Source organism: Nicotiana tabacum, chromosome 3, assembly GCF_000715075.1.
Source record: "Nicotiana tabacum cultivar K326 chromosome 3, ASM71507v2, whole genome shotgun sequence".
In the NCBI taxonomy this organism is placed as follows: Eukaryota; Viridiplantae; Streptophyta; class Magnoliopsida; order Solanales; family Solanaceae; genus Nicotiana; species Nicotiana tabacum.
In genome coordinates, this window is record NC_134082.1 from 90,008,806 (window position 1) to 90,080,894 (window position 72,089).

The following is a 72,089-nucleotide window of genomic DNA, read 5'->3' on the forward strand; positions in this document are numbered from 1 at the left end:
TCTGTATTAAACTCTATAATTTGATTTGGAGTATTCCGGATTATTTAGATGCTCATGACTAGTGACACCCCGGTATCGGACTGTGTTGGGTTGTATTCCGCAAATTATGCTATTATCTATTAACTTTAGATTGTCTTATCATGCTTTAGATTTATTTCTTATGGTTTAACTGTTAATAATTGGAAATGGGAAGTGTCTGCTAGCCTTGTCTTCACGAGAGGCGCCATCACGACCGGATCTAGATTTAAGGTCATGAGAAAACAAAAGACAACTATAACATTTATTCTAAGCTCGAATTCTGAACTCTGAACTAGAAGTTCTGGGTTCTTATCCCTAGCAAAGTTGCCAGAGCTGCCACACCTCCTTTTTTTACCCGAGGGGTATATAAGGGAGTTTTTCTAATTAAAGTGACATTATTCAAAATGGGATTATTTTATTTATTTTTAGAGTCGCCACTTGGAATAGTTTATTTGGTGTCCCAAGTCAGTGATTTATTTTTTTAAAAAAATCCCAAATCGGGGAAAATCGACGTTATTTAAAAGTCTGCGAAACCAGAAATTCTAAGTAAGGAATTATGTTAACCTGGGAGTAGGTTTTAGGCATTCTCGGGTTCCGTGGTTCTAGCACGGTTGCTTTAACTATTAATAATTGGCCTATTATCTGATTTATTACATGTTTTAAACCTATTGTTCATTTTTAACTTTATAACCGCTTTTAATTATTTTAAAACCGCTTTTCGGATTTATGGATTTATTTCTTGAACAAGTTACGATTGTTGTACACTTATTGTTTTAGGACACATCACAAACCACACTACATGAAATGTACTCGTGATTTGCGACGGGTTTATTTTATTAGTATTCGAAGTTTTATGATCGGGTCACATGAAAGGCACCACCGAAGTTGGAAATTAGGTATCATGACTATGCCATGGGAACCGTACCCATAGTCATGATAATTTATTGTAAAACACGCCTAAAGCAAACTACGAATATTCAAAGTTGTTCATTTCCTATGTGAAGTGACTAGCTAATTGAATTTACAAAGAAAGGACCAGTTATAGCATTCTGTTGGACTGGGCTAGCGGCTCTAGTCGAATTTGTTTTTTATCCAACTTTCAAATTTCAATTATCAAATCTCACAGCCCCATTTAGTCCATAAATGTCATAAACTAAATTTTAATTGTTCAATTAACCTAAACACCTAATAAGAGTAACATCTGGAGAAGGACATCATAAATTAAAAAAAATCAAAACACTAAAAAATAAACATGAAGCGAAGGGAAATAATTTCACGGCTAAATTTCAATATCCTACAAATTCAACAAGAAATAACAACTTGCGAGTACGATATAAATCTCGCACCAATACATATGCCCTTTTACTATTTTAAGCCTCAAAATAAAAAAAAATAAAAAATTTAGGCATGTTAACCCACAATAAGTATTATTATAAGCAGCAACAAAAGAAATAATTATGAAACCAAGGAAAATTCATTCAAATACATAATGTTGCAAAGTGATGCATTAATTTAAAATAAGAAGCCATGAGTGGACCTTTCTGTTGAAAGAGTTCTAACCTTTTAAAGAAAAACTTCAATTTGAAAATGGACAACGACACGTCCCAAACAAAATCACTAGCCGGAGCTCGAACAATAACCTCAATCAAACTCCATCGGAATCCAAATCAAAAATCAGAAGTAATAGCCGAAATTTGAAACTAAAATCAAAAGGTTTTAAAATCCGAAATCAGGATTTGACCATCCCTTCCCCCTCAATAATTTTGCAATTTTGCTCTTTGTTCCTCTTGCTTTATTGAGCTGCTACCCAGCTTTTCCCTTTGTTATTCTCTTTCACCTGGACTTCAACTGTCTGATTTTCATGTGCAGTACGCACAATTTCAAGTTTCGCCGCACAATTCTCCTTGTGGTCGCACAATTGCCTCGCACTGACATGGAAAAAGTATAGAGAGTTGTCATTTGACATCCAATTTTGCTCCAGGAAGTGCAGTTCGCAGATGAAATTTGCGGCCGCATAAGCTCTTATCCGATGGCACACTCTTTTCTGCGGCCGCACAATTGAAATGTGTGGTCCATAATTTTTCTTTACTTACACAATTTTCACCCTTCTTTCATGTAACACTCAACTCTGTAGCACACTTTAGATCAAGTAAAAGATGACAAATAGTTTCTAACTACAAAAAGAAAAGAGAAAAGAACATGGTTGCCTCCCAAGAAGCGCCTAATTTAACGTCACAACATGATGCAATGTCATAGCATCCTCACGTGAAGTAAATGCCTGCCACCACTTGGATCTCTCCAACTTTACCCAAGTAGTGCTTCACCCGGTGACCATTGACTCAAAATATTTTGTTGTTTTTGTTCTTCAAATTCAACGCACTGAAGGGTGTCACACCAATAATTTCAAACGGACCACTCCACTTGGACTTGAGCTCCTCGGGAAACATCCTCAACTTTGAGTTAAACAACAATACAAGTCACCGGCCTTGAACTCTTTGTTCCAAATGTACTTGCCATGAAGATATTTTATTTTTTCTTTAGTACAAGGACGAATTCTCATATGCATGGTACCAGAACTCATCTAATTCATTCAAGTGTACAACCTACAAGTTAGCGGCTAAATCCCAATAAAGATTCAATTTCTTCAAGGCCCACTTTGCCTAGTGCTCTAGTTCCACCGAAAGATGAAAAGCTTTCCCGAACACTAGCCGGTATGGAGATATTTAGATAGGTGTTTTTTAAGACATCCTATAGGCCTATAATTTCATCATCAAGCTACTTAGAATTTGTCTGCAAAATTTGGTATCATTTGGAGTTGATTTGATAGGGTTCGGACTCTTGGTTGCAATTCTAGAGACTTTGAACTTTTCTTTGAAAATTCATGCATTTTAGTGTCTGAATCGTAGCTCTAGATGTTATTTTCGTGTTTTGATTATGTGAGTGAGTTTGTATAATATTTTTGGACTTCTGTGGATGTTTGGTTTGGATCCCCGAGGGCTCAGATGTGTTCCGGACGTGTCGCAAAATGGTTTGGCTTGAAACTGAACTTGCTGGTGTGATAGTGCTCTGATGTCGCAATTGCGAGCATCAGCCTCGCAATTGCGAACATAGCATAGGGTCTCAAGTGTCGCAATTACGATGCCTAGTTAGCAATTGCGAAGTATGGGATGGGTATATTAGTTGGCAATTGCAATGGTTATGGTCGCATTTGCAAAGAGAAATGTGAACCCGTTGTCGCATTTGCAATGATTTCCCTTAGTCAATAGTAATGCAATTGCAAGAAATTATTCGCAATTGCGAGGGTTCACATAGCAATTGTGATATCCGTAACTAAACAAAAGGTTAGAAAGTCGGGATCTTAGTCTTATTTCAAATTTTAGAACTCTAGGTTCGGTAGGTGGAGATTCTGAGAGGGTGTTTTCATTTGCAAACATTGGATAAGTGATTATAATAAATTTTTAACAATATTTCATGATTATATCTTAGATTTAATATCAAATTTATGTGAATCAAAGAGTAAAATTTGGGATATTTGTCAATGTTTTGAAAAATAAAGATTTGAGTTTTGAGAGTTGATTTGGACTCGAATTTGAAAACAAAATACATATATGAACTCGTGAGGTTATGGGTAGTCTTCGACTACCCTTAGACCCTATTTTTGATCGGGTGGGCCTATTAGACTGGAGTATTGGCCCCCAAAGATGTACAAGGGCAAACCAACAGTTTTCTTCATGGCACAAGAGATGAGGAGGTAGTGAAAGTTTGGAGAATGACTATTATTGGGAAATTCTCTCACGGGAAGCCTATTCTTGACAACATTCATTGAGATTCTCTGTAAGGTTTCAAACGAGGCGTTAGGTGACGATTGGTCATTATAATGATAAACATATTTTCATCGATTTCACAAATGAAGAAGACCGGAAGGGATTCTATTTCAGGGACAAAGTCAAGGTCTTGGCGCTCCTATGAGGTTGCAGCGATGGACCAAAGATTTCAAACCCGATGTAGAGACAACTCTTGTACCAGTCTGGATTCATCTTCCAGGTTTAAAGTGGCATTATTTTAATTGGGAAGCTGTTTTGCGTATTACATCACAAATAGGTACTCTCCTCACCATTGATAAAGCTACTACTTATGAATTTCGACAGAAGTTTGCCAAAGTAAAAGTTGAGATTGACCTCAATCCTTAAAGAAGAGACTCAGTTTGGGTTGGGATTAAAGATAATAATAGTCTAGAGGATACCCGTTTCTGGCAGAAGGTTTAACATAATTTTGTTCCTAAATATTGTTATAAGTGTACACATCAGGGAAACTCAGAAGATGTCCGTTATTCCTAAAAGAAGAGTAGCACTAGTGTCAGGCGGAGGCTATTAAGTCGACTCAGCAATAGAATCAAAAGGAAATTATGGCACAACCCTAGAAGGAAAGAGGTGTAATTAGCAAGAATGCCCAAATTCAAAAAGGGAGGAATCTAGAATCAAATCCCCAGAACATAAGAGTTGATAATATTAAGAAGGCTCAGGTTGGGAATGTGAAGAAACCCAGAATAGAGAAGGATGAGATTCAAAAAAAAAAAATTCTTCACATGATGTAGTTGTGGGGAGACAGACAATGAAGATTAATAAGGCTAGAGCTAAGCACAGTAGCAGAAGATGACTTCAACAGGGTCTCAAAGCAAAGAAAAAGAAATGGGTTTGTGAGGAAAAAAGGGAATAATATGGATCCACATAAGCAATCATTGGCTAACAAAGAGATTCAAAAATCTTTAACACGATAACCACGTCGACCGTTTCCTTCCAGCAGGTGGCGAGAGGAGAACACAAAAATTATCCACCTAATGATGCGAACACGATGAGAGATGAAACTAAGCCTACCTATGCATACTCGCTTACTAGTCCTAGCAGATCTCGTATTAGACTGGAATATCGGCCCCTAGAGATGAACAAGGGCAAACCAATAGTTTTCGTCATGGCACAGGAGATGAGGAGCTAGAGAAAGTTTGGAGAATGACTGTTATTGGGAAATTCTCTCATAGGAAACTTGTTCTTGATGAAATTCATTGAGACTTCTTTACAAGGTTTCAAACGAGGTGTCGGGTGAAGATTTGTCATTATGATGTTAAACGTATTTTCATCGATTTCACAAATGAAGAGGACTCTAAGGGATTCTATTTCAGGGACAAAGTCACAATCTTGGGCTCTCCTATGAGGCTGCAGCGATGGACCCAAGATTTCAAACCTGATGTAAAGACAACTCTTGTACCAGTCTGGATTCATCTTCTAGGTTTAAAGTGGCACTATTATAATTGGGATGCCCTTTTGTGTATTACTTCACGAATAGGTACTTTCTTCACTATTGATAAATCTACTGCTTATGAATTTTGACCGAATTTTGCCAAAGTAAAAGTTGAGATTGACCTCGCTTCTTAAAGAAGAGACTCAGTTTGGGTTGGGATTAAGATAATAATGGTCTAGAGGATATCAGTTTATGGTTGAACATAATTTTGTTCCTGAATATTGTTTTAAGTATATGCATCGGGGGCACTCAGAAGATGTCTGTTATTCCTAGAAGAAGATTAGCACTAGTGTTAGGGGGAGGCTATTAAGTCGACTCAGTGACAGAATGAAAAGAAAATTGTGGCACAACCCCAGAAGGAATGAGGTGTAATTAGCAAGAATGCCCAAATTCAAAAAGGGAGGAATCTAGAAGCAAATTCCTAGAATACAAGAGTTTATAATATTAAGAAGGTTCAGGTTGGGAATGTGAAGAAACCCGGAATAGAGAAGGATCAAATTTAAAAAGAACAAATTTCTTCACATGATGCAATTGAGGGGAGACATACAATGAAGATTAATAAGGTTAGAGCTAAGCATAGTAGCAAAAGATGAAATCAACAGGTCTCAAAGCAAAAAAAAAAAAATGGGTTGTGAGGCAAAAAAGGGAATAATATGGATCTACATAAGCAATCTTTGGCTAACAAAGAGATTTAAAAGATTCTAAGGAATAATATAGTGGTAGTAGTAACTACTCAGAATAGTGGCTAACCTCTTGTTAATGTACCTGCTATCACACATCCCCCTGTTCTTGTCTCAAATTCTTTCGATCAACTGAAAATCTTGGGGAAAGTGGTGATTCTCTTCAAGAGATTGGTACACATACAAGTTTGATAGAGACTACTAACCATGGTAAAGTTTTTTGCAAAAAGTTCTAAGATGGGTAAAAAGGCAACAGAGTTAGCAGAAACTAGCAAACAAACAAAGAGAAGATGTCATGGTACTCACAGACCTATTACTACTAGTACAACTACTACAATTCCCTCCATGGTCGAAACTAAAGGCATCAATATAAAAGTTTATCTTTGGGTCCTAATCAACCAATGGTAGAGCAATCCACTTCAGAGAATTCTATGCTCGACAAATAGATATCAACCAGGAAAGAAATTGCTATTCAGCAAGGAAATCATTTGCTAGTATCAACTAAAATTAGGCACATGACTGATGAATCTCAGTATACTGTGTTGACGAGACTGTTAGTGAATTCTATAGTGAGTATAAATCTGATGAATTTGAAAAAGGTATAACTGACCTTAAAGACATTAAAGATGAATATGAAGAGTGTTACTAAACTGATCAAGAGACACTCATCAATGCCTTTGCACCTACAACTTCTTAATATGTCCAGGAGGAAGAAGATGTTATTTATCAACAAACCAATCAACTAATATTGGAGGGTAATTTGTCTCCAATATTCAAAGACAAGTATAAGAAAAAATGTTTATTAGACACTGAAGACAAGAGTCCTATGACTAGAGCTAGAGTAAAATCCATCGAGAGAATGATCTAATACCAGTTTTTTCAATGATTAGTGCAATCATATGGAATATTAGGGGGTTAAAGTCCAGAGGGGATTTTGAAAGATTAAAATTTCTCTCTAACATGCATAAGCTTCACTTCATTGCCATTCAACAGCCTTTTGTAGATTCTCCTCATATAGTATCCTACAAAAGGTTTTTACTTTTGAGTCATGTTATGCTAACTGTAGTGGCAAAATCTGATATTTTTGGAGAGAGTACATTACTGCCAGTATTTTATGTGAATATGATCAATAAGTTACTTTTTAAATAAAGTTGAAGGAGTCAAATTATAATCTTTGGAAGACTGTTGTGCATGCCAAAACCAAGTGTGATTTGAGATTGCCTCTATTGGAGAGTCTTAAACAATGCAATTTGAATATAAATAGACCGTGGTGCATAGCTGGGGACTTCAACGTTATTATAAATCTATAAGAAAAAAAGGGAGGAACACCTCATAGAATGGAGAAGAGTTGGGACTTCATATCATGTATTGAAGAATACGGTATGGTTGATGCTGAATTTTATGGTCCTAGATTCACATGGTGTAATGGGAGAGATAATGGTTTCAGAATTTTGAAAAGGTTAGACATGTGCTTTTGAATCAAGAATGGAATTTGCTTTATCAATGAATTGAGATCGAACATTTGGCTAGCACAGGATCTAATCACACTCTCATGCTTATCAAATGCTACGACGCAGACCAAGCTTTTGTTATGTACTTCAAGTTTTTGAATTTTTGGGCTAACCAGCCCTCTTTCTCTGATGTTGTACAACAAGTCTGGCGCATTGAGATTGAAGGAAATGTACTACGGAAATTTTAACAAAAAATGAAACTTGTAGTGAGAAAGCTAACTAATTGGTCTAGAGAAAATGTTGGGGATGTTTTTTCAGAACCTCAAATAGTGGGAACATAAGAGGGTACAACTAGAATTGCAGTTCATAGATGGTGATGAAGATGAGGATAGAACTATGCTTCATATGAATCAAGCACAGTACACTAGATGGATTAACGCTGAGGAGAATCTACTCAAGCAAAAAAGCTAACATTAAATGGTTGGAAGAATGGGATTCGAATAGTAAATATTTTCATGCTATAGTAAATGAAAGAAGGAGAAGGCTAACTTAACTCATGGTGGTCAGTGGATACAAGCTGATCAGGAGGTTGCTAATAGGGCCATTGATTTTTTCTCAAACTTCTATAGAGAGGAGCAACAACATAGTTTATAGTACCTTGATTGGATTCATCTCAGTATTTCTCAAGAAGATAATGACATGTTATGTAATATTCCTGGGAAAGGTGAGGTAAAAATCGTAGTGTTTAATATTGTTAAAAATAGTGCTCCAGGTCTGGATGGTTTTGGAGGTGGTTTCTATCAGAGTTGCTGGGAAATTATAAGAGGTGACCTTATTGAACTAGTCCAGTGCTTTTTTAATGGGGCTAATTTAACCAAATATTATACTAGCTTTTGTTTGGTTCTCTTGCTCAAGGTTGATCATCCGGAATCTTTGTCTGAGTTGAGGCCTATTAGTCTAGTATTGTCTCAAATAAGATATTATCTAAATTTATAGCTAACACACTTGCAATTGTCCTTCCGAAATTGATTTCACGCAATCAAAGTGGTTTTGTTTCTAGTAGTTTGATCACGAAGAATATTCTTTTGGCTCAAAATATTATTCATAACATCAATAATGAGAGAAGGGGTTAATGTAGTGCTTAAATTAGACATGGGTAAGGTATATTATAGGGTGGATTGGGACTTCATGCTTTCAGTTATGAGGAAGTTTGATTTCTCAGAGATATGGATATATATGATTTGGAGATCTATTTCTAATAATTGGTACTCAATCTTGATTAATAGGAACATGAAGGTTTTTTTCATTCAACAAGAGGTTTAAAGCAAGGCGACCCTCTATCACCTACCTTATTTATTCTTGGGGCCGAGGTATTATCCAAGTTACTTAATCAACTGGTGTCTTCTACATGCATAGAAGAGGGCCACAAATCACCCATTTTACTTATGCTAGTGATGTTATAATCTTCTCCTCTGGCAGTCAAGCTTCTTTAAACATGATTATGCAACAGATAAAGAAGTATGAAGAATGCTCTGGGCAAATGGTAAATGCGGAAAAATTATGTTTTCTAGTAGCACCTGGAACTGAACTTGCAGAAATACAAGACATTAAGATCACTGCAGGTTTTAAATATTCTGATTTCCCTATTACTTATTTGGGATGCCCTCTTTATGTGGGAAAAGAGACTTTCTTACTTTGTGGACTCAATAATCAAAATAGTAAGAAAGACTAAAGGGTGGCAAGGAAAACTATTATCGATAGGTGGAAGAGTTGTCATCATTAAATATGTCCTTCAATCTCAACTTTTACACCTTTTAGTTGCTATGGGATCTCCAAAAACTTTTTAAAATCAAATAGAAAGATATCTAACTAATTTTTTTGGGGTACATCTGATGAAAAGTAGAAATATCATTAGAGTTCTTGGAAGAATTTGTGTTATCCTAAAGAGGAGGGTGGCATGGGAACTAGGAGCTTAATGTCGAACAATTGATATGAAGAGATGGTGGAGGTTCAGAAGTACTCAGTCCCTTTGGTCTGATTTTCTGGGGAAAAGTACTGTAATAGAGTCCATCTTGTTAAGAAGAAAATATCGTAGAACCAATCACATTGCTGGAAAAAGATGCTTTAGGTCGGAGACAAAACAGAACAATACATCTTGCAGAAGTGCAATACGGGAAAAAATTAGCTCACGGTGGGATAATTGGCTCGGAATCGGCCTTTTAGCATATATTATGCAGTTTGACGAACCATGTGACATGAGAACTATTAATCAAATTAGAATTGGTAAATCTCTGCACTTTGAAGAACTTCAGCAGTTGCTAGAATACATCTATGAACCCATTCTCTCTACTAAGTTAGGGGATCCAAATGCGACTGACTTAGCTATTTGGATGCCTTCTAGTAATGGTTTTTCACTATTTTTTCAGCTTGGCAATGCATTAGACCATCCAGGGGTGAATCATTAACTTTGAAGGGTGTTTGGCATAATATTTTACCTTTTAAAATGTCTTTACTCACATAGAGGATGTTGAAGAGAAAAATGTCATTCCACGATGTAATCTCAAGATTTGGACAACAACCTATCTCCATGTGCCACTGTTGCAGAATACCACAAACATATATTAGGCATCATACTTTTGTGAATGAGGAACTAGCAGAGAGAATCTAGAAACTATTTGGTGGCCCTTTGCTTATCAGATGGGATGATAGTCCTTTCATCACTTTACTCAGCAAATGGTGGAATTGCAAGCCGAAAAACAAGATTCATCAGGTAATTTTAAGAATTATCCCTATAGTAATTTGCTGGGAACTTTGGAAAGCTAAATGTGCTTCAAAGTATGGAGGTATTAAACTTTCTTTTGCTAAAGTCTAATTAAATGTCTCTAATCACTTAAAGTGGGTCATTTTCAAGCATAATGTTCCTTTCGATAACTCTGTAACATGGTACAGGTTGTGTACCTTATTTTTATCCTTAATGCCTAGATTAAAATGTATTAAGGTCAGATGGGAGAGGCCTAGCTTTGGATAGGTGAAGCTTAATATTGATGGTAGTAGGCTAAATGATGGTATAACTAGTTCTGGTGGTATTATGAGGGACCATAGAAGAGAACTAATAATGGCGTTTGCTCATGCTATTGGAAGGGGAACTAATATCATGGTGGAAGCCTCTGCAACATTATATGGATTAAGATGGTATCATTCAAATGACTATGATAGAATTGTGCTGGAATTTGATTCTCTTCTTTTTATTGACATGTTAAAAAGAAAAGGTAAACCTCCTTGTTGGAAACTGGAGGATACTATTAGAGAGGCTTTAATGATCCTTCAACAACAAAATTATGTGCTTCAACAATGTTTCATGGAAACTAATCAAGTAGCGGATGTCCTTACAAAATGAAACCATGATATACAAGATGTGGTTCTTTTTGGTCGAATGGAATTGCCCACACATGCTATTGGACCTTACAGAGTGGACAAGATGCAAATGCCTACTCTTAGGCACACGATTATTAAATGCAACTTCTACAATGCATAGTTATTTTTAAAGCATGATCTTTTTTTGTTTTATAAACTGCCTAGAGGAACTTTGTATAAGAAATTTGGTTGTTGGGACCTTATGTTTACTTTTGATACTAGAATACATGTAGCAGACCATGGAAAGCTGCTAAAGCTTGGGATCAACTATATGTATCACCTAGACTTTTCTATTATTCGGAGGTTCTTGGCTTGATGTCCCCCTCCACTTTTTGTACGCTCCTGGTTCTTTGATATGCCGGGTTATTATTAAAAAAATCTACTCTTACATGTGTTAGTCTACCCTTACATGCTTTATTGACATTTTTAATACTTGTTCTACTTCTTACTTGCCATTTTGCTCTTATATGTTTTAGTTGAATCTATTATTTTTCTTATTGTCTTGTTATATCTTTAATTGTTGAATTATTTGCTTGAAGTGATTATTTTGTGGAATATCTTATTATTAGTTATTGGTGCTGGAGTTATGGAAGCAGTTATCACATTGTGGTGAAGTTGTCAATTGTTGAGATATATTTCTTGTTGAGAAATTCACATTCATTTTGTTATTGTTAAAATTTTTGTGTACATTGTAATTCAGTCATGGGCTATTTGTTCTGGAAACATTGGTATTGTTGACTTTGTGGCAAGTTGTGAAATATGGACACTTGTGGTGCTAGTTGTGATTGTGTTGTGATAGTGATGTGCATGATGTGGTATAAGGCTAGGGGTTGATGCATGGGGTGAGATAAGGTGGGCTTGATGTTGCTAGTAAGGAAACTTATTGAAGCCACGCAGTAAGATAAGATGGGCTAAAACACGTGTAGCTATTTCGGAAAAAATGATTTTTAAAACTAAATATAAAAGTTCACGCGGTGTTATAAGAAAAGATTATGATTGAAATTATGAAATGTGAAAACGATGTGGTACCTCATCTATGATTTTTGTTGTAAACTTCATATTGAAAAGGTTTATTGGTTGAACAATTCTTGTAGTTTTTATTCTTCCTTATCTTACCAGTTTTGTCCGAAGTTGGTCATTTGTGGTTCTCATTATGTGTTTCCTTATTGTTGTCTCTTTGCTTAAAATTTATTTCATTAACTTATGTTACTAAACTGCTTTGTTATCATTCATTTCTCCGCTTCCCATTACTTCTCATTGTTATATTTTTTTGTTCTGTTTATCATGTCCTAGTAGGTTTCTTGGCATGGCCTCGTCACTATTCTACCAAGGTTAGATTTCATACTTACTGGGTACCATTGTGGTGTACTCATACAACACTTTTATACATCTTTTATACAGATCCAGATATTCTTCCCTTACTGGACACTAGTGATTGATTAGTTAGCTGATTTTCGGAGACTTCAAGGTATACCTGCTCGAAGTCTGTAGGCCTCGAAGTCATATTTCGTTATCTTCTCACTACTGTTATTTCCTTTATCAAGCAGTGTTGTAGTAGAGTTTTAGAATATTCTGTAGAGCTTATAACTCAGTTCCACCAAATTTTGGGGAGTTATTATTCAATTGTGTTGTTGAGATTTATTATGATAGTTTGATGGTTTAAAGTTGAGGTTCCATTTTTATTTCCGATATTTTTCTATACATGTTAGGCTTACCTAGTCTTAAAGACTAGGTGCCATCACAATATCCTAGGGCGGAAAACTAGGGCCGTGTCAATTGTGATGCTTCGCGAATTAGCATCGGGTATGTCCTGATGGAGGAAGGTAAGGAGATCGCTTATGCTTCGTGTCAAGTGAAGCCTCATGAGAAAAACTATCATATTCATAATTTAGAGTTGGAAGACATTGTTCATGTATTTAATATTTGGAGGCACTATCTCTACGGAGTGTCTTGTGATATATTCACAGATCATCAGAGTCTACAATACTCGTTTAAGTAAAAAGATCTAAACTTGAAGCAGCGTAAGTAGTTACACCTATTGAAAGACTATGATATTACCATTTTGTGTCATTCTGGGAAGGCCTATGTGGTGGTCGGTGCCTTGAGTAAAAAGGCTGAGAGTATGTGTAGACTTGCATATATTCCAGTGGTGAGAGACTGCTAGCATTGGATGTTCAGGATTTGTCCAATCAGTTCATGAGACTAGATGTTTTGGAGCCTAGCCAGGTTCTTGCTTGCATGGTTTCTTGGTCTTCTTTGTATGAGTGTATCAGATTGTGTTAGTATGATGATCCCCATTTGCTCATCCTTAAGGATACGGTGCAACACGGTGATGTCAAGGAGGTTTCTATTGGAGATGATGGGGTGTCGCAGATGTAGGATCAGCTTTATGTGCCCAATATGGATGGGTTACGTGAGTTAATTCTTGAGGAGGCTCATAGTTCGCGATACTCCATTCATCTGGGTGCCTCTAAGATGTATCAGGATTTGAGTCAACATTATTAAAGGATAAGAATGAAGAAAGAAAGGATTTAAGTCAACACTATTAATGGATAAGAATGAAGAAAGATATAGTAGAGTTTGTGGCTCGGTGTTTGAACTGCCAGCAGGTGAAGTGCGAACATCAGAGGCCGGGCAGTTTGCTTCAGAGACTTGAGATTCCCAAGTGGAAGTGGAAGCGTATGACCATGGATTTCGTTGTTGGGCCCCCATAAACTTTGTAGAAATTCAACACAGTGTGGGTTATTATGGATAGACTGACCAAGCCTACCCAGTTCATTCCGATTGTGACTACCTACTTTTCAGAGCAGCTCGCTTAGATCTATATCCATGGGATTATTTGTCTTCATGGTGTGCCGGTGTCCACTATCACCGATCGAGGCACGCAGTTTACATCGCATTTTTGGAGAGATGTGCATCGTGAGTTAGGTACACGAGTTGAGTTAAGTACAACACTCCATCCCTAGATGGACGGACAGTCTGAGCGTACCATTCAGATATTGGAAGACATGCTACATGTCTGTGTTATGGATTTTATGGGTTCATGGGATAAGTTTTTGCCTCTTGCAGAGTTTGCCTACAATAACAGCTACCAATCAAGTATTTAGAAAGTTGACTTGGGATCAGTTTTCTCTATTATTTTTGGAGAAGTTTCTTCCCATCACTCAGAGAGAGATCTATCAGAAGCAGTTTGAGCATCTCCAACATGGTTCTATGACTGTTACTCTGTACGAGACCAGGCTTATTGATTTGGCCCATCACATATTACTGTTACAGGCATGCAACCCACTCCCATTTCATATATTACCGTTGTAGGTATGCAACCCGCTCCCATTTCACATATTACCATTGCAGGCATGCAACCCGCTCCCATTTCACATATTACCATTCCAGGCAAGCAACCCGCTCCCATTTCACATATTACCGTTGTAGGCGTGCACCCCGCTCCCATTTCTTTTATCAAAACCAATCATAAAAGGGTCCCCGCAAGGGAACAATAATATCAAAATAAATATCCCAGCAAGGAACAATAATATGACAATAACATCCTGACAACAACAACAACAACAACTCAGTATAATCCCACTTAGTGGGGTCTAGGGAGGGTACTGTGTACGCAGACCTTACCCCTACCCTGGGGTAGAGAGGCTGTTTCCAAATAGAACCCCGACATCCTTCCCTCCAAGAACTTCCCACCTTGCTCTTGGGGAGACTCGAACTCACAACCTCTTGGTTGGAAGTGGAGGTTGCTTACCATCAGAGAACAATAATGATAACAACATCCTGACAAGGGAACAATTATGATAATCCTCATATGAAGCGCAATAAACCTCAACGGAGTCATAACAAGTACAATATAAGACTTACGGGCATGCTTGACACCGATGTATAGATACTCGTCACCATGCCTATACGTCGTACTCCACGATTAACATGTAGCAAATAAGACACGACTCCTAATCCCTCAAGCTAAGGTTAGACCAAACACTTACCTTGATGCCACGAACACAATTCAAGTCTCAACTATCGCTTCACCCCTTGATTCCACCACTAATTCGCTCGTATCTAGCCACAAGTTACTTAATTACATTAATAAATGCTAAATGAATCAATTTCAATGCATGAAAATAGATTTTCTAAAGTTTTTCCCGAAAAGTCAAAAATCGACCCCGGGCCCACAAGGTCAAAACTCGAGGTTCGAACCAAAATCCGATTACCCATTCTCCCATGAACCCAAATATATAATTTATTTTGAAATCGGACCTCAAATCGAGGTCCAAATCCCCAAATTTTGAAAAACCAAGGTTCTACACAAAACACCCAATTTTCCCATGAAAATCATTGATTTTGAGTTGAAATTAAGTGAAAAGATATTAAGGATTAAAGAAATCTAGTTAGAAATGACTTACAATTAATTTGGAGAAGAAGTTGCCTTTGAAAAATCGCCCTAGAGAGTTTACGTTTTGAGAAGATGTGAAAAGTGGTTGAAAATGCGTCTAAGTGTAAACTTACAGGCCTCTAATGTTGCAATTGCGATCAGGGTTCGCAATTCAGAAAATTGTGACTTTTGCATTTGCGACCCACTCAGTTTTCTGGTCATCATCGCATTTGCGAGAGACCATTCACAGATGCAAAATCGCATTTGCAAGAAAACAGTCGCATTTGCGACTCAGGCTGCCAGGTCCATTCTTCGCATTTGCGAAAATATGTCCCATTTGCGAGCCAGGCTTCGTATTTGCGAAGCCTGCAGACCTGATCAGACCAGCTGAAAATCTGCAATTTTCCCAAGTCCAATTCTACTCCGTAGCCTATCCAAAACTCACCCGAGCCCTCGGGGCTCCAAACGAAACATGCACACCAACCTAGAAACATCATACGGACTTGCCCGTGCATTCAAATCACCAAAATAACATCAACAACTATGAATTTAGCATCGAAATCATGAAATTTCTTAAGAACATCAAACTTTCTAATTTTCCCAAATAAGGTCCGATTCACGTCATTTCAAGTTCGTTTCTTACCAAATTTCACAGACTCATCTTAAATCACATATAAGACCTGTACCGGGCTCCGGAACCAAAATACGGGCCCGATAACAATGGTTTCAAACATAAATTCTTTTCTTTACTTCATAATTAATTCAACAAAATAATTTCTTTCAAAAATTCAATTTCTCGGGCTTGGGACCTCGGAATTCGATTCCGAGCATACGCCCAAGTCCCATATTTTCCTACGGACCCTCCAGGACCGTCAAATCATGGGTCTATATCCGTTTATTCAAAATGTTGACCGAGTTCATTTTAAAGTCAAAATTCATCATTTTCACAGATTTTTACATATTGGCTTAACGGCTACGTGCCCGGGTTGTGCATGCAAATCGAGGTAAGACAGAAAGAGGTTTTTAAGGTCTCAAAAAGCAGAATTTATTTTTAAAACAAGTAATGACCTTTTGGATAATCACAAGGGGTTCTCAAGGTTCTGGCAGTAATGATTTTCACAACTAAATGAGTTTGAAGTTTATTTGTCTTAGAGAATTGAGGAAGTGAATCCGACGGCTCCTTTAATCTTTTGCAATAGTGGAAGGACAAAGAAAAATATATTAGTTCATTATGTACATGAGTTTGAATTCGAATAATATATTAGTTTCTCTTTATACTTGTCTTTACTTTACAGTCTTTATTTTATAACATGTTATCAGCACGAGACTCTGACATCTCGAGCAAATACTTTAAAAGTATTAGAGGCAAGAACTTTCTTTTCCTAAATAATGTCAAATCTTTCTAAACTTGAATTTGTAGCCCTGGATATATCGTGCAAAAGCTACATGTCTTGGGTGCTTGATGCTGAAATTCATCTTGATGCGATGGGTCTGGCAGATACCATCAAGGATAAAAATCAAGAATCAAACCAAGACCGTGCCAAAGAAATGACATTCCTACGCCATCACCTTGATGAGGGCCTGAAAATGGAATATCTCACTATTAAAGATCCAGTCATACTGTGGAATAATTTGAAAGATAGATATGACCACCTGAAGATGGTCGTTCTTCCACAGGCACGTTATGATTGGACTCATCTAAGGCTACAAGATTTTAAATCTATCAGTGAGTATAATTCTGTTATGTTCAGAATTATTTCCCAATTGAAATTATGTGGTGATAATATTACTGATCATGATATGTTGGAGAAAACTTTCACCACTTTTCATGCCTCGAATATGCTCCTGCAGCAGCAATATCGAGAGATGGGATTTAAAAAGTATTTTGAACTTATCTCACATCTTCTTATAGCAGAGCAACATAATGGGCTATTAATGAAAAATCATGAAAGCCGACCTATTGGTTCTTGTCCATTCCCTGAAGTGAATGAGACGAACTTCCACTAAGCTAAACGTGGAAGAGGTCGTGGTCCCAGTCGTAGTCATGGCCATGGTCGGGGAAGAAACCCCAATCATTATAATAATAATGCACCAAAGAAGCCTCCTCACCACCAGCAGTGGAAAAGGAAGGAACAAAAGCATAAAGCGGTGCAAGCGCCAAATACAGAAAATGCATGCTATAGATGTGGAGGAAAAGGGCATTGCTCACGTACTTGTCGTACGCCAAAGCACTTGGTTGAGCTTTATCAAGCCTCCCTAAAGAAGACAGAGAAAAATGCTGAAGCAAATTTTATTTCTGAAGATAATTTAGACTTCATGCATTTGGATGTAGCTGATTACTTTGCACTCCCAGAAGGAGAAACAAGTCATGTAATCGGTAGTGAATCTGTAGAAATGTAAATATTTTAATTTTTATTGTTTGTAATAGATAGTATGGTTATGTAATTGTTGTACATAAATAAAAGTTATGCTTTGATAATGATGTTTACTATAATATATTTTATTTATGTTATTTTGAAGAATATGGATAACCCTCAAATTATGTTTGGATCAAAGACAAATCATGAAGATATTTGTGTTATTGATAGTGGAACAACTCATGCCATATTCAACGATCAGAAATACTTTTCTTATTTGCATAAGGAAAAAGCAAATGTTTTAACAATTTCTGGTAATATAAGTTTGATTGAAGGCTCCGGAAGAGCCATTATATTTCTGTCTAAGGGAACAAAACTTATTATAGACAATGCATTGTTCTCCTCCAAGTCCCGAAGAAACTTGTTGAGTTTTATAGATATCCGCTGAAATGGGTATCATGTTGAGACAATAGATGAAATGAACAGGGAATATCTTTGTATTACAAAGAATATTTCTGGCCAAAAATGCATTGTAGAAAAGTTACCAACTTTATCTTCTGGCTTATACTATTCAAAAATTAGTACAATTGAAGCACACTCTATCGTAAACCAGAAGTTTACGGATTCAAATACTTTTGTACTTTGGCATGGCCGTTTGGGCCATCCCGGATCAATAATGATGAGACGAATTACTGAAAATTCGAGTGGGCATCCATTAAAGAACTTGAAGATTCTTACAAATGACGAATTTTCTTGTGATGCTTGTTATCAAGGAAAAATGATCACTAGACCATCACCAATGAAGGTTGGTATTGAATCCCCTACCTTTTTAGAGCGTATACATGGGGATATATGTGGACCTATTCACCCACCAAGTGGGTTGTTTAGATATTTTATGGTCCTAATAGATGCATCTTCAAGATAGTCTCATGTGTGCCTACTATCATCTCGCAACCTGCCGTTTGCAAAGCTATTAGCCCAAATAATTCGATTAAGGGCACAATTCCCAGATTATCCTATAAAGGCTATTCGCCTTGATAATGCTGGAGAATTCTCATCTCAAGCTTTTGATGATTATTGTCTATCCGTTGGGATAAAAGTTGAACATCTTGTAGCTTATGTTCATACTCAAAATGGCCTTGTAGACTCATTTATTAAACGCCTGCAATTGATAGCAAGACCACTACTTATGAAAACAAAATTGCCCACTACTGCTTAGGGTCATGCTATCTTGCATGCAGCATCACTTATCTGTCTCAGACCGACACATTATAATAAATATTTTCCGTCACAATTAGTTTTTGGTCATGAACCAAATATTGCTCATCTACGAATTTTCAGATGTGCTGTATATGTGCCAGTAGCACCACCACAACGTAGTAAGATGGGACCATAAAGAAGGATATGAATATATGTTGGGTTTGAATCACCCTCTATTATTCGCTATCTTGAACCATTAACAGGAGATTTATTTACTGCTCGATTTGCAGATTGTCGGTTTGATGAAACAAATTTTCCACAATTAGGGGAAGAGAAAAAGGAAATCAAAAGAGAAATTGTGTGGAAAATTTCATCATTATCTCACTTTGATCGCCGTACCCCTATATGTAATCAGGAGGTCCAGAAGATCATCCATTTACAGAATATAGCAAATCAAATGCCAGACGCATTTACTGATTTGAAAAGGATAACTAAGTCACATATCCCAGCAGAGAATGTGCCTATCCGAATTGATGTCCCAGTAGGACCATCTACTAGCATGAGAGATAGTGAACCTAAAGCAAGCCTGAAGCGTGGTAGGCCTTTGGGTTCTAAGGATCGAAATCCTTGAAAAAGAAAATCGACAAATGATCAAAACTATGAAGGAATCTCCTAAAGAGACCCAAAATCTGATTAGTTCTGAGATTCCTGAAGAAATTAATGAACCCGAAGCTCATGTGAGTGAGGAACTTTTATTAAGTTCGATCGGTGATGGGATTAATTTAAATCGATCTAAAATAGTGGTGGATAATATTTTTGCATATAATGTTGCACTTAATATTATGCAAGATAGTGAGGATCTTGAACCTCGATCTGTCGAAGAATGTCGACAAAGATCTGATTGGCCAAAATGGCAAGAGGCAATTCAATCGGAATTGAAGTCACTTGCTAAAAGAGAGGTCTTTGGACCAGTAGTCCAAACACCTGCTGGTATAAAACCAGTTGGTCATAAATGGGTTTTTGTGCGAAAAAGGAATGATAAAAATGAAGTTGAAAGATACAAAGCTCGCCTTGTTGCACAAGGATTCTCACAACGTCCTGGAGTCGATTTTGATGAAACATATTCACCTGTTATGGATGCCATAACATTTCGATATCTCATCAGTTTAGCACTACATGAAAAGCTTGAAATACATCTAATGGATGTAGTTACAGCTTATCTGTAAGGTTCACTTGATAATGAAATTTATATGAAAATCCCTGAAGGATTTAAAATGCCTGAAGCAAAATCTTAGGAAATGTATTCAATTAGATTACAAAGATCTTTGTACGGTTTAAAGCAATCTGGGCGCATGTGGTATAATCGCCTTAGTGAATATTTGCTGAAAGAAGGTTACATAAATGATGTTATTTGTCCATGTATTTTTATAAAGAAAATGGCATCAGAATTTGTTATACTTGATGTTTATGTTGATGACATAAATCTTGTTGGAACTCCAGAAGAGCTGAGATGAAAGATCTTGGAAAGACAAAACTTTGTCTTGGTCTGCAAATTGAACATTTAGCAGACGGGATCTTTATCCATCAATCTGCCTATACAGAAAGGGTCTTAAAACGCTTTTACATGGACAAAGCGCACCCATTGAGTATACCAATGGTTATTCGATCACTTGAAGTGAATAAAGATTTGTTCCGACCTCCAGAAGAGGATGAGGAACTCCTTGGTCCCGACGTACCCTATCTCAGTGCAATTGGTGCACTAATGTATCTTGCTAATGCTACAAGGCCTGACATAGCATTTTCTATTAATTTACTAGCAAGATATAGTTCTTCTCCTACAGGGAGACGTTGGAACGGGATTAAGCATATATTGCGATATTTAAAGGGAACTCTTGATATGGGTTTGTTTTATGCTAACAAAGATAGTTTAGACCTTGTTGGTTATGCAGATGGAGGTTATTTATCTGATCCCCATAAAGCTCGATCTCAAACCAGCTACGTATTTACATATAGAGGTACTGTCATATCATGGCGCTCCACAAAGCAATCTATTGTTGCTACTTCTTCAAATCACGCTGAGATAATAGCTATTCATGAAGCAAGTAGGGAATGCGTATGGTTGAGATCAATAATTCATTTTATTCGAGAAAAATGTGGTTTGGAATGTGAGAAAAGACCCACAATTTTATACGAAGACAATGCTGCATGCATAGCCCAATTGAAGAGAAGATTTATAAAAGGAGATAGAACGAAGCACATTTCACCAAAATTATTCTACACACACGATCTTCAGAAAAGTGGTGACATTGATGTGCAACAAATCCGTTCAAGTGATAATCCAGCAGATTTATTTACTAAATCTTTGTCAACTTCAACTTTTGAGAAGATGGTATACAAGATTGGAATGCGGAGACTCAAATATTTGAAACAAGGTTTTCATCAGGGGGAGTAAAATACGCGATGCACTCTTTTTCCGTTACTAAGATTTTTTCCCATGGGGTTTTCCTTGTAAGGTTTTTAATGAGGCACCTAGCAATGCGTCTTACTAAATATGTGTACTCTTTTTCCTTCACTGGGATTTTTTCCCACGTGGTTTTTCCTAGTAAGGTTTTAATGAGGCACATTATCTTTGAATAAACATCCAAGGGGGAGTGTTATAAATATATTATATTATGGATGTTCATTTAGTACTCCGTTGTAAATAATCTTCCTGAAGAAGCTTATCCATATGAGACTCCATCGTAAATATGTTTATCTATTTAGTACTCTATTGGAAATAAGCTTCCTGAAGAAGCTTATCACTTCGGTACCCGGTTATGGATAAACATTACCCTAGGTAGAAGATTATCCATACCGGGTATAATAAGCTTATCCATTCAGTACTTCGTTATGGATAAACATTGCTCTCAGTAGAAGATTATCCATATCTGGTACAGTAGCACCTTACACAGCAGCTTGCGTAGCAGCTTATACAGCAGTTTGTAATAGCAGCTTACATAGCAGTTTGTAATAGCAGCTTACACAGCAACTTGCGTAGCAGCTTACACAGCAACTTCCTTTCTTCTATAAATAGAAGAGATTGAGTTTGAATTCAAATAATATATCAGTTTCTCTGTACTTGTCTTTACTTTACAGTTTTTATTTTATAACAATAAAATTATTGTTTATTATTTACAGTATAATAAAATTCTTTATAGTTTAGGAAAAGTGTCTCTAGTTGAAAGTGTTATGACGTGGCAGACAGACACATCTAACAGGAGAACAGTGAACTTAAACATACGAGGATGATAGAGAATGTTATAAGACCAAAGAGAACTTAGAAAAAATCATCGTATATAGTGTGCAAATACACAAACATCAGAAAATCGTTGTCCATTCTTCTTCATCTTGGCAGCCTTAGATTAGGGTTTTAGAAGGACCAGCTCTAGGGTTGCTGAAAATGGTGGCTGACCAGGCGAAGAAATCAAAGACAAGTGTGGAGGAAAACGCCGATCAAATTGACACTGAGCTTGTTCTCTCCATCGAGAAGCTTCAGGAAGTTCAAGATGAGCTTGAAAAGGTTTAATTCTTAACTCTTTATATAATGCATGTTATTTTTTCTGAGCTTTCCTATGAGTCCTTGTCTCCTTGATTGTGGAATTTAGTTGAGTAAAATTTTTTTTTAGGCCTTGTGTTTTGAATTGTTACTGCTTTTATGTATGCTTCTGCATTATGGGGGTTGTTATTTTTTTGTTGTTGCTGATTCACTTGTTCAAGAGTAAGCAAAGACTTTTTTTTGTTAGCTTTGTGCCCAAACAGAGCAAATTGGACTCTTGATTTGACTGATTGTTGCCATTCTCTTTCTTTTATTACTTTTTCCATTCCCGTGGTATGCTGTATTAGGATCATTCTTTTGTTTTTGGAATTTACGATAAGCTAAGATGTTGTTCGAGAAAATGTAGAGTGGGTAGACTGCTTTAAGTGTAAAGAAGGAAAAATTCTAAAACTTGTTGTATTTGTTAAGTTCCTCTGTAATTGGAAATGATTATTTGGTTAATTATCCGTTTGGATTTTTCTTAACACCGTAAATGACAAAGGGACGCGAAGCCAAGTTGTGAATTCTTTTGCTAGGAGTAGTATACTTGTAACTTCTTATCGTATAGTGATGGACCGAATGGAACAAAAGAGGGGTCGGGGCTTAGTTGTGGATCCTTTGAGTTGTGATGTTGTAACCAAATGGCAGCCTTTCGAAATTGCTTGCTTTTGATATACTTCACCTTCAAAAGAGTACCTTTTCAGAAAAACTAAGGCGCCTCATCTCTGCAGCTAGCACTCCTTATTTTATAATGACGTGTCACTATTGGTGGTGGTCGTATAAATAGGATTACAATAAATTGTCAGAAGCTTGTTATGGGGTACTATCGGTTAGGAAAATGGACCTTGCGCCTAACTCAACCCCAAAAGTTAGCTCGTGAGGTGAATGTTGTCCTAGACCATATAAAGAGACTACATCGCATACACTCAACCAATGTGAAATTCTAGCACTTTCTGATTCTCTATGTGTATATTTCACATCAATTTCTGTCGCCTTCTTCTATTCCTTCCCCAAATTTCCTTTGTCTCCTCTTCCATGAACCATAATTCCCTCCTCTCATAGAAATCTGTCAGCTATTATTCGTTGTGGCTTGCTAATCTGCAATCTTTCACTAAATCCACTGGCAGCCACATTCAAAGTGGCAGGGTAACTTTATCTGCTGAAACCCTGGATCCCTCTAATTTACAATGTACTTGTCTTAGAGTGTCTTCGAAACCATAAGGATGAGCCATAAAGAAGTATTAAGTGGCTTTGAAATAAACAATTAATGCTGAATCAGAGACAGATGAACCACACAATAAAACACGACGTCCTTCTTTATTGAAAATAGTAAGTAACGTCTTTTTAGGAAGAGGGGAGGGAATCAGGCGAGCGAAATAAAAGGTGTGAAAAACGAGCAAATCCGGCTCATGAACGATTAGGAAGTAAAGGAACAATCTTTTTGTGCCAAATACTGTTATGAGACTGGCGGCTCAAGGGTCATGACCTATGCTTGCTGATTCAAAAAAGAAAGGCGAAGGGCTTGGAAAAAATTAGACGGAAAAATCGGGAAGACGTATAATGGTAATAAATCATGTAGTGAACTACTTGGATTGCTATATGAAAAATTGCTAAACTGACTCTTTTCTATCTCAATCAGTCCTGATTAGAGCATGGGGACGTGATTGTTAATCACTGATGAATGCTCATTTTCCTATTGGACACAGACGCCCACATACTTTTTGGGAAATAAATTGGATTTTTGATTGAGGCATAATTGTTTACAGAGCAGGGTATCCGTATCTAACTCAAATTTTAAACTTTACTAGTCTTGAACGAAAATAACTTGGATTCTGTTTCGGTATGTCTGAAATATCAGCAGACTTTGACTCGGCCCTATTCTATTATCCATTTAACAAGTGCCCAACTTTGGGGCATATAATTACAAATTGAGATGTTTAGTGTAGACATTATACTCCGTTCTATTATATGTGGCACTATTTCCTTATTAGTCCTCCAAAAGATAGACACCTTTCTGTATTTGGAAAAAAATTGAACCTTGCCATATAATTACCTTAATGACATGCTTCTACAGCTACAAAAAACTCATGACATGTTTAAATCCACAAGTTCCAAAAGTCCTTTTTTCTCTTTAAAATCCATGCTCAATCAAACTACACCTCATAAATTGAATAGAAGGAGTATTATTTTGTGTTATATTTCCAGCATTTGTCTGTGCTTCTTGGTCCTAACCTTTCAACAAAAAAGCTGTTCTAGAAATACCTAAATCTCATGTTAATGACTTACTGACATATGCTCAATCTGGGAGTACATATACACATCTTTTTTTGGCAAGTACTGATTTTATGCTTTATGGGTCATTGCAATGTATCGCCGTGTCGATAAAGATGGCCTAGCTGGCACACTCTTATACACCAAAGTAAACCACCAAGGCTGTTCCCTTTAAATGGCTCCGGGTAACAACTTTTTTGCTATAGGTAAAAGGTTAACATCTTAATCCCCATCATGTTGCCATGGTTAAGTTTGGGCTAGACCTCAATAGTACCATGTCTTTTGCAAGGTTCATTTCCTTTTTTTAATCATTTTGTTAAAATGTTTTTTTCCAAAGATTTTCTTGAAGTCACTGCCCAGTTGATATTTCAGATCTGCCAACTAGTAGACAGATATCACACTGACTTTCAAAAGTTTGTAGCCAATCTGGTGGTTATTCTCTTATTTATTTATCTTCCTTTTCTTGTCAACATGTCTTTTACTTATTTAGTCATGAGTATGATATGAATAATTAATGTAAAAGATTATGCTTCGGATTTCCTGTTACAAGAAAGAATATAAAGTCTATATTGCTGTAGAATCTATTAGTATCATTCAAGATTGGTAATGGCTCCTAGAGAGTTACCAAAATACAAAGTTCTTTCCTCCTTTATTTCTCTTCTTTTCTTTGGTACTTGGTTGACATGGTCTGAGCTTTTGAAAAAAGCTAATGGTTTTCATCAACAGTCAGTTTTAAGTGTGGCTTCGAAATTTTTAGTTTTTAAACCCGTGTTTCGTGAATCTGCTTTAATATTTCAATGACATGCATTTGGTGGATGAAAAAGCAGTAAAGAATATGCATTAGCAAAATCATTTGCTGTCAACTGACTCAAAAGTATAGTTTTATCCAGTTCTTATTAGCTCTATATCCATATGTATTCTTTGAGAATCTGCTTTCCTTGTTTGTTCAACAAAGCAGTAGAAAAGAGTTATTGGCTCAACAAAACTGGTTCAAGTACCTATTAATTAATTGAGTATTAACTGCATCCAAATTTGTTTAGTAAATGCTCCAAATAGTTTATGTATAGCTCATAAGCATCCATTTTTGATTGGCACTGTGTAGGTTAATGAACAAGCTAGTGAGGAGGTATTAGAAATTGAACGGAAGTATAATGAGATAAGGAGGCCTGCTTATGAGAAAAGAAATGAGGTCATCAAATCCATTCCTGACTTTTGGTTGACTGCTGTAAGTCCAGTCTATTTCTTTCCAGATTTCAGTTAGCATTCATGTGGTGGAAAATCGAGCAACCTAACTTTTCTATCTGTTAATTAATTTTGTCTATGCAGTTCTTAAGTCACCCTGCACTTGGCGAGCTTTTGAATGAGGATGATCAGAAGGTTTGACATGTAATTCTACTCCAATTTGTTTGAGAAACTTACTAAATCTCTTAATTGTTGACCTAGATGTCATCTAGTCCCTCATTTTGTGATATTCCGTTAGTTCTGAGCCTGTTGTTAAGTTGCTGTTCTTTGAGATGTCATGTGAGGATGGTATGTTCTTTCCTTGATATTATAATAGCTGCTTAATTAGTAATTGCGACACTCTTCTTCCTTTGATTTAGATCTTCAAGTACTTGGATTCTCTTGACGTGGAGGATTTCAAAGATGTGACATCCGGTTACTCCCTTACTTTTGTAAGTTCTTTTGTCTATAAAACACTCCTCTACCGGAGGTTGCATTAAATATGCATCAATAGCTCGCATCTTCTCACAGAGTTTGCATAAAGTTGCTGCTGACCGACATTCTATTTTTTCTTCAACCTTCAGAAATTCAAACCAAATCCTTACTTTGAAGATACGAAACTTGTTAAGACATATACATTTCTAGATGAAGGAACAACGACGGTAACTGGTACGGCTATTAAGTGGAAGGAAGGCATGGTAATGGCTATACCTGTGTTACTTGTTATGTTAGAACCGACCCCTCTTCCATGGAAACATGATTAATAGTTGCAATTTGAAGGGTGCGGCTAATGGCGGAACTCCTGAGAAGAAAGGAAACAAGCGGCCACCGTCTGAGGAAAGGTAGTTGTCACTCACTTTCCTGAGAATTTATCTGACCTTCTTGGCATTCTAATTCCACGTTTTGAGGTGTGATCCTGATGTTTGAGAACAAAGTGACTCTAAGCAGTTACAAAGATTTTTTTAGGAAAGCATTGTTGGGAAATAAAAAGGTGTACTAAGGAAGTTCTTATTTACTGATTTTTGTTCCATGCATTGCTTGGTTAAATTTTCCAAGATGTTAACATGTAGTTCAACTTCTGATCTGGTGAGAAAAGTATCTTAGATTTTTTTCTTACTGTATATCATATCACCAATAACCATATGCTGATGGATGCAGCTTTTTTAGTTGGTTTTCTGAAACTCAGCTAAAAGATATTGCAGATGGGCTTAGTGATGAGGTAATTGCTATATTCGACTGCTTGAGACTATTTACTTTGTTGCATTCTTATTGCTCATCGTTTGATGAGTTCCTAATTATGGCAATATATGTAAACGATTGCTGAGATTATTTCATCTTTTGTTATTTTTCCGAATTTCTTATCCGAGACTTAAAACATTATATAGTGCAACAAATTTAAGTCTATCCAAAAGATCAGCTTCTTTCAGGTATTTTATATGTTTCCATGTGACTGCAGGTGGGAGAGATAATTAAGGACGACTTATGGCCCAATCCACTGAAATATTTTAACAATGTAACATGTTACCTTCCTTTCTTGGTTATGTGACGTGATTCCCAGCCTTCTTTCTTCTTCAAGCTAAGAGAACTTGGTGCTTTGTTTGTAGGAAGCTGATGAAGAAGAATCCGATGGAGACGAGGACGATGAAGAGGTAAACATTGATGAGATTATACTACCTTCCTTTTTATAGTTGCTTGATTTGGACCTTCTAGTTTTGTGAAGCTTTTCTGACTTGCCTATCAAATCTTCTGATTTTTTGGGGGGTTTAAATGTACTATGATGTTGTTGCTGTCCTTTGGTGCATTCTTATCTCACTGTTCCTTGTTAAAATTTGAAACCTTTATTCACTAAATAGATGGTGCATAGGTCATGGATTAGCAATTTTAGATCTGAATTTTTATTGCCTTGAATTTTATCAGCCTAGGTACTACTACTATAAGTCTTAACTCCAATCATAACCTTTTCCTTTCAAGATGCTACAGTCAGTATAACACAAGTTTCATAAAGCTAAGTTGCTCAGACACGGGTGCGGATCTAGAGGCCAGATCCTTCGAGATGTAAATTCTAAGATTCAGGGATACGGATCCTAGTACGGATACGGGTGCGAGGAGCCAGCTAAAAATAATTCAAAAAAATAAAAAGTATAAAAATATCTCTAAATTATGAGAAATTTTGAGGAATACTTACATATAGCTTGTAAAGTGTAGTTTTTTTTTTATTCTCAAGTTGTAGATAAGTAAATGATTGACTTCCTAGATAAGGCATACTATTTTCTTCCCTAGTTTTGGTTCTAATTTGGGGAATCAAATTGTATCTCGTCTCAAATTTCTCCGTCCGTCGTGGTCAAAGTATCGAAAAGTGTTTGACCAGATCCGGTACGGATCCCATACCCACACGCATACTAGTGTCGTGTCGACACGGGTGCGGCACCTAAATTGCCGTGTCGGAGCAACTTAGTCATAGAGTAACATGGAAACTGATGCATTGGTGGTGAAGTTGACTCTGTTAGGATTTCTTCGGAAATAGTGATGGAACGTGGGAATGTCGATGATCATAGTTAGTGTGTGAATCGCCTTAGAATGAAAAAAAGAAGAGGATTTACACGTGTCTGAAAAGGTGATGGGACTTAGGCAACAGATAATGAGAGGGTAAGTTGAGGGATTAGGGGAAGTAACGTACAATTCTTTTTTCTGCTGAAGTGGGGGAGATATCTACACTTTTAGAGGTAGTTTAGTGCCTTTGCCTCCAGGATACAGAAACTGACTTTTCTCGAACACATATATTCATCTTTTACCGTCAAGAAAGTTGTTAAAGAAAGCGAGTTGGGGTAAATTGGGAGACAAGCCTTTTGGAGTACAATAAATTTAGTCAAAGCTTTAGCAGAAGTCAAAGGTAGGAAATTGCATATGATATTCCTAGTTGTTTATTTGTTTGACTTATCCTGAGGAAACAAGACCTTAGAGAAAACTAGCTCATTACTCTAACCATAGGTAAATGAATTATGATTTTAGGTGTGCTGAAGGTTTGCTATAGAATTGCTTCTCGTCTATGCATACTGCAGAAAGGAGTTATATGATCCAGACAACAGTTAAATTAGTGATTTAAATCTAAAATTACATCTAACATGTCCACAACTTATCTTATGGGCAGGGTGTTATTTACATAACCGAGGTTGAAAATGAATTAACTTAAGGAGATTGAAATGAATTGCCTCAATGCTTTATGCTTTTCAGCTATTGTTGTGTATGCTCTAATCTGAAAATGCTATGACAGTTGAAGTTTGGTGGTTATAATATCTTATATAATGGGCTTTTCAACTAATTTTTTATTCCTATCAACCAGGGAGACAATGATGAGGAAGATGAGGATGATTGTTGAACTCCTTGTTAGCTCTTTTATTTATCCCTTCTTCCAAACTTTGCTCATATCAGTGTCAAATATAATTTTCAGTTGTTGCATACTCAGCCTCATAGGCAACTTCGACATATGATAAGACAGTTTAAAAACCTATATTGTAGCTAGCCAACTTCTGTTAGATTTATCTGTGATGAATATGGTAGCTGTTTTCGTGCCCCCGAAACTCTTTAATCCCAGCCTCATTTGATTGGCAAGTTGTACTTTTCTTTAGTAAGCATGTGCTCCACATTGTGGTGTTAGGTTAAAAACTGCTCTTTGATCAGTCATTCAGCAGCCACCGGCCACTAGATCCAGGAAATTCACCTTGTTTTCAAACCTGGCGGCTCAGTTGATTCGCGGCTTTCTTCTCATTCCCTTCCCATTTTTCTTATATAGTCCGTTTATCAAGTAATTAATACGCCAGTGCCTACTTGTGATTGGTTGAAAAGCTCCTTCCCGTTTTTGCTGGGAAGAGGTTAGTCTCAAAGCAAATGAAAGCGTTTGATTTGATGTTCTCCCAAAAAAGCCAAACTCCTGTAGGCTTATATCTCTTGCATATGAATTTTGCTGATGGGCATGCTTTTGTGGTTTTTCTTTTGAACAATTCTTTATTCAATTTCTTCAAAACTTATCCCCAAAAAGAGACTTAAGCCGTCTGTTAAAAACAGATTTTGATTTCCTAAAATCAAACGAAAATTGAAAGCTATCAGAAAGGGTAAAATCATAGTAATGTTAGAAAGACGTCAGTGTTTCGTCATTCTTTCTTTCCTTTTTTCCGATCTTCTTCTAATGTCTACTTTAATTCTTAAGTTCTGCATTATCATTGCTTCATTTTTTGCGTCATTCTAAAACAGCAACATAAATGGCTAGTATTGCTATGAAGTTTAGTTGGTCAAGGACCGCAACTGAATGATACATAATGAAAAATTACCGTCAGAATATGGAAATGATTTGAATTGGAGGAATACATGATAATTAATTCCTAAAGTTCTTATTGTGCGAAGCAGAGTGCACTTTTGTGAAAAAATTTCGCATTTGATCTTCAGATTTATTACACTGATAATGTACAAAGATAAATATTTTCTTGGTTAAATATTTATATTTTTCTTAAAGTTAAAATATTTATATAATTAATAGTAGTAATTACAACTACTAGAAGAAAACTTTTATGTTGGATTGTTGGTAATGGCCATTAGCGAGTGATGGCATAAAATGTGCAAAAGAAAATATTTATCTATTAAGTTAGGGTTAAGAGCATAGCAGAGATTTACAAGACTATTAAGTATTTTTAATATTATTTGTGCAAAACATATGATGGTTAATTATGGTTGGAATACTAATAATTGTAGTTAAATAAAGTGACATGTGTCATCTGTTTATTGGACGGGTGTAAAGCATAGCAGAGATTTACAAGACTATTAAGTATTTTTAATATTATTTGTGCAAAACATATGATGGTTAATTATGGTTGGAATACTAATAATTGTAGTTAAATAAAGTGACATGTGTCATCTGTTTATTGGACGGGTGTAAACACCTGGTGCGCCATAAGAAACTATGTATTCCAGGATCTTCTGATTTTTAAAATACCCAACATCTTAAATTGTAATTTTTTTAATTGCTAGTTTTAAAAAATTGCGCTAAAGAAATTTTGGCTTTGCACTTGGTTTGTAAATCCTTTTCTGAGTCCATAGTCTATTACAAAACAGACTTTTTATTTTTACTAGGTATGATAAAGTATGTCTACACACAACCTTTTTCGGTCCCCACTAGTAGAAAAACACTTCCAATTAAGTGATAACACTCCATCCAAAAAGGTGAATAACAGATATTCTTATGCAACGAAAAACATATAAAGATCATTATGAGGTGAATCATAATGTGTTATGCATGAATAAAAATAGTGAATTTGTTATCTCAATTTAGTTGAATAAAAGTTGTAATAGAGAGATTTTTACGCAATAAAAAATATATAAAGATTATTATAAGGTGAATGATATTATTATTTTTTATAATAATCTTATAACACTAAATTAAATTGATAGTATAATTTAGTGTAAATACCAAAAGAAATACTGCTAGGACTTATAGCCCATAGGCAAAGGGGGCAAAATATCCCAGTCCCAGTTTTCACTTGTCAGCTCTTTATCCACACTTTCCCTCTTCGTCCATTGAACAAACTCTGCAAATTTGAAGCTTTGCTTCACAAATTAAAAATGCAAGTGATAGTATCTTCTAACCAAACAACACCTCCTCTTCACCCCAACCGTAATCAACAATCAACCATTATCACAAACAACTCAGTATTTTTGGGCCGTAGAGAGCTCTGCTTCGATAGCATTTCTTCGGCCTGCTCTGCTGATCCCTCCACTCCGCACCCCATTTCCGCCCCTCCTTCTACCGCTTTCACTCCCAGGTACTCTTTGCCCGCATTGTATTACATACTGTAGTAGACTTGAAATTAATAAAAGTTGCAGATTGCTCCTCCCTTTTTAATTTTTATGACTGTGTTTAACTGGACACTTAGTTTAAGAAAACAATGCAGATTTATGATGAAACAAGATGAATTTAGTATTGGAGATTTAATCTCCATATAAAATCCAGCATTAATATGTACAATGTCTGCTTGCTACTTTTTTCCCATTATAGATAATACCTGCATAAGTTATGCAGAATCTTTGTATAAATTTATGCGGGATAGAACTTGGAATAAGAATGTGGGTATTATTAGTATGTGGATTAAAAATACTAGAATGACAACAAACTCTCAGAAGTAAACAAACTTTTATTTTGTTTGAAAAGAAAGACCGCAATTTTATTTATTTGATCAGTAAAAGAAAGGTTTGTAATATGGGCATGTTTGCCCTCCCTATTTGCTTAAACTTTTAGATGAGGTAGTTTATAAAAGTCAGCACCTATGTAATTCTACTTTTTCTTGAGGTTCCTATCTAATACTTGTATTATCACTTGATTTCATATTCTTTTCTGTAATGACTAATGTTACAGGGGTAGTGGAGATAATGGCACTTCTTTGGTTGAACAACTACGGAAAAGCTTTCCTTCAGCCACGCGCAGGATGTTGTTAACAAACTTTTTCATGTATTCATGTTATCATCCTTCAAGGTACTTGTCAGGTTGGCACATTCTAGCTGTTTGTTTCTTTTTCTTTCACTTGTCAACTTTGAAGGCTTTTGCCAGCTTTGAGTTCTGTGTTAGACCTCACAATTAAAGTCACATATCTTTTAGCACATTTGATCACATTAATGAATATATTTGGCATTTTCAGCTCGTTACATTGTATTCTAAAATTAGCAAGATATTCCTTATGTATTGGATTCCATTCACCCCACGGTTCGGAAATAATGATTGGCTCTATCTATAAAGATTTTGGATTTGTTCATAAATGATCAAATTATATTTGGTCTTGTTTCCACCTTTTCGGTCATTCTCGATACAATTTTTAAATATTGGATTTTCCGCTTTTCATATTCAGAAAAGGAAGTCTCCGCTTTAAAGCAAGTTGCCTAGGTTCTTAAGAAAGATTTTTTGTTTTGTAAAGCGGAATTCTCCTTTGGCTCGATCTTTAATTGAAGTGTAGCATTATGGAGACTCTGTGAGCTTCCCAAAACATAGCTGGTCTCAGTACCAAAAAAATAAGGAGGGGGATTTAGGGTATAGTGATGAATCTTTGAAAGTAGTAGTAGAATGGAGCTTAAATAGAGTTAAATGGATGTGTAGAGTTTATATATTTACTCCATCCAACAAGAGCTATAGTTGATTGATTATAGTAAAAGGAAACTCAACTGTGGGTTTGCAAATATGCAACTCTGCGTGCCCTTCCCCCCAAACCCCAACAAGCAAACCCCTGCTTTTATGTGGTTGGCGACTGAAAAATGCAAAACTTCATAATAGTTTGCTTCATCCTGATCATTAGTTGAATTTTCATCCTTTATGGTTCTAATCATGTAACCTACTTTTTCATATACAGCACTTGCTTTGGGGGATCCGTCTGTCACAGTTGAACAAGTTACACCTTCTACTTTTCCTTCCGCAGCACTGTTCCCTTCCGAGGTACACTTTCATCAACTGTTCAACTTATTCTTTATTGTTTTTGTTACATTCTGATATATAAATCATAGATCACAGTTTATTTGGTACATGTCTACTTGGCAGGAAAGAGTTGTCGAGCTCTTTGAGAAGAATACCTACTGTGTTGTCAACATATTTGATGTAACCTTGAGACCTACGCTTAATGTTACTGGTGCAGTCGAGGTAACTTTTGTAGACGTGTGCAAGCATTTACTTTTCCCTTTCAGTGTTACGCTTGTTAAACTTCTTTGGTAGTTTATCTTTGATAATCACTTGGAAGTAAAGATTCTTATGTCCATGGATTTACAATCTTCATGCATATGGTGCCTCAACCAACTCACATTTTTGTCCTTCGATTAAGTAATTAATCTGTGTTTGAAAGCAGATATATTCTTTATGTTTAAAAAATGGCAGATTCCTGAAGGAAATGGTTCAGGGGTGATTTGGGACAATGAAGGCCACATTGTTACTAATTACCATGGTAAGATCACTTGAATATGGTACCTGAGCGCATTAGTTATTTCTGTAATATACACCCTGCATCCCAGAAAGAATGAAGGCGTTTGGTGTATGAGAATCAAACTATTTAATTTTTGGTGCGGCAGAGGAAATGAATGTTTCTTAAAGTTGGGGCCTAATAAAGGCTTCATTGTCTGAAAAAATAGAATTGAATTCTTTTTGAGAAGGAAAAATAGAATTGAATTCTATGACTCAAAAATCAGCTTCAGTTTATTAGATGGGCTATGCAGTTCTTGGTTAAACAGTTTTCTTTATATGTCCAGTGATTGGTAACTCCCTTTCTAGAAACCCAAGCCATGGGGAAGTAGTTGCGCGTGTTAATATTCTCGCTGCAGAAGGGTGAGTTGTATTCTATTTTAACGAAGTTCATCGGTTGATGCTTTAGCAGCCATTTTACATATTCTTAAATGGGATGATGCAACTTCATCCTACTCTCCATCTAATGCCTTGACTCTCTTAATTTTATTTTGTTTCCTTCTGAAGGGTGCAAAAGAATTTTGAGGGTAAATTGATTGGTGCAGACCGTGCCAAGGATCTTGCTGTATTGAAGGTAAATATTATTCTCAGAAGCATGTTTTGTTCAAAGATGGAGGATTCTTATGTTCATGGTCAATATTTGCTTTCATTATGTGATCATGGTCTTATATTCCTTGTAGTTGTAGTTTGAGTGTCAATTACATTTTTCTTTTCCCTATTCGCTCTATCTCTCTTCAGCTGATAATCCAATTAATCTTCCAGCCTCAACTTTTTGGTCATGCTAATTAAATTGTAATTCTTTCGCACAAGCAATTAAGGATCTGCTGGCACATATTAGAGTGCATGGTAACCGTTGGAAATGAACCAATTGTTTGGTCTAATTTCTTCATTTTATTTCTTGATTGGTATTGCTAAGCAGCGAAAGGTTTAGCTTTGAGTCTTACTCAACCCGTGATTATCATCTGTTTAAAATTGTTGATAATCATAATGTCACCTGGAAGAAACTCCAGTTAATTCTTACAGAAAGAAAGGATATACCATTTTATCCACATATTCCACAGAAAATTTGCTATTCGACGTAGAAAGGTGGATATCACACTATGGTAAGAATTTCTTTTGGTTGTTTTATCCCAACAACAGGTACTAGAGACAAGTTCGGCGAGATGTGTATGATGATGGTAGATTGATGGCGTGGGGCTCGGTTTACTTTCCCTTACGAGCTCAGAGATTCACACAAATAAAAAGAAGCTAGTTGCGGGCTTTGGTTGCCGTAAATACTTTGACGATCGGGGTGGCACACAGTGAATCTCGGAAATTAACCCGTGGATCGTGGTAATAGGCCACGTGGAACTTAGTCTGAGGGAGAGACCCGTGGATCATGGTGATAGGCCACGTGGAACTTAGTTTGAGGGGAGGATTGTTGGGTGTACGAGCAAAGTCCCATATTAGTAGCTGAAAAAATTGGGAGTCTACATATAAGGTGTAGGGATCTCTTAATGGTGTGAAACCTTTTAGGAAAAACTGTGTGGCCCAAAACAAACAATATCATGCCATAGTAAGAGTATCTTCGGGTTGGTTGAGCCCAACAACTTAATTTGTTTTTATTAAGATTAAGACGTCTGAATCTGAATACACATCTGAATATTAAGATGTGCATTAAGATTTAAACGTCTGAATTTGAATACACGTTCCATATTAAGATGTTGTATTAAGAACTGAATACTGAAAAATTAAGATTATTTGTTTTCTCAGCAGCATCTGAATGTATACAATTTATTTTTATTTAAAAATTAATAATTAAATTCGAAATAAAATAGTAATTAATCTAATACTATATTAACAAAATATTTTTAAAAAATATAGGGTGATCGGTGATGGTGATGGCTAACAATGGCAGTTGTGGGTGCCAGGTTGTAATTTTGGCTGATAGCGGATAGTAATAGGTTTTAACGGTGATGGTTGATGGAGGTGGTGACTAGTAATGGTGGTTAGTGATTTATAGGGGTGGCTGATGATGGTAATTGTTCGTAATATTTAGTGGTTGCTATGGTAATGGTGGTTGTGATAATGGTAGTAAATGGTGACTAGTGGTGATGACAGTTGACTGTGGTGATTGATTGCAGTGGTGGTTGTGGCTGATGATGATGGTGGTGGTAGCCTATAATGGTGGGTGACGGCGGTAGTTGATAATGGTGGGCAGGGACGGTAGTGGTAGTGGTAGTGGTGGTTAGCCATGAAAGTGTATGTAGTGGTGAAACGCCATCTTTGCATAAATTCTTGAATGTATAATATCTTAATGATATTAAGACTTTGTTGTAAATTTTAATCACTAAGATCTGTTCAGATGCATTAAGTGATTTTAAAATGAAAAGAACAGACAAATTTAATGGTTAAAATCTGAATGATTAAGATAAACACACTTAATGACTGAGATCCTAATCGTTAGGATTCAAATCTCCATAACTGCAAACAAATGAGGGGGATAGTAGTGGGATGAGATTTTCTGAAATAAACGACATAGAGCAAAAGTGATTCAAATGAGGGGGATAGTAGTGGGATGAGATTTTCTGAAATAAATGACAGAGCAAAACAGATTCAGAGAGATAGGTGGTTAGATATGGTGAGAATAACACTGTAATGCATAGTGGTTTCTTTGGAACATTGGGAGGAGGAACTGTATGGGGAGGATGCTTTTATTGTATTTCCTTAGTAATCCAAGTGGATTATTTGCATTAATGATTATGCATCCAGGAAGAGCTGCATTCCCTATTTTTTTAATCGTCATTTTTACTCATATGGAATCGATATATTTAGAAATTCTATTTGCTTGTGGAACTTTCTTACAACATAGCAGTCGGTGATGTGCATTTTGACATTTTCCCTTTTTTGTTTTTTCTAACTCAAGCTTACATTTCTGACTATGATAATGCATCCTAAAATGCTAGGTGGAAGCTTCTGCAGACCTGTTGAGGCCAATTAGAGTTGGGGAATCTGCTTCTTTGAGAGTTGGCCAGCAATGTTTAGCCATTGGAAATCCTTTTGGGTTTGATCATACACTCACTGTTGGGGTTATCAGTGGACTGAATCGAGATATATATAGTCAAACTGGAGTGACGATTAGCGGAGGAATTCAAACAGACGCAGCCATCAACCCTGGGAACAGGTTTATTTTGCTGAACTTGTACTTGCCTTGGTATCAAATGCATTGCCTCTGATGCTGAAAATTTTTAAAGGTCCTTTTTTCCTTTTCTTTTCCAACTGCTGTTCTGTGAATAAATGTGTATATTTTCAGTGGGGGTCCTTTGTTAGATTCAAAAGGAAACTTGATTGGGATTAACACGGCAATATTCACTCAGACAGGTGAATAATTTTTCCATTGTGGTGTGTGTTATAGACTGTGAAGATTGAGAGGAATTGAAAAGGCACTTATTTATTGTTCGAAGTTTATACTCTTGTGCTATTACTGATTCTTTTTTGGTACAACAGGGACATCAGCAGGTGTCGGATTTGCAATCCCTTCTTCAACTGTATTGAGAATTGTGCCCCAGTTGATCCAATCTGGAAAAGTATTGAGTGTTTCTGCATTAATTCATGTCTTAGTTCTTGTCAGCTTCCAATTGAAAATTTTGTTCCTGTTCATTTCTTCTTTTTTCTCCGGGTTTTCCAGAATTCTCTTCATTTGCATTTTGTTACAGAACATCATATTCTCATTTAAAATAGTGGTTCTTTTCTTTTGGGGGTTGGGAAGTTGTAGGTGATGAATTTGGATTCCGTGGGAGTATTTGGGGGGGTTGGGGGGGAGGGGGTTGGGGGTGGGGGGACAAAAACAGTAAATTGGTTTCATACTCTTAAGGTTTATTATTTATTTGTTTGTTTATGTATTTGTATGTCTTATGCATGTCAGGTTGTTCGTGCTGGTTTGAATATTGAAATTGCTCCAGACCTGATTGCCAACCAACTTAATGTTCGAAATGGAGCTCTGATTCTGCAGGTATATTGCTGTCACTGTTGACCCTGCTAGGGACAGTTATCCTTTAGAATAAAACTCGCAGTATCTCTTTTGTCTAAACCAATTCCTGCTCTATTTAGGTACCTGGAAATAGTCTTGCAGCCAAAGCTGGACTTCTTCCTACTACCAGGGGTTTTGCAGGAAATATAGTACTTGGTGATATTATTGAAGCAGTGGATGGCAAACCTGTGAGTGATTTCTGTTTTAGGTGTGTTAGGGGGGCATGTTGTTTTTTGTTACTGCAAATTGGTGATATGAACATTGCTCCTGGCCTCCAACTTGCAGGTCTAGAATTCGAGTAATGTGAGGTGTGGGTGAATAAACTAATAATGTTGATTCCATTAGGAGCTTAGGGAAAAAGAAAGAAAAATAATATTTCCTAGTCTGCTTAAGCTTGAAAGGATTAGATTTGGTTAGAAAGCACAAGTAATTAGGTGATTGTACTGATAAGCAAAGAGAGCGCAAACGAATGAAAAGGGTTAAATTAGTTTGCAGTTTATGCTCTAAGTAGTCCTTTCTATTTTTCATAGCTCCGGGCCTTGATTACTGGTTATTGTTATTGCATGCCATCTATTTTATGGTTTTTATGATGATGTTTTATTTCTGTGATTTCTGTTGACGATACTGATATTTTGTCTCTTCTTATTTTATTTCCGTCTTCCTGAGCCGAGGGTCTATCGGAAACAGCCTCTCTGCCCCATCGGGGTAGGGGTGAGGTCTGCGTACACACTACCCTCCCTAGACCCCACTTTGTGGGATTTTATTGGGTCGTCGTTGTTGCTCTAACTAGTCCCTTTAGTTTTTCTCTTTCCCTCTCTCATTGGTGAGATGAGGATCAATATGATTTTTTTTTGTTGGTTATTGTTCTAAGCAAGTCTGCATTTCTGAGATTTCTCATTTCATGTTGTTGCAGGTTCGGAGTAAAGCAGATTTGTATAAAGCCCTGGATAACTATAACATAGGTGATGAAGTTCGGCTAAAAATACGTAGGGGCAACGAAAACATGGAGTTGAGCATAGCATTAGAGGAAAAGGATTCATGACAATTGGAGCTTTCTGGTTTTCAGCTTAATTAGTGCCAGCCATCAGTTTACTTGATAATATATCGTTCCAATATCTGTATACTATAATTAAGAATTGTCTGGCGGGAATCTGGAAATGTATGGAGCTTGTTTAAATGCTGCCAGAAGAATGAATCTCTTGTAAAGCATTTTGAGTTACCATCAAAAGGAGGGGAAAATGAGCAATCCTTGAATTTTTTTATGCAACAATGTCTTGCTTCTTCCAGTTCTTGCTAATTTTCTCTGAAAATTTAGCTCATGGCGTCAATTTATATTAAGCTGTGTTTTCTTATTCAAGGATTTTTGAAGTGAAATGTTATTTTGTTCATTATAATGTTTCTCAAGATACTTGGTTCCTTTCTTCCGTTAATGTTTTCCTAGGTCTTCTATTATTGACACGGGGTAGGAGGCGCAACTACTTTTGCGTCATTGAGAAGAAAGAAACAGATCAACAACATTGCAAAGGAGATTGCATGCATATTGCATATGCAGCGTGAGAGCAGGAAGAGTAACCTCGAGCAAGGCTAGGATTTTTGAGAGTTAGAATAATGCAGATGTAGTAGATGTTTACTTCTTGCTGTGATGATAGTTTTTTTTAAAGCTAGGTATGTAAATATATACTTGGTGATTACTAAAATTTCTAATTACCAACAAAAAAAAAAAAGAACTGTTAAAACCTAATTTCTCATTTAATCGCTTGCATTTACACGAGAGAGAAGACAGGGAAGTCTAATGGACATAGTATTTGTACAAATTTAGGAGAAATTCAAAAATAGCCAGATTTACAAGTGGTCATTCAAAAATAGTTACATTTTCAAAAGTAATTGAAATTTAGCCACTTTTCATGTAAAGATAGATCTGAACGAAAATACTGTTCAAAATTCGAAAAATATTCCAGCATAATATACTGGAGTTCCAGCATAATATACTGGAGTTCCAGCATAAGTATACTGGAACTCCAGCATAATATACTGAAGTTCATACACATGTGCTCTAATCTCCAGTATATTATGCTGAAACTTTTCGCGTATTGAAGTTCATGCTGGAAGTTCATACATATGTGTACTTATCTCTAGTATATTATGCTGGATCGGTCCCTATTGCAGCAAAATAATGGTTATTTTTTAATGACTTTGCAAACGCTGGCTATTTTTTAATGACTAGTCCGAAAACTGGCTAGCCCGTACTATTTTTACTACAAATTCCTTGTCAGCCCACAAAGTTCGGAAAATCCATGAGAGTTGACTTCAATGGGCTTGTGTTTGTGAAAGAGCTACAAGTAATTGAGAATAGGAAATAGTTAAAGAAAGATATGGAGTTGGTAGAATTTATATCAGGTATTGGTAAAACCACCACCAACAGGTCAAGATGGCCGAGTTGGTCTAAGGCGCCAGTTTCAGGTACTGGTCCGAAAGGGCATGGGTTCGAATCCCATTCTTGACAACACATTTTTTTCCCTCCTCCTACTCATGACTAAACAATCCTTTTCTGTCAAATTGGATTATCCTAGTACATCTGTCTCCTTTTGGGTTGGCACAAAAAAGTGGAATAGCATAACTCTTCATGAAAAATTACAATCTTCTTGCTGCTTAACGTTGTTGGAGTCAGCTTGTTCCCTCTGGAACTAGAAGTTGTTGTCAGAAAATTAAAAGTTTTCATATCAAAAAGACATTCTCTACAATTTCAAATAAACAAAACTTTCCACAGAAAAGATGGACTCCAAAGGATAATACCCTCCGGGAAAAGAAAAAAAGAGGACTAATATTAACAAGGGAAGAGCAAAAAAGAAGGATCTACATGTATTTTCCGGTGCACGAAACTAATCTTTTTTAATTTGTTGTGACACCAGACTAGTTGATTTGTTGTTAGCCTAGACATGTTAAGGACTCTAGCTACTAATTTCATGTCTACTTGAGAGAAAAAGTAGAGTACATGATCTGAATCATCTTCTTCCTTATGCTTCCTGAACCTCCTCAGTATGCAGCATTCACCTCTCAAAGCATGTTTCAGCTTCTTTTCTTTCTGCATTCCACAAGAATCGCGCAATGAGTGACAACATAATGAATTTTTATACTATCAGCTCGCCTAAACGATAATTACGGGTAATAGTAATACAATGATAGTGTAAAAATTATTTGATACTATCAATGTACATTAAATCCTTAGGCAATGCGTATTATCAGCGAAAAACTAAGAATCTACCTTTTCAAGACTTTTTTTGACGTCCATTAAAAGCTCCAAATCTTCTGGTGCTTGAAGCCCTTGACGTTTCCTATTTTGACCCTTCACCATCATGTTGGAGCAATTTCTATCAGCTCTAACAAATTGCCAAAATATTCGAATTGATTCTTCCAGTATCTCCACTAGCATGTCACTTGTTATGAAATAATCAGCCTTTTCTCCAGCTCTAGCCTTGTTTTTATCTTTCATTCTGTCCTCTGCCCCATCAACCTCTTTATTAGTACATTGAATGATAAAACAAGAGTTTAAGTTTATGCACCGACGGTGTGTAAAATATATTGACACAATCGTGTCACTTATAAGATAAACACTAATTGTTAACATGATAAATGTGGCACAAGGTTTCATTAGTAGTGTAAGAACTCTATTTCGTTAGTGCATACAACGTTTACTCTAAAATCTTTTCAGACGCTTACCTCTTATGACAGGAACTTGAAGAAGATTACGAAGATCATATCGACTCTTGATGTAATATTGAACTCTAGGCCCTTGAAAAGGTTCATTTTCTATAAATCTTTGCAAGAGAACTTGAAACTGTTGAAACTCTCCAGCAACTTCATTATATGTACGGACACCACGAGGATCAGAATCCCACAAACTTAAAGCCTTCCCATATTGCCAGTGCAGAAATTCCCAAGAAAGACACATCTGTGCAACGTATATGACTTCAAGATCACTCTGCAATACTTTGATAAACTTTACCATTGGGTCAATATTGTCATGTCTTTTATGCTTCAATAGCCGAATATTTTGTGAAATAAGGGATTTTAGTTTAGGACCTGAACATCTCTGGCTTGAGATATGTTGAAATGGATCATTTATTGGATCTTTCTGCAGATAACCTGTAAAATTTTCGGATCAGAACAGCAAAACATGAAAAGAATTTAAGTTCTCTGCACAGACTAAGTTACCTGTAATAGTATGTAATTATAAAAACAAACATGGGTTGGTTACAAACTTACAATGATTCATTAAGTAGCAAATTTATTTTCATATCGTGGAGAACAAAAATAGGAAAAAAAGATAGTAAGTCTTTTTTCTTGTGTCTACTTTTGTTTGTTACGTCATGCATCCCAATGCTTGAGATTTCATTTTGTTCTGAGTTAGGAGAGCCCAGCTAACCAGATTTTGTGGGTCCTGTTATTCATTTCACCTAATACTAATTGATCCAAATAAATATGAAGATAACCATGAACAACTAATACTAGTACACCAACTAAGAAAGGACGAAAAGGAATAAAGGCCGATTCAGGATTTAATGTTTATGGGTTCTTGCAACGACCTCGAGTAAATTTACAATAGTAAGTGGATTCACATTCAAATATTTATAGATAATTTAGTGAATTATTCGAACACATCAAAAACTACTGGGTTCACGTAAATCCGCCCCTGCTTTTCGTGATCATTATGCAGAAAACATGGAATTCAGTTACTTAATGTGAGTGAAAATAGTTTTTGCAAATTTGTTGTTACGAATAAAGTTCAGCAATCATACGTTAACGTTGAAGTTGTGAGTTGTTACTGACCTATTGCGTACATCTTCTGGTACGTCAAGATGTCAAATTTGCGCATCCTTTCTCTATAACTCTTGTAAAACTTATGAAGTTCACTCATGCAATCTTCACGTTGAAACTTTTCCTCAATTTTCCATGGCTGCAAATCTTCCATTTTTAGAGACCCTGATTCTTCCAAAATAGTAGGCAAACCCATATCTCTGACTTTCCTAAGTTCCATTTTTAATTGTTCAATTAATTCTTGATGTTCCCACAACGTCTCCAATTTGTTTGCATCTTCATTTCTTAACTTGACAGTTTCTTGAAAATCATCCTCAGATAAAAATTGTTGTGCTTGATCATGTTCTAATTTCCTTAGCTCTTCCATTATATCACTATCAGAATCTTCAGATTCTTGATTTTCCTCTGACATTTCAAAATCACTTAGTTTTTCATTATGCTCAAATTCACCACCAAAGTCTTCACCAGTCAAGAAGCCATCACTATACTGATCAACTAATTTGTTCATAAGGTAACGAATATGCTCAAAACCAACTGACACAGTATCAGAATCAGTTAAAGAATCCTTCTCAGATTCAAACAGAAACTCATCACTAATATTTGATTCTCCTTTCACGGAATTGAGTCCTTCACTTTTCTGCATTTCCTCTTCATCACACGTTAAATTACCTGAATTCCCTTTTTCTTCCTCATTAAAGGATTCACTTTTACTATGAACTTCTTTCAAATCCTCTGTTTCAACAACCTCTGTTTCTGTGAGGGACTTATGGTTACACGTGGAGGGCATCCATTTAGAGCTAAGAAATTCACCTTTTTCTCCCCTGCTCTTACAAAATTCTTCATAGGTTGGAAATCTAAATGTAAAACTCAACTCAGTTTTTTGTACCTCCCCATTATTTTCCGAATCTGGGAATTCAGAAGCATCCTTAAAAGCTTCAGACTCAGAATCTAACTGCTGTTCTGCCTCTGAAAAATCAGCTTCTTTCTGATACTCTTCTTTAAAGCCTGAATTCTTGTTTAATGAAGGATTACCCCTTCTTAATCTGTAATTTAAACGAAGAAAATAGGAAGGATTGTTAAAATAATGGAAAATAAAAAAGGGACAGTGGATTTACATAAATAAATACCTGCGGAAGAAAGTGGTGATGAAGCTGAACAGAGGAGACAAATAGGTGGAAACAGAGGCAAACGCGGTAGTAAGCGACAAAAAAAGATTTTGATAGAGGAACCGAGAAAAAGAAGCCATATTCAGAGAAGAGAAGAAATTTTGAGAGTGGCCATGGATTTTAATCAGTACGAAAATTCAGGTGGAAGCAAAGAAACAGAGCAAAACAGGGGTTGGAGGAGAATTTATGACGTCAAAGAAAGAAATAGACTAATCACCTGTAAAAAAAATACAACGAACCCCATGTCAAAGTTAGCAAGCAAATCAAAAGACTAATTTGGAAGTAAAAATTCGACCTAACTGTGAGAATTCACGTAGTGGACAGATTTACGAGTAACAATTGAGGGTAGGGATAATTACTTGTCAGCAACTTGGCCTAATTGACATCCTTATTCTTCACAAAGAGAGAGAGAGAGAGAAATTTGTCGTTCAAAGATATCCACATAATGAGTAATTATCAGTTGAGAAGTCCTGTTTTTGCTGCTTATTCTTTGAGGCGTTGAATGTTGGGGTTGGGGGTGGGAGTGGACATATAGAGAAAGGAAAATTGGGGTAAGATTTGAATGTTGACAGCTTCTTTGTATATCTCTTTGGTTTTTTCAGGTGTAGGAGCTTACGTTGCAACGTCTTTCATACGCCAAGTGTCTTTGACATTATGGATTCTCGGGTTTTATGAATTGGGCAACTAAATGAAAAAAAAAAAAAAATCAATATTACTTGCCTTGAAAAAGAAGAAGAAAAGATAGAAAAAAATTCTTTGTAAGCTTAGCCTGCCCTAGCGGTGGCAAATGGATACAAAGACCGTTATTTATTCATATTATATATCTATTAATAGCGTGTTTGGCCAAGCTTCTAAACTCAATTTATTTTAAGAAGTATTTTTCTTAAAAATACTTTTAAAAAAATATTTTTGATGAGAAACAGTTTGTATTTGAGTAATTAATTTGAAAAACTCTTTTGAGTAGTAATTAATGTTTGATCATGCTTTTGAAAACTATTTTTAAATGTATTTTTCTTAAAAGTGCATCTCCGAAAAATATTTTTGGAGAGAATCTACTTTTTTCTGCTTCTCCTCAAAAATACTTTTTTTCCTTCCAAAAGTTTGGTCAAACACCTCAATTTTTCGCCAAAAGTGTTTTTGACAAAAAAAATACTTTTGACCCAAAAAAAGCTTGGCAAAACAGACTATAAAAATGAGTTATATAATGAATCTTTTAAAAACAGATCAAATATAAATTAAAACTATATAATCCTCTTAGAAAATAAATAATCAATAGATAACTAACATGCGTTCTAGTCAACTTTCAAGAATAATCAAGTGATCAGCTAATCGCATTTCCGATATTAATCAAAAGTTGAACTACCTGGTCTGAGAAGTGAGGCGTCTATTTTTGAACATCTTATGTGTTTTTCGCGTAAGAATATGTATTGCTTGTAAAGAAAGCATAATGTATTAGCTATAATTTTATAAAACAGACCTTAGAGAGAGAATGAGCAACTTCTCACTAACCAAACCATCAGGAAATTCGCATCAAATTCCACCCAAACCCCCTGATAAAAATTCACCAACAATCAATCCAACAATCAATTCTACTTCTTTTTATAAGGAGAAATTAATTCAAGGAGAAATATTCTCAATCAACTCTCGATCAAACCCAGGGCCTTTGTGTACAACAATGGACACCCAACCTTATGACTTTGGAAATACTTCAATGGAAGATGTGGGCCAAAATATGAGGCAAATCATCCTGAGTGAGGATGATAAACAAAGAATGTACAATTCATGGAAGTACTCGCTAATTATCAAACTCATGGGCAAAAGAATTGTTCATCACTACCTTAAGAAGAAAACTCAAGAGTTATAAAAGGTAGATGAAAATTATCCTCTAATAGACCTAGGGGAAGATTACTATACGGTTAAATTGATGAAAGAAGAAAGCATGAAAAGGATTCTACATGATGGTCCATGGTTCATCAATGGTTACTTCTTATCAGTACAAAAATGGGTTCCAAATTTTGTAGCAACAAAGGCATCTCAAAACTGCACTGCCGTTTGGATTAGATTACCACAGCTTCCCACAGAATTTTATGATGGGATCATTCTAACAAAAATTGGGAACTACACTGGTAAGTTACTGAAAGTGGATGCATGCACATCAGCCACATTAAGGGGGAGATATGCAAGAATATGTGTGGAAATGTCATTGGACCAGTCGGTCAAAACCTTCATGATTGGAAACTCAAACAACCAATTCACTATGAAGGAGCAGGTTTCTTGTGCAAAGTTTGTGGAAGGTTGGGCCATTCCAATCAAAGTTGCCCCCATAGGACTCTTCCAAGTTGCCAAAAAAATGGACCAGTCACAAACGAGGCACCACTACCTAAGGAGGACACTACACAACAGTGGATGACATTTTCCTTTCCAAGAAAAAGCAAAGGCAAGGCAGCCAATCATCACTTGAATAAGGCAATCTCCGCTACTGGCCCAGGTATCAATGTACGCATCTTTGATGCAATGTCAAGTAAGTTTTTAAATACCCAGCATATGAACTATGACAAAACTCAAGTGCAAAATAACTCTAACGTAGTCTATAATACCTTACAATCAGACAAAGGAAAAGGGACAACTTTAGAAGCAAATCACCTCACTGGAAAACCAGACATTGGGAATAAGGGTGGTTTTTCCAACAAACCACAAGAGTACACAGGTTTGCAAAACTCTATTAAAGAAATAAATAAAAAAGACAACTATAATTTACATGGAACATTATACTCCCTCCCTACAAGTGGCAAAAACGTGTCACAACCAAATCTTAATAATAACTGTCCAAACCTTTTATCTAACAAATTGGATTTGGTAGTAAATCTCTCAATAACCAACATAAGCAGTCAAAACACCATTATTTCCCCTAGTAATAGCCATCTCGCTAACTTAAATATCCAATCAAATGAGATTGAAAATCCCTTACTAGAAGCTAACATGCAAAATCTCCCCATTGTTTTTAACTTCACCATGCAATACATGGACGTAGAAGACTGCCAAATGGATGAAAGCAAATCCATGCAAGATTTGGAAGGTCTTCTTATAAATCACACACAAACCCTCCCAAATACTACAAACATAGAGCACATCATTACTAAACCTACTACACCAGTAGATAGTATCACCCCTATATTACCCCAAGCCACTAACAATGTCAAGACCACCACTAACTTTGAGAAGGAGATATCGCCTGATTCAACTAATCCACATCTCAAGAAATCAGAGAATGAACAACCTACCACCACTCCCTCCTCAAATTCAACCAAATCCAACCAAATCCAGTCATCTATGCCCAACCTCCGAGCCCTCCCAACCATGTACCACAATTATGGGTGGAACTCGGCCTTCAAGGGCATGCCATCTCCTTCAACATGGAGATCAATGGAGAGAAGTCTATTCTAATCATCCAAAACACACACTTCCTTGCACAACTAATCTTGGAGGGAATGAGCCTAGCCATGAACAACTACATAAATCAAACGTGGATGAGCAATATACTAAAACCCTTAGCACCCTCACTAAATCAAAACCCAGTTCACAACATGCAGCAAATATGGAATATACCCCACAATTCCAACCAACAACTACCTCAAAACCCACCTATCAATCTCCCCTTCTTTGCTTCGGAGGACCTGATGATGCTGAACTCTATCTTCACACAATGGAATCCACAACCCATGCAAGACTAGCTGTAGACATGTGATTTTTGACCATCTCCAAACTTTTTCATATTTTAGCACGTAATCATTTAATTTAGGCCTAATATAGCTATTTCAACTAATTTTTACTCTTTCACTTTATTTTATTACAAGAAAAATGAAAATTACAAAAGTTGTTCCATTAATGTTTTGTAATCATTTTTAATCTTGAAAAATACCAAAAAAAAAATAGTTTATTTTAACGGTCAGTCTTATTTTAATAGTTATTTTACTTAAGTAGGATTAATTAATAAATGAGATCGCATTTTTAATCTCGTTCGCGGAGAAAGAATAAAATCTGCGCTCGAGCAACCCATTTTTAGGCCTACTTTTGAATCTAAACTCTGCACCCCTAAGAACGGCAGCCATTTCCCTGGATTTGGAAAAAAGGGATCGATCATTACAACAACAACAACAACAACAACGACGACCCAGTATAATCCCACAAGTGGGGTCTGGGGAGGGTAATATGTACGCAGACCTTACCCCTACCCCGAAGGGTAGAGAGGCTGTTTCCAGGAGACCCTCGGCTCAAAAAAGCAATAGGAGATGATATATTAGTACCATAAAAATGCGTAATAAAAATAACAACAATATATAAGAGATATGAAATATGAAATACAGAATACGAAATACGAAATACGAAATAGATGGCTGGTATAGTACAACTAGAAGGTAAAGCCCTGCATCAATAGACAACCAATGACATTCCTAGTCTAACTCCTAACTGGATAGTCTCCCTCTATTGTGCTGTAGAAATATTCACACTCTCCCCTCACCTACAACCTTAATGCTCGACCTCCATAATTCCCTATCAAGGGCCATGTCCTCAGTAATCCTAAGTCGCGCCATGTCCTGTCTGATCACCTCTCCCCAATACTTCTTAGGTCTTCCTCTACCTCTCCGCGTGCCCACTACAGCCAGTCGCTCACACCTCCTCACTGGTGCATCAGTGCTCCTCCTCTGAATGTGCCCGAACCATCTGAGTCTTACTTCCCGCATCTTGTCCTCCATGGGGGCCACACCCACCTTCTCTCGAATATCTTCATTCCTAATCTTATCCATCCTTGTATGCCCGCACATCCACCTCAACATCCTCATCTCTGCTACTTTCATCTTCTGGATGTGTGAGTTCTTTACCGGCCAACATTCAGTTCCATACAACATGGCAGGCCTAACCACTGCTCTATAAAACTTACCTTTTAGTAACGGTGACACTTTCTTGTCACGACAAGACTCCCGACGCTAACCTCCACTTCATCCACCCCACCCCTATACGGTGTGTGACATCCTCGTCAATCTCCCCGATCCCCTGAATAACCGATCCAAGGTACTTGAAACTACCTCTCTTGGGAATGACTTGAGAGTCAAGCCTCACTTCAATTCCCGCTTCCGTCGGCTCAACTCCAAATTTGCACTCGAGGTATTCCGTCTTCGTCCTACTCAACTTGAAACCTTTAGACTCAAGAGCATGTCTCCAAATCTCTAGCCTCTCGTTGACGCCGCCTCTTGTCTCGTCAATTAGAATAATGTCATCAGCAAATAGCATGCACCATGGAACCTCCCCTTGAATATGATGAGTCAGTGCATCCATCACCAGGGCAAATAGGAATGGGCTGAGCGCAGACCTTTGGTGCAACCCCGTAATAACTGGAAAGTGTTCAAAGTCGCCTCCTACTGTCCTAACCCGAGTCTTAGCTCCATCATACATGTCTTTAATCACCCTAATATAGTTACTCGGGACCCCTTTATCCTCTAAGCAGCACCATAAGACCTTCCTAGGAATCTTATCGTACGCTTTCTCCAGATCAATAAACACCATGTGGAGATCCTTCTTCTTATCTCTGTACTGTTCCACCATCCTCCTAATAAGGTGGATAACTTCTGTGGTAGATCGTCCCGGCATGAACCCGAACTGGTTGTCTGAAATAGACACCGTCCTTCGCACTCTCATTTCTACCACTCTCTCCCAAACTTTCATGGTATGACTTAGTAATTTGATGCCCCTATAGTTGTTACAACTCTGAACATCACCTTTGTTCTTATACAACGGGACCATTGTACTCCACCTCCGCTCTTCAAAAAAGGACTTCATTTTTCTGGGGTTCTTTCAATTGAAAAAGAAAGGCACACTACAGAAAGAGGAGATCTGGGAAGGAACTGAAAAAGTAACGCAGCCTCTTTCTTCGTCAAAAAAAAAACCAGTCATCCTTTCCTCCATTTTTGCCATGTAAGGTCACCTTTAGCCACCAAAACTCGAGCAAAAATCTGCAGCAAACCCAGCTGCAAAAAACGCCCAAAAAACCAACTCCGAAACAGTTGCATTGCTGCTGCAAAACCAGCCACAAACCAGCTGAAAAACAGCTTCCTTTTCACCATAAAAATACAGCCATAAACTCACCAAAACCCAGCTGAAATAGCTGCGAAAACAGCCCAGGAAAGTGGCAAAAATCAGCTGCAAGACAGGTCCAAAACGCTGCCTCTTTTCCAGCCGAAAATCGCCTTAAATCAGCCCCAAATCGCTGCAAAAAAAAAAAAAAAAAGACGCAGCAGTTCACCTCCCAAATCAGCCCTCAAAACCATCCTTAAACAAGCTGCAAATAATCTGTTTCAGCTGTGTAAATACCAGCAACAGGAGCTCCAAAAATCAGCCCTCAAATGCGTCCAAAAATCGTCATTTTCACTCCGAAAACGCTGCTAATTGCAGCTGGGAATCACCTTGCAAAGCAGCTTTCAAAATCAGTTCCGAAACTATCTTTAAAGTGAGGTGATGTTCGAGTTCGCCGGTTCGAGGTTCCGGCGATGTCGCCTTTAGAAGTCTCCGATTTTGGTTCAGATCTTTAGCAAAAGTATTAAGTCGGATCTCTTCATTGTGCGTGAATTTGAGAGCTCCCATTTTAAATAAAAATTGCGGCTGATTGAGGTCTGTTCTTTCCTATTTCGATTTATATTTTTGGTCGATCTTTTCATTATATTTGTTCATGAATCACTGTTTATGTGTTTGCTTGGGGTATTTGTTGAAGAATTTTCATTGGTTCATATCCTGATTTGCCATGAGTTTTGATTGTTTGCTGGTTAGATTTAGAGCTTATATTTGGTTAATTAGTAAATAAATTAGGCCATGAATTTTGTTTGTAAATTTGCCTTAGGCCACGGTTCGTGAAAATCTGGCAATTTGTTGAGATTGGTGAACATATGACGCTTTAATTTTGGACTATAATGAAAGAGAAGAATTTGGACCTAATCGAAAGAATGATGAATGGGCCTTTATCGTTAGATAATGTTGATTGGGCTTTAAAGTTAGGTATTGTTTTGAATTAATCTAGATCTGACGGCTTTAAAATTCTTAGTTTTTACTCGTAAACTAGAGTACATCATTGCTTCTTCCATAATAATTCCATAACTCTTAGCCTTGCAATAATCTCAAACAAACTTAGGAAATGAACAACCTTGAACTATAGTAGTTTGCTTTAGGTCTGATTTAGATTAGTATTGCGATTATGTATACGTTCGCGTAACATAATTGTAATTTTAACTCTAAAAAAGACTCGAGTGATGCGTTCGCGCAACTTCAATCAAATTTTCTTAAATAAATAAACAAAGCGTTATTAACTGTGGACACGTTCACGTGATATGATTTTTGACGCGCCAAAGGAAAAGAGTATACGTACGCGTAATTCAATTCTTTAATTACGAATAATCAAGTGATTTAAAAGCAGTAAAAAAATAATTGCACATAGGTTTTAAAAATGAGTAGTTAAACAATTAAGCCAAGTATAAATTGCTAAGCGACCATGTTAGAATCACGGAACCTGGGAATGCCTAACATCTACTCCCGGGTTAACAAAATTCCTTATCTAGAATTTCTGGTTTGCAAACTTCAAAAGGAAAGTCGAAATTTCCTCGATTTGGGATTTAAAATAAACCGGTGACTTGGGACACTATAATTTATTCCAAGTGGCGACTCTGATAAATATAAATAATCCCATTTCGAATAATGTCACTTAAATTGGAAAAACTCCCTTGTATACCCTCGGGGGTGGTAAAAAGGAGGTGTGACACCAGCCACTAGGTCCTCAACCAGAGCCAATAGAGGAACAACCACCAATTCCAAACATGCAGAATCAGGAAGGGATTCAGGAGGAAGAAGAGGACAACTTAGCACACTTGGGGGAGCCAGTAGTGATTTTTTCAAGCCTAAGCGAGGTAAAAATACTCATCTTTAAGGAAATGCTAGATAGGAAGTCTATCTTCAGCTGCCCAACGACACTTTAAAGTGCTCCTTGGACATCCACCCTCCCCACGATCCCACTGTGGGAAAGAATGTAGTGATACTGATTCTTTCTCTAAGGAGGAACCCCAACAACATCCCACCGAACATGAATCCCATTCATCAGCCCAATAATATCATTATTTGGAACGTTAGAGGAGCAAACAATGACAATTTTAGGAGGCACTTTCGTGAGCTTATGGACACTCATAAGCCTAGTCTAGTTCCATTGCTGGAAACAAAAATGGAAACACACATTTCCATCCTTGAAGGGTATCATTTCAATGAAATGGTTGAAGCACCTGCTGTTGGAAATTCTGGAGGTATGGTCCTCCTTTGGAACAATGAAGTGGTAAAGGTCAGCAACTTCACCAGGAATGGCCAATCAATCCATGCAATGATAGAGGTAAAACCAAAAAACATTACTTGGCTATTTACTACTGTTTATGCTAGCAATGACTGTGCTGGCTATTAAATCTATATTTGATTGGTATAAGGGATCTTGGATAGTTACATGGTATTTTAATGAAATAATTGATTCATCGGATAAGTTTGGGGGAAGGCCAATTAACCAAAAAAGGGCTAAAAACCTAATAGACTGACTAAACTATTGTAACCTTGTAGACCTAGGTTACAAAGATTGTAAATACACATGGTCAAACCATCATAGGGGGAAGGGGGGGTCTAATTATGGAAAGGTTAGATAGGGTTTACTCAAACTCTGATTGGTTGCAAGAATTCAATAATGTAACGGTCACTCATCTTCCTAAAATTCACTCCGACCATAATCTAATTTTGGTTAATCTTAACAATAGTATAAATAATACCCATGCAAGGCCTTTTAGGATGGAAACTTTTTGGTGCTCGCACCCGGACTTTTCAAGAATTGTGAAAGAAAGTTGGGAAAATAGGGATATTATTAAGGGGACTGAACATTTTCACAACAGTATTTTGGAATGGAAACAAGCTACCTTTGGGAATATCTTTGCTAGGAAAAGAAAGTTATTAAAGCGTATCAATGGTATTCAAAACTCTCCTATTTACCAAAATAGGCAATTTCTTAGAGACCTAGAGGTAAAACTTGTAGAAGAATATGACTCGATACTCAAACTAGAGGAGGACTACTGGAAATTACGATCTAGGATTAATTGGTTAAATGAAGGGGATGCTAATACAAAGTATTTTCATATTCAAGCCACTAATCGGAGAAGGAGAAATAATATTGTCTTTTTTAAAGATAACTATGGAAATTGGATAGAAAACCAAAAAGCCCTAATGGATTATGTATCCAATCATTTCCATAAAATTTTCACCACATCCCATGAACACACAAATTGGAAAGACATAAGATGGGCTAACACTACCTACAAGAAATTTGACTTGTCCAGCCTTGATAGTAAACTAAAAAACCATGAGATTAGGAAAGCTATTTTTTCGTTTAAACCATGCAAGGCTCTTGGGCTTGATGGTCTACACCCCTTTTTTTCCCAAAGATTCTGGCCAATTCTAGGAAATAAGGTTATTAACTTATGCCAGAATTTTTTTAACTCAAAGGTTATGCCTCATGACATTAATAAAACCTACGTATGTTTGATCCCTAAATTCAATAATGCAAACAAGATTCAAAACTTTAGACCAATCAGTCTTTGTAACACTTTTTACAAAGTGGTTACTAAGGTAATTGCTAACCACATTAAGCCGTTCCTCAAACATCTTATTAGTGATCAACAAAGTAGTTTTGTCAAAAATAGACGAACCACTGATAATGCCATAATTATCCAAGAAGTGTTAAAACGTTTTAACAACCAGACAAGAAAAGGAAATTACATTTTAAAGCTTGATCTAGTAAAGGCTTTCGACAAATTGGAGTGGTCATTCGTCTATAGAACCTTAAAATTTCACAACTTCCCACCTAATATAACCACCCTAATTCTTAACTGCATATCAAGTTCTATCTCTATCTTAGTTAATGGGAATAAAACTGAGGAATTTTATCCCACAAGGGAAATTAGACAAGGGGACCCAATGTCACCTTATCTATTCATCTTATGTATGGACATGTTATCTAAAAACATTGAGCATCAAGTGGATACCCTAAATTGGGATCCAATCCTCTTGAATAAAAAATGTCCCCCCCTTGTCCTACCTCTTGTTCTTTGCAGATGACTTAACCTTAATGGGTCGTGCTAAAAACAAAATTATCACTACTATGTGGAATAGTATGGAGTTTTTTTGTTAATTATCTGGTCTTAATATAAACAAGAATAAATCGAAATTGTTACTATCAAAATCATGCACAAATAGTAATATTAATTGGGCTACTACTTTTTTTAACATGAAAATTAGTAAGGATTTTGGCACCTACCTAGGTTTTCAATGCTCAAAAACCAACCCAGACACAAAGATTTCCAGCCTATAATTGATAAAATGCGGGCAAGGTTGAATAGTTGGAATGCAAAATGGCTTAGTATGGCAGGAAGGTGTACCCTCATAAAATCTATTCTCAGCACAATACCAAATCACCAAATGCAACTCTCTTTGCTTCCTAGTAGGACACTAAAGGAAATCGGTAAGATCCAGAGAGATTCTCTGGGGAACTACTACTGAAAAGAAAAGAATGCACCTAATAGGTTGGAATGTGGTTACACTGTCTAAGGACATGTGGGGGACTAGGTATTAAAAAAACTAAGTCTAAGAATTTCTCTCTATTGACTAGCCTTGCATGGAGAATTCTTAGCGACCCATCCTCTCTCTGGGCACGAGTCCTCACTAGCCTATACAGTCATACTAATTCTACTAAGGGTGGCTCCAATACTTGGAAAAGCCTATTAAAGGGTTGGAACATTTGTCAACAAGGTATAAGATGGCCAGTGAGCAATCACCCTAACATGTCCATATGGGACACCAACTGGATCCTTAATTATGGCAACCTTAGAATTAACTTAATAGGCCCCCTAACAAAAAACGAGATTGGTTTGAGAGTAAAAGACATCCAGAATATATAATGGATGAGGTCTAGCTCATATCTCTTTCGAACTACCACAAAATATCATTAATAGCATCCATTCTTTAACCACAACTCCACTCCTACACAAACAAACAACCTTATATGGAGTATGAATTCTAGTGGGATATTCACAACTTCTTCATGTTACAAATTAATTGACACACAATCTCAACCTAGTAAAGATTTTACTTGGATATGGGCAGAAAATCTAGTTTTTCATGTGGAAATGTTACCATTCACGTCTACCTACTAGGGATTACCTAGGGAAAATTGGTATCAATATAGACACAACCTATCCAATTTGCAAAAATAGGGATGAATCCATACTTCATATTTTTTGGGAATGCAAGGTGGCACAACTTTTTTGGAGAACTATAGGGGTGTCTTTTACTAACCCAGTGACTAAGGAGCACTGAGTAGACTTCCTACGTAAAAAAAATACCTCAAATTCCTACCAAGCTCATCACATGGGATGAAGTTTTCCCATTTGCAATTTGGGCAATTTGGAAAAATAGAAATGAAAATAATGTCAACAACACCAATCTTTCTATTAACACAACAAAGGTCTTTCAACAAGCACTAGAATATCACTTGCTCACATCCAAGCCTACTAATAGTAATATTCCTATAAAGGTAAAGGTAAAATGGCACCCACCTCCAAGGAACTGGTACAAGTTCAACTTTGATGGAGCCCTCAACAATGACTGTCTACATGGAGGAATCAGTGGAATCATACGCAACAACAAAGGATAATGGATATTGGGTTACTACGAGAAGTGTCCAATAATATCTCCTATACAGGTTGAACTCCTAGCTCTTCGGCATGCACTTCAAACGATTTTCAAGGAGAATATCATCCCATGTGAACTAGAAACAGATGCCACAGAGGTGATTCGTTTTCTAAAAGAAAATTATCCTACTTATAGCGATTTAATTCATGAATGCAGGTGGTTAATGGGGAAGGCAATGCAGCAGGGGGAGATCATAATGAAGCACAACTTCCGTGAAGGAAAGATGGTAGCACACAAGATGGACAAGGAAGCTCTAAAGTACCCTAGTTATAATAAAACTCTTTATTTTGTATCACCACCTACCTTTGCAATGGATGTGTATTGTAAGGATCAGAAAGGTTGTAACTATGTTAGGTCGTGTAGTATGAAGGCATGTATCATTCTAGCATCTCTAGGAAATGACAATGCCTTATATGGCATTGCACAACTCTGTACTAATGGCACCTCTATGGGTCTTGTACCCTATTACTTGCTACTGTTTTTATTAATATTAATATAAGTATCTTTTCCCTTTAAAAAAAAAGCACAATGTTCATAATCTCAATTCGTTTAAACATAATTAATTGGTTAAAGGTGCAACTTAACGTGAAAAGCATGAAGCCTGTAATACTAAATTACGTGACAGATTCCATCCAAATAGGGTGGCTGGAGTTTTTTAGTATTTGAACTTTTCACACAATGACATTAAAAATATGTGAAGGTTCACAAATTAGACGTGTTTATGATGCTTTTGACTAAAAGTTGGAGAAGAGCGTAAAACACTTTTTTATATGTACCACATTGGGACCTCACAATCGAATGGAATTGACACACTTTTTGTAGGCACTACTACATTGTTGTTTGTGAAACTGTATGAATAATAATTGCGGGGTGAGAACAATATTAGCGTACCTGCCAATACAGTGGAAGAATTGTTGAACTCACCATCAAAAGAATTGCCCCAAGTCGAACTTTGAATCTCTTGGAAACAAAGTTAGAATTTCACGAACTAAATGTTTTCTTGTGTTGATTGAGAAGAGATGAGAAATAAATTTTGATCACACTCTTACTCTTATCTCTTTTTGTATATCAGAAAAGAAGAAAGCACACGTTTATATAGAGAGGGAAGATAGCAGTTATGGGAAAACTGCTCCCACTACACTAAAATGTGTAGTAACTTCTTTGAAGAGTCTCACTACACTTAAACGTGTAGTAACGTCTTTTAAAGAAGTTATTTCAAATCATATCTCTTCTAAAATTCTTTCTTTTCAAAATGGGTTGGGCCAGCTCACATGGAGCGACCAGATACCCGGATCCAATATCCAACATCTCCCACTTCGCTCATAATAGGCTGGAACTCAAACCAGTAGCATGAGTAAATAACACACTTAATTTATACAGACAAGTAGTTCGTATGACCTGCAAGCATCAAGAGCTATAATATGTTTCAAACCTATTAAGGTTATTCTATAGCTCTATGTATAAATTCGATCACATTCGGAAATGATTCACTACTATCATGAGGATCTTATTACTTGCTATACCCCACATGTTTATATGGAGAGGGAAGATAGCAGCTATGGGAAAACTGCTCCCACTACACTTAAATGCGTAGTAACCTCTTTGAAGAGTCTCACTACACTTAAACGTGTAGTAACCTCTTTTAAAGAAGTTATTTCAAACCCTATCTCTTCTAAAATTCTTTCTTTTTCAAATGGGTTGGGCCAACCCACATGGAGCGACCCGATACCCGGATCCAATATCCAACATCTCCTATTTCGCTCATGATAGACTGGAACTCAAACCAGTAGCATGAGTAAATAACACACTTAATTCATATAGACAAGTAGTTCGCACGACCTGCAAGCATCAAGGCCTATAATATATTTCAAACCTATTAAGGTTATTCTATATCTCTATGTATAAATTCGATCACATTCGGAAAGGATTCACTACTATCATAAGGATCTTATTACTCTCTATACCCCAGACATCACCTGCTACTTCAGTAGCTAGTTATTTAATCCCTCATCCTCGAAAGAGGTGAACTCGAGTTCGTGTTTAACTTTGTATTTATAATAACATTTGATACCCTCATGGTAAGTGTAATGGTCGACATATGAATACAAGTTACATTATTAAATTTTAGTCGTCTTCCCTTTCTATTCGAATCTTTCCATTCTATATCAACTGCTTTCCTAGACATGCACTACATTTCAAAATCACTCATGGCTATTAGTGACATGCTAAAGTAGCAACTCTAATTGGCACTTCAAGAGACAGTAAAAAGTCAAAGGGTATTTTAGTAAAAGTTAATATAACTTCTTGGGGATCTCATACAATGAAGAAGCAGGGATTTATTGTTCTATCATCCCACTGGTCGATAGCACACGTGGTATGAAACACATGTTACGCCGTTCTCACCTTATATTGGCGCGTGTATCTTATTCTTTTAATCATCCAACACCATACAAATCTTGGTCTAGACACCTTCAAATTTCTAGCCCGAGTTTTTCACTTCAATAATCCTCAAATCAAACTTTTTGGAGAAACTTGCATCTGCCTTACAAAATAAGTCATAATCGAATAGTGAAATTCGTAAGTCTGATTAATTGTCAAGACCGACCTTTACAAGTAAATATAACCTCACATTATCCAAGGTTCTATAAGGTCTCATCTCTTCATGATTCTTAACGTAAGTGGTGATTGCTCGTGTGAGAGAGCCAATCTTGCGGTTTGTTCGACACACTTTATCAACAAAACATTCATCACATGCATACGAGATATAAGCATAAATTCAAGAGTCAAATTTTGATGAGCATATTATAAAACTAAAGTCATTTTACAATACATATATATGTTCATATCCTTCGCAAGCCTAGAGTCATAACATGTTTCTCAAACAGGTCTCTAGATATCGCCTTTGTAAAAGGATCAGCTATCATGCTTCGCGTAGGAATGTATCGTAAATTTATCTCTCCACTTGCCACCATGTATCTTACAAAGTTATACTTGATGTCAATGTGTTTGGCCTTGCTGTGATACTTAGGATCATTTGTATATGCAATAGCCGCTTGACTATCACAATAAAGAGTCATGAGACCTTGAGAGTTCTTTGTAATATCCCATTCTCTTCAACCAAACAACTTCCTGTACTGCAGACGCACAAGCCATGAACTCAACTTTCATTATTGAAAGGGCTGTACAGGTTTGTTTCTTACTTTTCCATGATATAGCACCACCATTAAATAAGAAGGCATAATCGGATGTTGATTTTCTATCATTTCGATCACTAGCCCAATCAGCATCTGTATATCCTCTCAAGTATAATCATTTCCGCTATAGCATAGTGAATAATCTGCAGTTCCCTTGAGGTATCTGAAAATTCTCTTCACAGCTTTCCAATGATCTATTCCAGGATTGGATTGATACCTGCTAACCAGACCTACGGCATAATAAATGTCTGGGCTAGTACACATCATAGCGTACATCAAGCTCCCGACAATACTTGAATATGGAACTCGAGACATGTCTTCCCTTTCATTTTCAGTCTTGGGACACACTTCAAGGCTTAAAGTTTTACCTCTCGCTGTAGGAGTATCTATGGATTTGGAACTGTTCATGCGAAAACGCTCCAAAATTTTCTATATATAAGTTTCTTGAGATAGACTCAATAGCTTTTTGGAACGGTCTCTTTGGATCTTAACTCCAAGGATATAATTTGCCTCACCCATATCTTTCATGTCAAATGACCTCGAAAGCCATGACTTGATAGTTTTTAAATACTCCAAATTATTTCTGACCAATAAAATATCGTCCACGTAAAGAGAAAGAATTACAAACATCTGATTGGACTTCTTCACATAAATGCAATGGTCTTTACTGATCATGGTGAAATCATACGAGATCACCTCCTTGTGAAATCTTAAATACCATTGCCTTGAAGATTGCTTCAAGCCATAAATAGAACTTTTCAATTTACAGACCATCTTTTCTTGGCCTTTAATGATGAAGCCTAAATGTTGTTCCATGTAGATTTGTTCGTTTAATTCTCCATTGAGAAAAGTTATCTTCACGTCCATTTGATGTAATTCCAAATCCAAACGTGCAACTATAGCCAAATGTAAGTGAATTGAGGTAAATTTTACAACTGGTGAAAATGTTTACTCATAATCTATTCCAGCTTCTTGAGTAAAGCCTTTTGCCACCAATCGTGCCTTATATCTTTTTATTGACCCATCCGCTTTGCGTTTAACTTTGAGAACCCATTTGTTCCCAATGGCTCTACGCCCAGGCAGAAGGTCAACTAGATCCCAGACTTTATTGATTTTCATGGACTCTGGCACTGCTTTCATCCACTCATCTTTTCCAGGACTCGATAAAGCCTCAGTCATAGACTTTGGCTCATCCATTTCCGTGGGAGATACCAAGAAAATATAATCTTCAATTTCATAAGTACGTTTGGGTATATTTTTTCTGGCACTCTTTCGTAGTTGAAATTCAGGTTCGTTAGAAGGATTTTGGGATTGAGAGTTCCGACTTCCACTCAGATCAAGAATAAATTCTTGATCAATTTGATTATCAATTGTGTCAGAAGACACTTACTGACTATCTGAGTTCAACATTTCATAAAGAGGCTCTCTATTCTTTACCTCACCCTTCTTTGGAAAATCATTTTCCAGAAATGTGATATCTCGCGATTCAATCTCACTAACACTTCCATCGTCTAATTCACCAATGAACACATACCCTTTGGAGTGTTCTGAATATCTTATAAAGATACATTTCTTGCCTTTCGGACCTAATTTACCAAACTTGCTAAAAGAATCTTTTACATATGCAGCACAACCCCAAGGTTGTAAATCCGTTAAGTTTGATTTATGACCAGTCCATAACTCATAAGGAGTGGAAGAAACTGATTTAGAAGGCACTTTGTTCAATATGTAAGTTGCAGTCAATAAAGCATCTCCCCAAAAGGAGATAGACAAATTTTCCTACGCTATCATGGACCTTATCATGTCCAGTAGTGTTCTATTACTCCTTTCTGCTACACCATAAGTAGTGTTCTAAATATTTTAATTAATATTAAATCACTTCTTAGTGTGTACTTTATCTCAAGTCTCAATCCGTTACAAAAAAAAGAATACAATAAATAATGTATGTAACTGGTGAGACAAATAACATAATTTAAATTTCATTAAGATAAAAAAATAACAATTTACATGTTTGCTAGGACATACATATACCAGTCGAACACTAACTCTTGCACGTATATGCTAAAAGGTGCACTAGGCCAAATATCATAACAAATCTTAGTTAAAATCTTACCCCAAGGCTCTCGAAGATTGTCTACTAAAATAGCTAATGCTTCCCAATTAGTAATTTTTACGTAATTCGCCAATTCAGCTCTTTTAACTGAAAAAGGTGTACATGTTCAGGAATGAAAACATCATGACCCATTTTAAATTCCTTAAACTCCCTAATTTTTTTTCTCTTTCCCTTTGTTCAGCCCTTCGATCTCTTAACTCATTTTGCCTCACCCTTGGGACATTCCTGATGACTTCAGGTTCCGAGTCTGAATTAAGAGACAACCTTCTATGATGTACCCTTGCTTGACTTCGAGAACTCCCCCTTTGAGTAATTCAAACTTGTCCCTATTCAGCCATATCTGAAATAGGACCAAGGAAACAATAAGAATGACTACAATGTGACAACACATATCACAATTACTTGTAGAAGAATATTAATTGAGGGATTAAGACTAAACTTATTTTGATATTAAGAGACAACCTTAGGGATTTAGACTAAATCTGTTAATAGAGATTAAATCAGATTCTATTCCTCAACTTTGCAGCCATAACCGATGGTATTCATAGCACTTACTTGTCTACCAACAACAAACCAACATTAGTTACATAGGACCATTGAAAATCTGTAACTTTAATGGCATTTTCTATTTCTTCTCGACAAACAATAAGCTAAATAAGTCATGGTTATATGTTTTCTATAATAAAATAAAGTAACAAAACACGAGGAAAGCATGAGAATTTTAGACAAACCTATCTTTCTCAATGTTCTTAAAACAAATAGGCTCACATAGTGGCTGCAATGAATACTATTGTCTTTTTCCTTTTTCTCGTTGTTTTAGGGACAAAGATTCAGGAAGCCATATCATTTTCTATTTTGTTAACTGTTAACTTGAACAATAAATGACAAAGATCATATCAGAATTCCATATATTTTAAAGTCTTACTTACTTTACCAATCAAGTAAATAGCAAGATTCCTTTTGTCCCAACACAAAATTAATAATAAAATAAACATGATGCAGATTTCTAGGAATCAATCATGACTTTAAATGAAATCCATTAAAATAAACTATAATATGGAAGTTACTGCAATCACATTGATTGTGAAGCCTTACTTTAACTTTTAGGAGATAGTAATTTATCAAAATACTGTTATAAATAATTTTTTAAACCTGTTAACAGCTCACTGATTACGAGAATTTTGGATCAAAATTAAAACTTGTCGTTGGCAACAATTAGGAGCAAACAACGTAGGCTCTGATGTCAATGTAATAATAATAATTGTGAGGCGAAAATAACATTAGCGTACCTATCAACGCAACGAAAGAATTGTTGAACTCACTATCAAAAAACTTGCCCCAGGTCGAACTTTGATCTCTTGGAAACAAAGTTAGAATTTCACGAACTAAATGTCTTCTTGTGTTGATTGTGAAGAGATGAGAGATAAATTTTGATCACACTCTTACTCTTATCTCTTTTTGTATATCAGAAAAGAAGAACGCACACGTTTATATGGAGAGGGAAGATAGCAGTTATGAAAAAACTGCTCCCACTACACTTAAACGTGTAGTAACCTCTTTGAAGAGTCCCACTACACTTAAACGTGTAGTAACCTCTCTAAAGAGGTTATTTCAAACCCTATCTCTTGTAAAATTCTTTCTTTTCCAAATGGGTTGGGCCTGCCCACTATCACGACCCAAGTTCTCCCTCCGTGAACTGTCGTGATGGCACTTAGTCTCTATGACTAGGTAAGTATAACAAAATATCAGAAATGAAATAAAAATACGAAATTAACAATTAACAGGAAAATATAATAAATGAGTTCAAAATGTTGCTCGACAATTTACAATGATAACACTCTCTCAATTGAACATAACACTCCCAAAACCCGGAATCTCATGAAATCACAAGCTATAGAAGTGCATAGTGTATCTAATCTCTAGAAAGTCTAACAACAAAGATAAATACAGGAAGTCTGTAACTAAAGGAGGAATAAGGAGGGACTTCTAGGTGTGCAGACGCGACAGATATACCTCAAAGTCTCTGAATCGCCTCGCCTCACTGGAAGTATGACTGAGAAGTAGAACCTGGATCTGCACACGAAAACCATGTGTAGGAAAGGGCATGAGTACACTACATCGATACCCAGTAAGTGCCAAGCGTAACCTCGGTCAAGTAGTGATGTGATCAGGTCAGGGCTCCAGATGGTGTTATATATATATATATATATATATATATATATATATAAAGTTAAAATAATATTAAATATAACAAAGAAGATAATGACTAACAGTCAATGAAATAAAATCACAGGAAAAATATAACTTAGTACACATATAAAAAGTAGCAGGGGATCTCCTAAGATACCGTCCCGTAGTCCCAATGTAAATGTACAGAGGATCTCCCGGGACACCGTCCTGTAGTCCAAATCGTAAATGTGCAAGGGGATCTCCCGGGATAAGGTCCCAAAGTCCCAAATCTAAACACACACCCAGTCAATACACACAACAGTCTCAACGAGAAAGGTACAACTCTATTCAAGTTCGTATCAAAGAGATAAGTAATTTCTATCCTAAACATGCTTCAAAGAGTCCAAGTAGGCAGTTAAACCAAATAAGGCAGTTAAGGCACGTAAGCATGCTTTTCTACGCTAAATAGGAGGCTGCAAATACTAATAGTGCTCAATTTAAAAGAAAAATAGAAATTTACTTAATGAAAACGGAATTTTTTAACAATTAGCACGTGTACGCACTCGTCACCTCACGTACACGACATTCATATAACAACAGTACCAAAATCCTAAGGGAGTTCCCCCACACAAGGTTAGGAAACAAACTTACCTCGAACCAGCTCAAAATCATTCTGATATCACATTCTTGCCACAAGTATCCAACTCCGGGTGGCCCAAATCTAATCAAATTAATATCATAACGTAAATACAACTACAAACAACTAATTTAGCTAATGAAATCGAAGCTAAGATAAGAAAATAGAAAAACGCCCAAAAATCCTCCCCGTGTTCACTTCTCAGAATCGGGTAAAATCAAAAATTTCGAACACCCATTCATTCACGAGTCTAACCATACCAAATTCACTCAAATTTGATAACAAAATCTCGATCAAAATCCCAAAATTCGGCTTAAGAACTTTTCTCAATTTTACCCAAATTTTTACCCCAAATCCGAAATTAAATGATGAAATTAAGCTTATATTAATGAGATATAATCAAAAAAGAGTTAGGAATCATTACCCACAAACTTCCTCCAAAAATCTCTCCAAATATTTCCTTTTACCGAGCTCTCAATCAAAACTCGAAGTTATGAACTCAAACCCTTGATTTTGGGTTTTAAATTCTGTCAAGTTACGACCTTCATCGTGAACACGGGACTACCATCGCGAACGTGATGAACTAAATTCCAATAGCCCAAATTCCTTTTTCGCGAACCCGAGGGTCCTCTCGCGAACACGTAGCTTCAGCTGCCAGGACCTTCGTGAACGCGACCCCTTACTCGCGAAAGCGTAGAGCAACTTCCTGAGGTCCCAGCTGCTCCGCCTTTTCCTCTTCGCGAACACACTCAGCTCCTCGCGTTCACGATGCTTCCACTGGCCAGCCTTCGCGAACGCGATCTCCCATTCGTTAACGTGAAGAATAAATGTCTGCAACAAAAAAACCAGCAAATCTGCTATCCTTCTAAGTCCAAAAATGACCCGTTGAGCATCCGAAACACATCCAAGGCCCCCGAGACCTCAACCAAACATATTAACCAATCCTAAAACACCATACGCACTTAGTCGAGCCCTCAAATCACACCAAACAATGCTAAAATTACGAATCACTCTCCAATAAGAACTTAATGAACTTGAAATTTCAAAATCCTACAACCGATGCCGAAACCAACCAAATCACGTCTGATTGACCCCAAATTTTGCACACAAGTCATATTCAACATTAAGGACCTATTCTAACTTTTGGAATCGGATTTCGACCCCGATATCAAAATTTCACTATCGGCCCGAAAGCTCCAAAAATTCAACTTTCGGCATTTCAAGCCCAAATAAACTACGGACCTCCAAAATACAATATGGACATGCCCCTAAGCCCGAAATCACCCAACGGAGCTAACGAAATCGACATAATTCCATTTCAGACTCGTCTTCATACTGCTCCGACTACGGTCCAATTTCTAAGACTTGAACTCTTATTTAGGGACTAAGTGTCCCAAAACGCTCCGAAACTTAAGATGAACCATCTCGGCAAATCACAATAGTAGAAATAGACTTGGGGGAAGAAGTTAATAGGGGATCGGGGAATTAATTCTCAAAATGACCGGCCGGGTTGTTACATGCTCCCCCTTTTAAAACATTCATTCGTCCTCGAACGAGCATAGAGACATACCTGAAGTGGTGAAAAGATGAGGGTAACGGCTGCGCATATCCTGATCGGTCTCCCAAGTAGCCTCCTCGACCGACTGACCCCACCACTGAACCTTCACTGATGCAATGCTCTTTGACCTTAGCTTTCGAACTTGCTTGTCCAATATAGCCACTAGCTCCTCAACATAAGATAGGTCCTTGTCCAACTGGACTGAACTGTAATCAACACGTGCGATGGATCACCGTGATACCTCCGGAGCATTGAAATGTGAAATACCAGATGAACTCCTACCAAGCTGGGAGGTAAGGCAAGCTCATAAGCAACCTCCCCAACACGCTGTAATATCTCAAAAGGGCCAATAAACCTTGAACTCAATTTGCCCTTGTTCCCAAATCTCATAACGCCCTTTATAGGCAAAACCCGAAGCAAAACCCGCTCACAACTATAAATGAAAAATCGGGAACCTTCCTGTCCGCATAGCTCTTCTGTTTGGACTGGGATGTGTGGAGTCTATCCTGAATCACCTTAACCTTCTCCAAAGCGTCCTGAACCAAGTCTGTGCCCAATAATCTTGCCTTGCCTGGCTCGAACCAACCCACTAGAGATCTACACTACCTGCCATACAGAGCCTCATATGGTGCCATCTGAATGCTGGACTGATAACTGTTGTTCTAGGCAAACTCTGCACGTGGCAAGAACTGATCCCAAGAACCCCCAAACTCCACCACACACGCAAGAGTATATCCTCAAAAATCTGAATAGTGCGCTCGGACTGTCCGTCCGTCTGGGGGTTAAATGTTATGCTTAACTCCACCCGAGTACCCAACTCATACTGAATGGCTCTCCAGAACCGTGATGTTAACTGAGTACCTCTATTTGAAATGATGGAAACTAGAATACCATGCAAGCGAACAATCTCCCGGATATAAATCTCCACCAACCGATCCGAAGAGTAGGTAGTACACATATGAATGAAGTGTGCAGACTTGGTCAGCCAATCCACAATCACCCAAATGGAATCGAACTTCCTCAAAGTCCGTGGGAGTCCAACTACAAAGTCCATGGTGATCCGCTCCCACTTCCACTCTGGAATCTATATCTACTGAAGCAAGCCACCCGATCTCTGGTGCTCATACTTCACCTGCTGACAATTGAGGCACCGAGCTACAAACCCGACAATATCTTTCTTCATCTGCCTCCACCAATAGTACTACCTCAAATCCTGGTACATCTTTGCGGCATCCGGATGGATGGAATACCGCGAACTGTGGGCCTCCTCCAAAATCAAATCCCGAAGCCCATCAACATTGGGTACACATATCCGACCCTGCATCCTCAATAACCCATCATCACCAATGGTCACATATCTGGTGTCACCATGCAGAACCTTGTCCTTGAGGACGAGCAAATATGGGTCATCATACTGACGCTCCCTGATACGTTCAAACAAGGAAGACCGAGAAACCACACAAGCTAGGACCCGACTGGGCTCCGAAATATCCAACCTCACAAACTAGCTGGCTAGGGCCTGAACATCCATCGCCATGGGCCTCTATGCTGCTGGTAGATTAGCCAAACTCCCCAAACTCTCCGCCCGACGACTCAAAGCATCGGCCACCACATTGGCCTTGCCCGGGTGATACAAGATAGTGATGTCATAATCATTAAGCAGCTCTAACCACCTCCTCTGACGCAAATTAAGATCCTTCTACTTGAATAGATGCTACAAACTCCGGTGATCAGTGTAGATTTCACAAGGAATATCGTACAAATAATGACGCCAAATCTTCAAGGCATGAACAATAGCAACTAACTATCATGGACAAGATAATTCTTCTTATGCACCTTCAACTCTCTGGACATATAGGCAATCACCCTACCGTCCTGAATCAATACCGCTCCAAGGCCAATCCTCGAGAGATCACAATAGACAGTATACGACCCCGAACCTGTAGGAAATATCAATACTAGGGCTGAAGTCAAAGATGTCTTGAGCTTCGAAAGCTCTCCTCAGAACGGAGCACCCTTTTGGGTCAGCCTGGTCATAGGTGTTGCAATAGATGAAAATCCCTCAACAAATCGATGGTAATAACCTGCCAGCCAAGAAAACTACAGATCTCTATAGCCGAGGATGGTCTGGTCCAACTCTGCACTTCTTCTACTTTCTTCGAATCCACCTTGATCCCTTCACTCGATACTGCGTGACCCAAGAACGCCATGGAATCCAACCAGAAACACATTTTGAGAACTTCGCATACAATTTCTTTTCTCTCAAGGTCTGAAGCACTGTCCTCATATGCTGCTCATAATCTTCCCAACTCCGAAAGTACACCAAAATATCATCAATAAAGACAATGATGAATAAGTCAAGATATGGCCGAAATACACTGTGCATCAAATGCATAAATGCTGCTGGGGCATTAGTCAGCTCAAATGACATAACAAGGAACTCGTAATGACCATACCGAGTCCAGGAGGCAGTCTTTGGGATATCTGGCTCCCGAATCTTCAACTGATGATAACCTGAACGCAAGTCAATCTTAGAAAATACTCGAGCACCCTACAACTAATCAAACAAGTCATCAATATAAGGCAAAGGATACCGGTTCTCCACTGTAACTTTGTTCAACTAATGATAATTGATGCACATATGCATAGAACCATCCTTTTTCTTTATAAACAAGATAGAAGCACCCCAAGTGACATACTGGGCCGAATAAAACCCTTATCAAGCAATTTATGTAACTATTCCATCAACTCTTTCAACTCAGGAGGAGCCATACAGTAAGGAGGAATAGAAATGGGCTGTGTGCCCGGCAACAAGTCAATGCCGAAATCAATATCTCTATCGGGTGGCATACCCGAAAGATCAACTGGAAACACATCAGGAAAATCCCTCAGTACTGGGACTGAAGCAACTGTAGGGGTATCAATACTAACATATCTTACATAGGCTAGATACGCATCACACCCCTTAACCTTTCGCTGAGCCTTAAGAAATGAAATAACTCTATTGGGAGTGTGATCTAAAGTACCCCTCCACTCTACTCGCGGTACACCTGGCATAGCCAACATCACGGCTTTGGCGTGACAATCAAGAATAGCATAATGGGGCGACAACAAGTCCATGCCCAAGATAACATCGAACTCTACCATGCTAAGCAATAATAAATCCGTTCTGGTCTCAAAACCATTAAGAGCAATCAAACATGACCGATAAATGCAGTCCACAATAAGAGAATCTCCCACAGGAGTAGAAATATGAATAGGGGAACTTAAAGAATCCTGAGATACGCCCAAATGTGGGGCAAAATAAGAGGACGCATAAGAATAAGTGGAGCATGGATCGAATAGAACCGATGCATCTCTAAGACAGATTGGAACAATACCTGTGACGATAAAATCGGAGGTGATAGTTTCAGTACGGGCAGGAAGGGCCTAGTATCTGGCCTAACCTCCCCCTCTAGGACGACCCCTACAACCCCTACCTCCACCTCGGGCTAGCTGAGCAGGTGGGGTGGCAGCTGATGCTGTAATCATAACCTGAGGACTAGGTGGAGCTTGCTGTGGCTGAGAAGGCTGTGGAGGTGCACCCCTCCTAAGTCTAGGGCAATCCCTCACCATTTGGCGTGTGTCTCCATACTCAAAACAAGCCTTGGGAGGGTATGACAGTTGTGACTGGTTCGGGCTAGGTCTGCTGGACTAACCATTGAAAGCACCTCGTGCAGGAGGCACACTTGATACTGGAGGTGCATAATAAGGCTCCTAAGGCCTAAGAGGATCTAGAATACCACTGGCTACTAGAAGAGCTGAATGAACAGGGTGACTCACATAACCCCTACCATGACGAACTGCAGCTGGAGCACGGGCACCAAAATAATGGCCTGACTCTCGAGACCTCTTGGCCTCTCTCTCCTCCCTATCCCAAGCAAGCATGCCCTCTACTTTCTTAGCAATGCTCACCACCTGCTGATAAGCAATATCCATCTCCAACTCCCGGGCCATGCTAGACCTGATGTTGGGAATGAGCCCCTCAATAAACTGGTAAACTCTCTCACGAACTGTAGAAACCAAGGCCGTTGCATATCCAGCCAAGTCACTGAAATGGAAAACATACTCTGAAACAGTCAGAGTACCTTGGCGCAAATGCTCAAATGCTGTGCGCCATGCGTCCCTGAGGCTCTGAAGGACATACTCCCTCAAAAACATATCCAAAAACTGGGTCCATAAAAGGGAAGCTGCCTCAGCCAGACTGTCCAACTCAAAAGTTCGCCACCACTGATAGGCTGCTCCTCGAAGCTGGAAGGCAGTCAAAGAAACCCCACTCGATCGTGATATACCCATAGTGCGGAGGATACAGTGGCACTCCTCTAGAAATCCCTGAGCATCCTCTGATGCTAGACCATTGAATGTAGGGGGCTTGTACTTCTTGAACCTCTCAAGCCTCCGCTACTCATCCTCTGGAGCTGCTGCCCTACCCTCAGGCTGAATTGGGGCTACAGGCGGTACCAGTATAACCTTTGAGATATGATCAACCTGAACCCGCTACTCTGGGGTGCAGGCGGTGGGAGTCTGTACTCCTTCCCCACCCTGAGATATGGCTGTAGTAAGGGGAATCAACCCTGCCTGAGCTAGAGTGGTGTACATGCTCATGAACTATGCAAGGGTCTCCTGGAGAGCTGGAGTAGTAGTAGTAGCAGTAGGCTTATCAAGTGCCTGGGCTCCGACTGGAGCTGCTAGTGGCTCCTCTATAACAGCTCGTGCGGGTGCTTTGGTTGCACCACGTGCGTATTCTCGGCCTCTACCCCGGCCCTGACATCTGGCGGCTCTATCAGGGGGCGCCGGTGCCTGGTCATCTTCGGTAGCATGTGTCCTCACCATCTGTGAGAGAATAGAAGACATAGGTTTAGAATTTTGATATCAAAAATCTCGCACGACAAGGAAATATAATGAAGTGGAAGTTTTTTTCCTAACGGTTACATAGCCTCTCGAAGATAAGTACATACGTCTCTGTACCAATCCGCGATAATAAACTGGCTTGTAATTCATGACTCCTATGAACCTAGAGCTCTGATACCAACTTGTCACGACCCAAGTTCTCCCTCCGTAAATTGTCATGATGACACCTAGTCTCTACGACTAGGTAAGCCTAACAAAATCTTGGAAATTAAATAAAAATAATGAAACTAACAATTAACAGGAAAATATAATAAAGGAGTTCAAAATGCCGCTCGACAATTTACACTAATAACACTCTCTCAACTGAACATAACACTCCCAAAACCCAAAATCTCATGAAATCACAAGCTACAGAAGTACATTATATATCTAATCTCCAAAAAGTCTAACAACGAAGATAAATACAGGAAGTCTGTAACTAAAGGAGGAATAGAGAGGGACTTCTAGGTCTGCGGAAGCGGCAGATATAGCTCGAAGTCTCAGGATTGCCTCGCCTCACTAGAAGTATGGTTGAAAAGTAGAACCTGGATCTGCACACGAAAAACATGTTCAAGAAAGGGCATGAGTACACCATAGCGGTACCCAGTAAGTGCCAAACCTAACCTTGGTCGAGTAGTGACGAGATCAGGTCAGGGCTCTACTAGTTATATATATATATATATATATATATATATATATATATATATATAAATTTAAAACAATATTAAATACAACAGAGAAGATAATAGTTAACAGTCAATGAAATGAAATCACATGAAAAGTATAATTCAATACACAGATAAAAAGCAGCAGTGGATCTCTCGGGATACCGTCCCGTAATCCAAATCATAAATGTGCAGGGGGATCTCCTGAAATACCGTTTCGTAGTCCCAAAGTAAATATCCAATATAGGGGGATCTCCCGGGATACCGTTCCGTAGTCCCAAATGTAAACACACACCCAGTCAATACACACAATAGTCTCAATGAGAAAGGTACAGTTCTATTCAAGTTCATATCAAAGAGACAGTAATTTCTACCCTAAACATGCTTCAAAGAGTCCAAGTGGGCAGTTAAAGCAAATAAGGCAGTTAAGGCACGTAATCATGCTTTTCTACGCTAAATAGGAGGCTACAAATACTAATAGTGTTCAATTTAAAAGAAAGCATAGAAATTTACTTAATGAAAATGGAATTTTTCAACAATTAGCACGTGTACGCACTCATCACCTCACATACACGACATTCATATAACAACAGTACCAAAATCCTAAGGGGAGTTTCCCCACACAAGGTTAGGCAAGCCACTTACCTCGAACCAACTCAAAATCAATCTGATATCACATTCTTGCCACGAGTATTCAACTCCAGGTGGCCCAAATCTAATCAAATTAATATCATAATGTAAATACAACTACAAACAACTAATTTAGCTAATGAAATCGAAGCTAAGACAAGAAAATAGAAAAATGCTCAGAAATCCTCCCCGGGCCCACATCTCGGAATCGGGTAAAAATCATAAATTACGAACACCCATTCACTCACAAGTCTAACCATACCAAATTCACTCAAATCCGATACCAAAATCTCAATCCAAATCCCAAAATTTAGCCTAAGAACTTTTCTCAATTTCTCCTAATTTTTCACCCCAAATCCAAAATTAAATGATGAGATTAAGCTTAGATTAATGGAATATAATCAAAAAGGAGTTAGAAATTATTACTTACAAACATCCTCCAAAAGTCTCTCCAAATTGTTCTTTCTACCGAGCTCTCAATCAAAATTTGAAGTTATGAACTCAAACCCTCGATTTTGGGTTTTAAATTCTGCCCAGTTACGACATTCATCGCGAACGC

At 37.4% G+C, this 72,089-nt stretch overlaps 3 protein-coding genes and 1 non-coding gene across 12 annotated transcripts; 3 read left to right on the forward strand and 1 right to left on the reverse strand.

Moving 5' to 3' along the window:
- The first annotated feature begins 22,087 nt into the window (after nt 1-22,087).
- On the forward strand, nt 22,088-29,366 carry LOC107821085 (NAP1-related protein 2-like). The gene is made up of 10 exons (XM_016647485.2): nt 22,088-22,352; nt 25,741-25,863; nt 25,965-26,015; nt 26,240-26,311; nt 26,444-26,557; nt 26,640-26,701; nt 27,018-27,078; nt 27,316-27,372; nt 27,464-27,508; nt 29,200-29,366. Exons 1-10 carry the CDS (start codon nt 22,233-22,235, stop codon nt 29,233-29,235), a joined length of 741 nt encoding a protein of 246 aa, XP_016502971.1. The 5' UTR covers nt 22,088-22,232; the 3' UTR covers nt 29,236-29,366.
- Nucleotides 29,367-31,343: 1,977 nt separating this feature from the next.
- On the forward strand, nt 31,344-39,108 carry LOC107821086 (protease Do-like 8, chloroplastic). 2 transcript variants are annotated; one of them, XM_075249624.1, is made up of 13 exons: nt 31,344-31,669; nt 32,260-32,387; nt 33,242-33,324; nt 33,427-33,525; nt 33,757-33,823; nt 34,125-34,200; nt 34,345-34,411; nt 36,783-37,000; nt 37,130-37,197; nt 37,324-37,403; nt 37,742-37,828; nt 37,927-38,054; nt 38,760-38,953. In XM_075249624.1, exons 1-13 carry the CDS (start codon nt 31,470-31,472, stop codon nt 38,806-38,808), a joined length of 1,350 nt encoding a protein of 449 aa, XP_075105725.1. In that variant the 5' UTR covers nt 31,344-31,469; the 3' UTR covers nt 38,809-38,953. The 2 variants fall into 2 exon arrangements, with proteins under 2 accessions (XP_075105725.1, XP_075105724.1); XM_075249623.1 differs by having other exon boundaries at nt 31,345-31,669; nt 37,927-38,034; nt 38,760-39,108.
- A 1,160-nt stretch (nt 39,109-40,268) lies between these two features.
- Nucleotides 40,269-40,349, forward strand: TRNAL-CAG (transfer RNA leucine (anticodon CAG)). Its single transcript has one exon. It is a non-coding gene; the product is annotated as a tRNA-Leu (tRNA).
- Nucleotides 40,350-40,540: 191 nt separating this feature from the next.
- Nucleotides 40,541-44,403, reverse strand: LOC107825745 (uncharacterized). 8 transcript variants are annotated; one of them, XM_075249626.1, is made up of 7 exons: nt 44,187-44,380; nt 43,789-44,044; nt 42,674-43,704; nt 41,927-41,989; nt 41,564-41,833; nt 41,109-41,344; nt 40,541-40,928 (listed from the first exon to the last, which is right to left on the reverse strand). In XM_075249626.1, exons 2-7 carry the CDS (start codon nt 43,905-43,907, stop codon nt 40,671-40,673), a joined length of 1,977 nt encoding a protein of 658 aa, XP_075105727.1. In that variant the 5' UTR covers nt 43,908-44,044; nt 44,187-44,380; the 3' UTR covers nt 40,541-40,670. The 8 variants fall into 8 exon arrangements, with proteins under 8 accessions (XP_075105727.1, XP_016508141.1, XP_016508139.1 ...); XM_016652655.2 differs by having other exon boundaries at nt 41,109-41,359; XM_016652653.2 differs by having other exon boundaries at nt 41,564-41,989; nt 44,187-44,397.
- Nucleotides 44,404-72,089: the final 27,686 nt, after the last annotated feature.

Coding starts and splice junctions, on each gene's coding strand:
- LOC107821085 (XM_016647485.2), top strand. CDS start 22,233: ATGGTGGCTGACCAGGCGAAGAAATCAAAGACAAGTGTGGAGGAAAAC. Junction 26,016..26,239: donor TGAATGAGGATGATCAGAAG/GTTTGACATGTA, acceptor CCTTTGATTTAG/ATCTTCAAGTACTTGGATTC. Junction 26,558..26,639: donor TTAAGTGGAAGGAAGGCATG/GTAATGGCTATA, acceptor TGCAATTTGAAG/GGTGCGGCTAATGGCGGAAC.
- LOC107821086 (XM_075249623.1), top strand. CDS start 31,470: ATGCAAGTGATAGTATCTTCTAACCAAACAACACCTCCTCTTCACCCC. Junction 31,670..32,259: donor TCTACCGCTTTCACTCCCAG/GTACTCTTTGCC, acceptor CTAATGTTACAG/GGGTAGTGGAGATAATGGCA. Junction 32,388..33,241: donor TCCTTCAAGGTACTTGTCAG/GTTGGCACATTC, acceptor TTTCATATACAG/CACTTGCTTTGGGGGATCCG.
- LOC107825745 (XM_016652650.2), bottom strand. CDS start 43,907: ATGGCTTCTTTTTCTCGGTTCCTCTATCAAAATCTTTTTTTGTCGCTT. Junction 43,705..43,788: donor ATCACCACTTTCTTCCGCAG/GTATTTATTTAT, acceptor TTTAAATTACAG/ATTAAGAAGGGGTAATCCTT. Junction 41,360..41,563: donor TCAAGTTCCTGTCATAAGAG/GTAAGCGTCTGA, acceptor GTACTAATAAAG/AGGTTGATGGGGCAGAGGAC.